This window comes from Peromyscus californicus, unplaced genomic scaffold (genome assembly GCF_007827085.1).
Source record: "Peromyscus californicus insignis strain IS unplaced genomic scaffold, ASM782708v3 Scaffold_4__1_contigs__length_199733344, whole genome shotgun sequence".
NCBI lineage: Eukaryota > Metazoa > Chordata > Mammalia > Rodentia > Cricetidae > Peromyscus > Peromyscus californicus.
This window is the reverse complement of record NW_026294562.1, coordinates 115,946,519-116,005,852: the sequence shown is the minus strand read 5'-3', so window position 1 is coordinate 116,005,852 and position 59,334 is coordinate 115,946,519. Positions and strand designations below refer to the sequence as shown.

Here is a 59,334-nt window from a genome sequence, read left to right as displayed (position 1 = left end):
TGTTACTAGGACTTAAAAATTGTTTGACCAGCTAGATATCTTGGCCTAAGGACTCAGTCTCAGCCTATAGTCAGTCTTACTGTATAGTGGGCTATACAATGTTGATGTTATAATGGAGTTTCAAAAGGCTGCCTAGTTCAGTACAAGCTTAATGGGGTTTCTAAGGCCAAATGGAGACACCCTTTAGACTTATCAAATTCTCAGTCTTAAGAAGTCTTGATAAAACCTTCAGGATTCTTTGTCAAGCAAATGCTGTTGGTATTACTCATTGAAATAATTTGGAATCTAATCTGATGTGGAAAGGCAAGGAAGGTGAGAATACATAAAGCATGGGACACATGGTTTTCTGGCAAGTTGAGAGGTAGGCAACTACCACTAAATTGTGTGAGTTTAGATTTTAATGCCTTTCCCTAAGTAGAAATGGTTCTGCAGTTGATAAGATGCATGTATTTGGTTACAGTGCTTTGGTGTTTGCCTAAATAGAGGACTGGACATGGATGAAATGGCAGAGTTGTTGGAATTGAATCAGTATGAGTCCAGGATCCCTAATTATGTATGAAAAAGGTCACTTCAGCAGTAGTGGAAGTTATTGGCGTGGATGGCTCCCTATGTGGTGGAGCTTTGAATATCTCAATGTATAAAGGCAAGAACAGAAGGTAGAATAAGCAGTGAATGTGAAAGTTGAGATTTGTTGCACAAATTGTTTTGTATAGACAATTTTCTATGAACATATAGTGAAACATTCCTTGTGAAAATTATATGAAGAAATAGTTTTAAATGGATAATACGCTGAAGTGTACAATTTCATTTATCAGATTCCTTGCTTTGGTAATATGATGCAGTTACGTAACCTAAGAAACAAATTGTCAGGATGATAATAACATAATAGACAAAGAGAGAGAGTATTATAAGAAGGAAATCCAGAGTGAGTGATGAGACCTGTGATGTCATCTCACTAGGTTTTTTTCTTCTTATGCTATCTCCATTTCACCATGACTACCCTAAGAGCTAAGGTTTTAAACTATTAAAGTTTAGGAAAGAAATGAAATTCAATCATAGCAATTTAAGTCCACATCACATGTACTAATTTTGGTGCAATGAAAAAGGCAAAGTTTGTTTGTTACATTATAATAACAAATATGAAAATTCGTGAATTTCCTTCAAAAATCGTTTATATACAAAATAGTGTTTGGTAATCTCAGTCACCATGTGCCAAATGTTTTCCAGTTTGACAAAGGCAGTAGTATTAAGAAGAATACCTCCTGAGTAGATAAATCCTCAACAATGCTTGAATAAGTTTCTAGTCTTGGTGATATCAGAAATTACTTGGCAGAATTACCTTAAGCATGGAAGTGTTTACTTTTTTAATTGCTTGAAGGTACAGTTTGTCTTGATTGGGAAGCCATGTGACAGGATCTTGAGGCAGCCAGTTAAACCATATCTGTAGACAAGAAACTGACATATATGAATGCTACTGCTCAGCTCATGTTCTCCATTTTATTCAGTTCTGGAAACAAGCCAATGAAGTGTGGCCTCTTACACCATTCAGTCTAACATAATTAAATCCATGTAGATAATACTGAATAGACATCGTTGGCATTTTCTTATAATATTTATTATAACTCCAATCCAGGTGGCAATCAACATTAATTGCTATAACTACCTTGGTTTTTCAGTAAATTTCCTTTGTCTAAATAAGATCCTTCAATCTACATTAAAATTAATCCTTACAAGATAACATCCTATAGTACCCACCAGCTGTACAGGCTAGCAGAAATTTTTTGATTGGAGTCTATCATGTATCTGGGCTGAGAAATTCCACACTCAAAGATTCCATACACCCTGGTCATGATCCATTTTAGACCTTGAGAAGGAATGTTGCTGGTTATATCAAGGCATGTCAAAGAAAAGGTTGGAGGAAAGAACTTCGGGGATTATTTGATGAACAGTCTACTAGAGGAAAAGTGTGACTTTATTATAAGAGACACTGAGTAGAACAGATTACAGGAAATAACACAGGGATCTTCAAGACCCATGCTATCCTTTTGTCTCAACAAAGTGAAAGCATGTACAAATATACTGGCGGACATAGACGGTGTGGAATACCATGTCATTCTGGATGTCAATTTTACAGGCCCAGGCATCCTGATATTAGACAGGCATCTCAAAAAGTGAGCAAGGGACACTAGACTCCTTTAAGCATATTATTAACATAAAATGTTAAAGGATTTTGGTAAGAAACTTGAGATCTTGATTGAAGAGAAAATCTGGAGGATAAAATAGTACCCACAATTTCACACCATGGCAATAGTAATTATATATCTTCTGCACATCTCATGAAATCCTAGAACTCTATGTAGAAGACATTTTCTTGCTCTGGAACCAATCCATCTTCAAAATGAATGACACTTTCCTATGATTTCTTGGTTTTAGCCAAATCATAAGAGTCAGTATGTAGTATCTTCAGGGGCCAGGTCCAATCTTCAAAGTGAGTATCTAATATAAGTAAGAGTAACTCAAATTTGGAGTTAAGAGTAAAGTTTAAACTGAGTTAGAAAACATATAAGTTCAAATCTGGAAAAGGACAAATATCTGATTCTCTTCCTACAGTATGAAGGGAAAATGAATAACAAAGTTCTTTTCCCTCTGAAGCCTATCTGGGCAATAGGAAATTTAAGTTCCTTTATTCTACATGTTTATTCCTGAGACGTTGCTAACTATATAAGTGAAAGGACCCAACATTGCATTAGTTACTAGCATGAGAACAATTTTGTCCTTGCTACCTAACATTATGGTTCAACATTAGGATCTGAAGAGAACTCCTTTATTATTTATGTCATGCCTGATACAGGCCATATTTTGCCCCCTATTATACCTCAGGGTCAATACTGATCACTTTGCTCATTTGTTTTTGGTTCTATCGTCTTTCCCATTCTTTTTCTAGGTAGGATATTTAGACAATGGAAAGTTATTAAATGCACTACGTCCTTCTCCATATATCTTCTCCCATATATTTTTTGCATGTCTTCATTTCAACTTATTTGCTTTGTTTTTTGGTAGCTAATAATGTTCCTTCAGCAATTCTAATATGTGGGTGGGAACACTGGAATATTACAAGTCTTCAAATTATAACAGATATTAGTTACTCCATAGTATCATTATTTGTACCATCTCAAGTTTTAGTATACATGTACTTTCACATAGAAAAAAAGGTTTAATTAAAAATCTTAAACTAATAACTGTAATATACAGTGAGATGACCTGCTACAGACCCCACTGAAGGCTCTGTGCTTGATGCGTTAGTTTATCTGAGCTCATATGTGTCTTGCTTAGATGATTCCAAAGGTGTTTTTTCTCTTTCTGTCTTCCTACCCATGTGATTCTTAGAATCTTTCTGCCTCCCCTTCTGGGGTGATTCCATGATCTCTGACAGGAGGGATTTGATGGAGACCTTCAATTTAGACCCTTTCTCAACATAATGTACAGCTATGGTTCTCTGCATCTGTTCCCATCTGCAACCAGAGAAAGCTTCTGTGGTGAAGATGGGATCAGACACTGATCTGTGAGTATAGCAGTTTATCCATATGAATCAATTTATTTGTCTTCTTTATAGACCAGTAGTTAGTGATTTGTTTTATCCTTGGTCTCTAGGCATTACAGTCTCTGGTTCTTGCTTACCCAAACAGTCTCTGATGTGGGTTTCTTCTCCTGTAGTGGGCTTTGGTCAAGTAAGACACTGGTTCAATATTTCCAGTAATTCTCTGCCATCATTGCTATAGTATATTTGGCAGTCAGGACAGAGAAGGTCAAAGGACTCCTTATTGTGAGAATGAATGGGTCTCTGCCTCTTATGCCTGTTCTTGGGTCTCTTTTAATCATGTTGGTTTCCTTGTGCAACTTGATATCATATTTTTGGCTTAATATTACTATATTTTATTTTGTCATATTTGATTGTTACCTCTTAGAAGCCTGTTTTTTTTCTACTGAGAGATAGAAGGGAGTGAATCTGAAAGGTAGGGTGGGGAGGGAGAAACAGGAAGGAATAGTTTGAGGGAAAATTACAATGAAGATACAATTTATGAGAAAAGAATCTGTTTTCCATAAAAAAATCAAATGAAAAACAGGAAAAACTTTTTAAAATGTGTGTTTCCTAGTATAAATTACCACATTATACCATGTAGATAATTTTATAACTTATGGGATACAACCTCTGATTTCTCATCATTTATGAATTTCTTTTGTAAATATTGGGGATACTAGGTTAATGTGACTCTTCTTTAATACTCAGATTGTTAAGGGAGAATGATATTTGAAACCTAACAATTTCTAAGTTAGACATCAAGGTGTTTATTTTTCCTCAGCAGTAATTGCACATGCCTTTAGTCCCAGCACTTTGGAGAGAGAGACATGCAAATCTCTGAATTTGAGGCCAGCTTGGTCTACAGAGTGCATTCCAGGACAGCCAGGGCAACACAGACAAACCGTACCTCAAAATCCCAAAACAAAATTGCTGTTTGTTGAACTATAATAATCTCACTTTCCCAGCCTTTAGCTCCTCCCAAATTCTCTCCTTCTCATTCCTGTCATGACCTAATTCTCAAGCTGACAGTATTTTAATATTTTGACATTTTTTGTTCCATGTGGTTGTGTGTTCTGTAAATACAGACCACTGGGTCCAAAAAAAAAAGACTCAACTACTTTCATGTAACTTCTTCTTTATCCCTTATCAAAATAAAGAGTGTCTTCATTTAAAAACGTATCCATGCAATCACCACTGTAATTATTTATTATAGAATACATCATAACATATAATTTATACTGAAAAGTGACATTAGACGTTAATATATAAAATTCTGACTAATTAACAGCTATTACACTTTCAACCGTACACATGAAAATATAGGAGGAAACCAACATTCCATATGAAGAAATGTCTCACAACAAAGTTTGATCTGTGAGAACTGAGGTCTAGGTCCATTTTAGAATTATAATATGTAGTTTATATTCTACATTTGTTCATGAGACAAATTGCATATTTTGACTTAAAATTAGATGATTAAAAATGTCAGTGAGTTCTTTTTGGAAACTATTGCCTAGGAAACATGTTAGTAAGACTTAATGAGTATTTTAAATTTTACAATGCACATTCCTGAACTTTTGAAAAGAATTTCTCTCAGGTCTTAACAAAATAATGAAGCACTTTGGAGCAAAGATGCAAAGAAGCAGCCCTGCACTGGAGGCCAAGATACAGAAGACCTCCACGGCCACCATAGCCTTGCCCTTGGTGCTGTGGTAGACAGGAAGGAATGTAACCCAGACACTACAGAACACCAACATGCTGAACGTCAGGTACTTGGCTTCATTGAATGTGTCAGGCAGATTCCTGGCCAAGAATGCTGCAGTGAAACTTCCTATGGCAATGAAGCCCAAGTATCCCAGGACACAATAGAAGACAAAAATTGACCCTATGTTACAGACAATCAAAATATGGCCTTTTTCAGCATACACATCAGCCTCAACAAATGGAGGATAAGTGCCCAGCCAGATCCCATCCCACATAAAATCAGTTGAATCGTGGTACAAATTGGAATGATGAGGTTAGGTGCCCCTGACACAAGCAACCACCTCATCCTTTTACCTGGAGTAGTAACCTTGAAGGCCAGTACTACTGTAACTGTCTTAGCCAAGACAGTAGAAGCAGCCACAGTGAACACTACTGCAAATATGGTCTGCTGCATGATGCATGTGGCCGAATTGGGCTGGCCAATGAAGAGCAAGGAACAGAGAAAGCAAAAAATGAGGGAGATGAGTAGAACATAGCTGAGAGTTCGGTTGTTGGCCTTGACTGTGGGAGTGTCCTTGTGCTTCAAAAAGACACCAAGTACAAAAGCTGTGAGAATAGAAAAACAAGCAGGCTAGAGACATTCCCAAAGGGTCTTCATAACTCAGGAATGTCACAACTTTTTTGAGACAGTGATTTCTTCCAAGGTTGGCATACTGATCATCTGAGCATTTCACACAGTGATTCATGTCTGGTACAGAAGCAAATTAATATCACATTTAATATTTGTTGGTTATTCATAAAACATGTTCTATTAATGTATTAGAACTTTTTGTCAAATTAGCCTTGTCCTTTGGTATTTCTGTATTGTTTAAGAATTAATAGTGACTCCAAAATCTATTGTCCTTATGAAAATTATGCAAATTAATAATTTTATCTTTCATGTATATTTAAGACATTTTTATTTCCTTACCAGAAGTGATTAACCTGCCAGAGAATACTTGTGTTTCCATAATAAAATATGTTAGTGAGGATAATATAGTAATACATATTTATTCTTAACATTCCTGTATTTTATGAAATGCAAGATCATAAAACCCACTTTTTCATCTGTATTTTGATCTGTCTATCACCTACAAGACAGGTACTATATCCCAATGTCCTCATATAACTGTTTATTGCAATACAATGAACCTCATATATTAATTAAAAGCCTGTATGAACAGTGTCAGGGAAAGCAGGGGCTTCATAAACCTTTTAGCACCTATAGTCTCTACATATTAAATACATCAAATTTACTATTAGGTTTCAATATATGAATTTTAGTTAGAACCAATACCTATTAATTTTATGAATTTCTGTAATATTGGACTGTCAATACTCTCAATTTAAGTATTTTATTGAGAAAATAACATGAAAGTGATGTTTTCCCATCTCTTAAGGACATAGATAAGGCACATAATAAAGGATAGAGGGAAGAGTTTCCTTACACCCTACATTATGTAATTTGTGACATCATATCTTCAACTGTGTTCAATTGAATGGATATAACAGAGAAAACTTGAAAGTAATAATATTATTCTAATAATGAGTCTTTACATTCATGACTGTACATTCCTTACTAATTACTTATATTCTCTCATATTTTAATATGTGATGTTATCTAAACTATTTGACAACATTGTTATTTACCTTTTATTTTTAAATCATTTTATTAGTATTTGTTGTAAAAAGTTTTATTTTCCAGATTTTAAAATACATATAAGCAATTACTAAAAATTTAAAATTATTAGTGCATTATTTTTGTATTCAACTACTCAAAAGTTAATATATTTAAAACACAATTTTCATCAATTTATTTTCCATTCAGTATTCCATACAACTTTTTTCTACAGTATTCACTTATTTCTCTAAAAAACATGTTTAATATTTGAATGAATTATTTGTTTCTGAACCCTTCAAGCATTTACACCTTTATTATGTTCAAATTTTATGGAACAATTTAAATTCTTGTTTGCAGATTTAATGAAACAATAATTTTATTTTTATTTATTTACTTTTTACACAGGTAATAGCCAAAGAGATCAGAGGACTAGTGAAGAGCCATGACTACCTTATCTTATCACCTCATCACCATAGCTTCCCCAGAGAGAGCTTCTTCCCATCTAATCTGTGTTTTTATTGCCTTCCTGTTCTGACTTCTCATTGGTTCTAAGCCCAGGCACATGACTTCCTTGTCACTGCCTGTCTGTACATATGGTGGTATTTTACTTGTACTGAAATGTGATTTTAATTGTATGTTAATAAATAAAGTTGCCCGGGGGTCAGAGCTATTAAAGCCATAGCAAGAGCTGGCGGTGTTGGCGCACGCCTTTAATCCCAGCACTTGGTAGATAGAGCTAGGCAGATCTCTGTGTGTAAAAGGATACAGCCAGCATTGGAGACACACACCTTTAATCTCAATCTCAACCATAGAATGCCTGGAAGTCTTTATAGGCAGGCAGTGATGAGGCATGGGTTTACAACCAATGAGAAGGAAGAACCAAAAGTCTTTATAAAGACAAACACACAGGAAGTAGCTCCTTTCGGAGAGCTCTCTTGGCTGAAGTAGATAGGGTAAGGCTCTTAGTTCTGACCTCTTGGCTTTCTTCTCTGAATTGGCTCTGTGTTTCTTATTTAATAAGAGGGTTGGTTACATGTACATATACAGACCTCTAGGTCTCTATGGTTGGTTCTAGAATTGAAGGCTCATGTCACCATGCTTGGCTGTGTCCTTGACCACACAAAAACTCTGTCTGCCATGTGATCAGATTAAGGTTGTGGGCTACCACTGCCTGACTGCTGTTCCTGGCTTGCTATGTAACCTCTCTATGTGACCTCTGATCTCCAGGCAAACTTTATTTATTAACATACAAATAAAATCACACTTTACCACTATTAAAATATCACCACATTTCCCACTTTTATTCTAATAAAAAGAAAATAGAAAAAATTTATAACTAAAATAAGAATAACTATATACAATAAGTACAATAGCTATTTGCAATATATATAAGTAATAAATTCCTCAACAATATCTAGTCCATGTATGTTTGACAAACTCAGAAAAAATATTCCATTATCTATCCTATTTTGGTAAGTAATGTACTGGAATCACTTTCTATCCTAACTTATATTCCTAACAGAGAACTATCTTATATTGTCTTTCAAATTTATACACTTACACCTCTTTAGTGAGTTTTATTTAGTCATGTGTCATCACTCAAGAAGAGTGTATTTCCATCTTTTAGTTACCTGTTACATTACCCATAACATCACTATCCAATGTTCTATGAAAACCTTGTCTCTAAGAAGATACCCCACCTATTCAATATGAAAAGTTTAAATTGACACTTTTCATAATGAATTATGAAAACAAAAGTTTGATTTCTAATTCTATATGCTGGCTTGCAAACTCATCTATAGACTAGTCTGCAAATGAAAGCACAACCTATGAAGTGACTGCATTATCTACTGTAAGACACACTACAAAAAAACATGCCTCTCCAGCAGGATGCAGCATCTATGATCATCTACAACTTATCAAAAACCTCATAGGGTAAATGAAAATAATGATGTACATCTCCCATGTCTTAGGAAAGAAGAAATGTAAATGTACTATACACAGGTGAATTCCAGGCAAAGGATAAATATTACAGTGATGTTTAGCACTCTAAATTAGTTTACAAAAGAAACTATTTTGTGAAAAGTTGCTAGAATAATGGTTCAGAAATGTAGTTCAGGATACTTGCTGTACTACTTATTAGGTAGATTTATTGATTCATTTAATTCCCCAATATGATTTATCTTATCAATTTCCATAAAAAACATTGAGATTAATGTAAAAATGGTAGAAATAAATTAATATGATGAATCTTTTAATATGCTATATACTTACCTGTCATGTTGGAAATTTCATTCTCTGGGCAAGGGATACAATCAAAACAGCAGACTGCCTTCCCTGGCTGAGAGGATTTTCTGAATCCTGGACTGCAAGGCATATTGCACATGGAAGGTGGAGTCTGAGAAACATCATAAAAGGGACTATAAAGGAAAAAGTTTACATACTTGGGAATAGTTACAGTGATTCAGAACATTGTACCACCGAAAAACATCACTTACACACGTGAACTGAATAAAATGCACCATTTATTTATTTTGTGATTACATATTGTAGATGTACTGTGACTTGTATAGTGAGAAAATTGTATTTATATATGTGTGTTTATTTTATATAATCTATATAATTTACATAGCTATAGATACATAGATATATAAATATATAGATATATGAAAATTTTTTTTTTGGTTTTTCGAGACAGGGTTTCTCTTTGTAGCTTTGCGCCTTTTCCTGGAACTCACTTGGTAGCCCAGGCTGGCCTCGAACTCACAGAGATCCGCCTGGCTCTGCCTCCCAAGTGCTGGGATTAAAGGCGTGTGCCACCACCGCCCGGCGATATATGAAAATTTTTACTGCTGAAAAAATATAATCTCACAGGAATGTGAGATGTGAGTTAGTGACTATATCTGAAAATACTCTAACCCACAATGCTCAAGTCAATCTTGAGATTTTTGGTACTTATGGTGCATGTGGATTTTTACAAGTAATACCAACACACCTGCCTAAGATCTATGTTCCACTCTATCATCTCTTCAGACATATACAATTGTTGACCACGTGGCAAATGTATGGAAAACTTTCCTACTTTCACCTTAAGTGCAACATTTGGCAAAAAATCCATAGCGTAGTGAATGTTGTATTCTATATCCCGGTTTTCTTTCTGATTCATGTTCACTTGGTCTCCAACAGGGTTTATAAATTGTATGTTCTTCAGGAAATGAACCATCTGAAACATTTATTATTTTAGTTTCAATTATGCCTATGCATCTAGAACAGATATATGAAATACAGACTGCCTCTAATTTTCATTAATCTATCAAGAAATGTGATCTAATACTTAGAACTTATATATTAGATTGAAAAATCCACATATATGTAACAATAACTTTATGTTTTGAAAATACCAGCTTCTCACTGAGGTTAATTCTCTAATACTTGCCCACCTGAATGAGTAGTTAAACATTACATACCTTATCTCTTTTAAATGGTGCTTGATAATCAGCTAAGAAATTGAGATCATCTATATGTCAAAAAATATGTAAGTATTATTTGCTCTTACTTAGGGCATATTCACATAATTAATCACCAATGTTTTGATCACTTAAAAGGCCAATTAGCTTCTTCTGGGCTTAAATATTCATGAGAACCACTTTACTTTGTTTCAGATATTTTAAATGTGAGATGCATATGTGGTAGATATGTTATGGGAAATATTATTGGCTTAGATCATGAAGATCTGTCTGTGTGCCAGTGTTTCCTGGATTAAACTATATCAACAATAAAATTCACATGATATTCAGTACAAGGGTACAAAAAATGATATATTTTTATAGAAAAGACCCTGGAATTCTTAAATAGAACACATGTTGTCCATTAAGAAAATTATATCTAAGATAATACGTTACCTTCATTGGAATATGTATTACCTGCCAAGAGTCAAATTCCAGACTTTTCTCAGAATTCTTTGGCCATATGTTTACTTCTTGCAAGAGCATCTTATGGAGTGCATATGCAATAGCATGCACAGTATTGTAAAGGACATAACCTGTACCACTCACAGAAATTTCAAAATAATGTTTGAATAACCAATGCAATCGTGTTTCTATTGAACAATTCTTCAGATTCTTACAACCAAATGATGACAAAGAACAATTAAAATATAGCCAAGATAATTTAGAAAGGTAAACATCATTTTTGTATTTGGAAGGGACTGCTGTTTTGATAAATGTATTAAAACCAGATAATTCATGATGGTGATTTAAAAATGTAAAGGTCCCATAGAAGGAATCAAGAAGGAATCTGTCATCATGTGTGATAAAGTCCCACTGTTGGGTAGTAACCCAGATTCTCTGAATGTATGCTAATTTGTAGAGTCTGAGATTGAATTGTAGATAAGAGTCTTTGTCTCCATAAATGATAACAACTTTCGCTGATGACATTGTGATCTCATTATAATACTTGTTTGTGGTTTTCTGGAATAATATTTTGTCCTCCACAATAATATGCACAAAGGCTAAGCACACACTATTTCTTTGCATCTCTTTTCTCAATTCCAGGAGAAATTCAAGTCCTAGGTCATCATCTGAAGTGATTGCTCCAACCCAGTTCCACCTGAAATATACCACCAAAGACACCACGGCCAAGGCCAGAGATGTGTCCTTAGGAGCCATCTGGTATAGATGTGGAAACTGTTCACGTCTGCTCAGGAGAGGATGAAATGGCCCATAGTAAAGCTGAATGCCAAAGAGTATAAAGAATAAATTGAAGAAGGTGAAATGTATTGTGATCAGTCTAAAACTACTCGTGCACATCAAAAGCTGGGAGTGTTAGAGTGTGTAGGTTTTCATCTCATTATTAAATCATATTAATTTATTGTAAACATCATTCAAAGTACTCATGAACTAAGTCTGCTAGTAAAACTTCAAGTTTCTGCTGTTCTTGAAGTCTATTTGGGGTAAATTAGTGGCATGTGCCTTAAATTCAGCACACAATGCATTGAATTCTATGCATTAAGTTAAACATAAATCCATTTTTTTCATTTCAGTCTTCATTGTAAGGAAAATCAGAATGGAAGGAGCCAGTTTTCACAAATACCAATCCACCCAACCTTACCTCTGGTCTATTTGTGATGTACAGGAGTGGTCCAAGCACAGCAGATGATAACCATATTGGTCCTGTAAGTATGATTAAATATCTTTTCTGATTTACACAGCAGTAGTTTGGAAGAATTTCACCAATTTTTGCAGATAACCTATTCATCCTCCAATCATTGAGTAGGCCACATTCAACTTTAACAAGCAGAGAAATGTTTGGCAGAATGTGAGAGTCTTTGTTGACATCTTCAAGTGCAAAATAAAGAGATAAAATCAAGTGGAAATTCTTAGCTGTCAACCTGAAAAGAGAGCAAAGAGATCATTAGAGAATGGGCCCCAAACATGATAATATTAAATCACAATAATAGTGTTTATAAATTTAATGCTCATTTTCTTTTCCCATTGCTATGGCTACACAAGTCTTGTTACTGTGCTTCATGAAAATGTGAGATCTCTGCAATTAAATAAAGATATTTTCAAAAGGTTTTGAGATGGACTCATTCCTGTGGGATGCTTTGATTTTGAAATTTCATACAATTGTATTCATTTGTCTGTGAGCATGTTAAGAAAGAGGTCCTAGAAGACATTAAATCTAATTGCTTTATTTTAGACTTTTAATCAACAATATACATGGAAAATAGGCAGGTATTATCTGCTACTTAGATAGTGATAGTTTTAAACAGAAACAGAAATTGGACAAATCTATGAGTCCATTATAAATACAGGGAATGAGTAGCCAAAAATATCTGTATCACCAGCACTGAGAATCTTTTCAATTCATTTATTATTGCAGACAGCATAATTATCCTTACTCTTTCTCTCTACTTCATGTACCCTAGAATTATTCCATTCATTTTGATACTGTATAATATTTGGTGATATGCTATTGATTATAACAATGACAATTTACTATGGGGACTGATCCTTCTTTTCACATGGTCCCTTAGATTATTTCATGATCCATTTCATTTTTATTCATGCATCTGAACATCTTATTCATAGCCCCATATTCCTGATTTTAAAAAAATCTGTACTCTTTTCTAGTGTTCTTCCATTCTGTGGTGGGATATATAGATGTATAATGATGATGTCTCCAAGTTAAATGTGAATTCTCCTATTAAAGCAGTGGTGTTACTATGCCGGGAAGTTAACCTTTCAAATAACAGAGATTTAATTTTCCAAATCAAGTTTTAGAGTTTACACTTATTCTTCTTATGAAATCAAGTGGTCAGTTTCCTTGAACTCTTATTATTCACTCATTTCATAAGTTAAGATTTCAATATCAAATCTTTAATGATTTAGTGGTATTTATGTAATATCTTGAAATGTAAAGAAATAAAATACATCTAATAAGCTACCCTTCTTTCATCAGTCATTCAAATTACAAGTTTTAGTGAATAATGGAAGCCACAAAAATGCCTTTGCTTAGCCACAGAAATTCTGATTAGGGAAGTCATTGGAGGAGTTGGCATATATGAGTTCTGATTTGGGATACCAGACACAAAGAAGTGATAATTCAACTGAAAATTATATTAATCAGGACAGGAACTGGGTAAGACAACAATCCTTCTGAGGGATTGCATTTGTGAAAACTATGAATGCAGAATATTAGTCCAGTATATTGAATAAATTATTCAATTCAAGATTGGAACTCATACCAAATGTTTCATTTAAATACTCTAATTTTCACAAAATTAATTTCTAATGTTCTACAAGGCCTGTGAAAACAAATATTGATGAGGTTTATCATATATCTGCATATGCCACAGTTAAATATGTTTATGACAAACAATATTCATAAGGCCATTTCTTCAGGGATCAAATACCAGTTGGTGAATATACTCTGAAAATGAAAGACATAAACTAAAACAAAGAAAATGTTAAAGAATGATTTATGTAGTTATGTATTCTAAATTGTGAGGATAAATGCAACCATTCCAAATGTGACTCAAGTAATTATGAATACTAAATGTTAAATGTTGCTTATGGACAATAGAGGTTGAAAATGTTTTTAAATTAAGTGTGTAGGATATATGACTTTCTAGCAAAGATTTAAAATATTCTTAGTAAGTATTTAGGTGGAATGATTTTCCACAATACCAAAAAAATTCCTACAAGATATACATTATATATATATATGTATGTTTACAAATATAATATATATATTACTTGTATTATAGCTGTTTTACAATTGCAAATTTAATTCTGTCACTATAAAATTAGATCACAATTCAAAATTTCACAAAACACATGTAGACAATTTTTGCACAATTATTTTTTCTACAACTTCATTTTCTTTGTCAACTATTATGTTGTGCTTTAATCATAATAGAAACGTCTCAATACTAGTATGGAAAGGACCATACTGGCTATATGCTGAATAATACAGGTTTTACAACATGCTTCTATGATACTTTATAAAATATAATGACCAAGAGGAAGGTTAGCGTGAACGGAGCAGCAAAGGCAGAGCCCAAGAGATGATCAGTGTGGCTGCCAGCCAACCCCACCCCTGCCAAGGTGGAGGCCAAGCCGAAGAAGGCCACAGGTAAGGATAAGTCATTAGAAAAAAAAAGTGCAAACCAAAGGGAAGAGGGGGGCAAAGGGCAAACCGCCTGAAGTGGCTAACCAGCAAACAACAGATGTGCCTGCAGGAAATGGAGAGACTGAAAACCAGAGTCCAGCCTCTGAAGTAGAAGAGAAAGAAGCCAAGTCTGCCTAAACATCCATCGTGTCTGTCAGTGTCTCCGCCTCCCTTCACGTACAATCCAGAGAATTATTTTATCAACTATTTTGTAAATGCGAATTTTTTAGTAGCTCTAGAAACATTTTTAAAAGGTGGGAGGAAATCCCACCTCATCCCATCATTTAAGTGTAAATGATTTTTTTAAGAGGTTAAATCACTTACTGGTTGTTTATTTTTTGGTACAACCAGAAAATAGCAGGATACTGAATCAGGACTGTCTCAGGGGTCACCATAACATTCCGTAGAGGGGGCTAGTTTTATACCCTACAACGCAAAGCATACTAATGGTAATTTGGAGTCTTGGTCATGATTTTTGTCTGGAATATATTCAGTTATTTCTGGTCTCGACTTTCTAGTAGAACTGTATCCTAAAAAACCACTCCTCGGTCCTTGCACTGTCAGAACTGTCTCTGGTCACGGCAGTCCATTTTCCTAACAATTGTGACAATGTGCTGTGAAAGACTGAAATTTTGAATATGTATTGTATGTGGCATAAACTTGTGAGTCAGTGGAATTAAGGATTGTGAGCATTTGATTGTTATGTGAGGTCTTAGGGAAAACTTGCCAAGCTTAGGATGGAACATCACTGGAATAAATTCAAAGAAAAACAACACATGGCTCTTTTGGGTACATGGACACAATGTATGACTCTTAGTGTTTGGGTCTATGTTTTAAGAATTGAAATGACTTCCAGGTAGTCTCCCTGGTGATGTGAGTAGCAGTCCAGTCATCCTTGTTCCACATCTAGTATCCCCCTATGAGTGAGTACATACCATGTTTGTCTTTCTGAGTCTGGGTTACCTCACTCAGGATGATTTTTTTATAGATCCATCCATTTGTCTGCAAACCTCATGATGTCATTGTTTTTCTCTGCTGAGTAGTATTCCATTGTGTATATGTACCACATTTTGTTTATCCATTTTTCAGTTGAAGGGCATCTAGGTTGTTTCCATGTTCTGGCTATTACAAACAATGCTGATATGAGCATAGCTGAACAAGTGCTCTTGTGGTGTGGCTGAGCATTCCTTGGGTATATGCCCAAGAGTGGTATAGCTGGATCTTGGGGGAGATGGATTCCCAATTTTCTAAGAAAGTGACATATTGATTTCCAAAGTGATTGTACAAGCTTGCATTCCCACCAGCAGTGGAGGAGAGTTCCCCTAGCTCCACATCCTCTCCAGCATAAGGTGTCTTCAGTGTTTTGGATCTTAGCCATTCTGACAGGTGTAAGGTGGTATCTCAGAGTTGTTTTGATTTGCATTTCCCTGATGATTAGGGATGTTGAGCAATTCCTTAAATGTCTTTCAGCCATTTGAGTTTCCTCTGTTGAGAATTCTGTTTAGTTCTATAGCCCATTTCTTAATTGGACTGTTGGGCATTTTGATGTCTAATTTCTTGAGTTCCTTATATATTCTGGATGGATGACTGGACTGCTACTCACATCACCAGGGAGGCTACCTGGAAAACAGGGCCCCAAGGAAGACATGGAGATCGCCCAATGACGGAGAAATGGAAGAGATCTACATGAACAGCCTGGGCATGAGTGGGGGTAATGAAGGGCGAGGGTCAAGAGAAAGAGAGCTTGGGGGAACGGGAGATTCCAGGTGGATCAAGAACAGAGAGGGAGAACAAGGAATAGGAGACCATGGTAAATGAAGACCACATGAGAATAGGAAGAAACAAAGTGCTAGAGAGGCCCACAGAAATCCACAAAGATACCCCCACAACAGACTGCTGGCAATAGTCGAGAGACAGCCCAAACTGACCTACTCTGGTGATGGGATGGCCAAACACCCTAATTGTTGTGCTAGAAACCCCATCCAACGACTGAGGAATCTGAATGTAGAGATCCATGGCTAGGCCCCGGGGATCTCTGGGAGTCCAATTAGCAAGAATGAGGAGGTTTATATGAGCGAGAATTGTTGAGACCAAGGTTCGAAAAGCACAGGGACAAATAGCCAAACAAATGGAAACACATGAACTATGAACCAATGGTTGAAGGGTCCCCAACTGGATCAGGCCCTCTGAATGGGTGAGAGAGTTGACTGGCTTGATCTGTTTGGGAGGCATCCAGGCAGTGGGACTGGGTCCTGTGCTCATTGAATTAGTTGGCTGTTTGAAACCTGGGGCCTATGCAGGATTGCTTGGCTCGGCCTGGGAGGAGGGGACTGGACCTGCCTGGACTGAGTCTACCAGGTTGATCTCAGTCCTCGGGGGAGGCTTTGCCCTGGAGGAGGTGGGACTCGGGAGTGGGCTGGGGGGGAATGTGAGGGGGGCGGGAGGGGGGAGAACAAGGGAATCCGTGGCTGATATGTAGAACTGAATTGTATTGTAAAATAAAAATAAAAATTTAAAAAAAAAAGAATTGAAATGTCTATGGACTCAACCAATAAAGTTTCAGTTGTGAAAGGGCAAATAAATGAATAAATAAATATAAACTGTGATATTTTATTCCCCAAAATATTGTGCATGCTAATAAACTTATCTTGGGTCAGAGACAGAAGAACCACAATATTAAACATAGAAGTTAGGCAGTGGTAGCACACGCCTTTAACCCTAGCATTCCAGAGGCAGAAATCCATCTGTTCAAGGATACAGCCAAGCATGGTGACTCACGCCTTTAATCCCAGAAAGCCAGCCTTTAATCCCAGGGAGTGATGGCAAAAATAGAAAGATATATAAGGCGTGGAGACCAGAAACTAGAAGCATTTGGCTGGTTAAGCATTTGGCCTGGTTAAGCATTTTGACTGATTAAGCTTTCAGGCTTCTAGCAGCAGTTCAGCTGAGAGCCATTGGGATGAGGACACAGAAGCTTCCAGTCTGAGGAAACAGGACCAGCTGAGGAATTGGCAAGGTGAGATAGCTATGGCTTGTTCTGTCTCTCTGATCTACCAGCATTTCACCCCAATAACTGGCCTCAGGTTTGATTTTATTAATAAGACTCTTTAAGATTCCTGCTACAATAAAATTAGAAGAGTATTTGATAAAAACCAATTTTTTAATGAGTATGCAGTTACATAGGGGAAAATCAAGGAAATGGTTGATACCATAGAGCTAATTTTTACCTCTGTTGTACTTATGTCTACATAATCTGTTTCTTAACTTTACAAATATTCTACTAATTTTACCTAGAGAGATCACATCAATGCTGACTGTGTCCATAGGCTAGTGAGATTTAAGAAGATTTAAAAATAGGAATTGCAAATTCCTTCATGTCTACTCTCAAGAAGAGAGCTTCTCTCAAATTTCTAGAACAGTAGAGCCTCAAATTAGGCACATAACCAAACATTGCCTAAGTTGAGAAAGGATTTTCTCATTCAAACACTTCTGAACCTTCCCTCACACATTTTTCATATTTGTTTGACATTTTAGACTCCTGAGTCATGTCTTTCATGTTCCATTTTGCTGTGAAAACAAGCCTTGTCAGTGTAACAAATATGTGCTGTCACCTAGTAACATTTTTCATTGTCCTTCATACCCATGGTTAAGTTTTACACCTAAACCAGTTTCACTCTAGATTTAATTATTTTTTTATCCTTGAAAATATCTCTCATCTCCATGTTCCAAAACTTCCCCCTCTGCTATGAATTTACATTCATCCATATGCTATTAATAAATGAACACAAATTTTGCCTCTAATTATAAAACATCTATTACAGGTAATACAATACACATCTTGCACAGTGTTCATTAACAGGTATTTCGAGTGTTATTTGTGACAATTTGCTTAGCATGCTGCAGAAGACATTGTCACAATTTCCCAAACCAATGATCAAATCATCAATAATAAAATTGAATTATGGTCAAACACACATATCTAGCCTGTGCATCTAGACTATATAAACACATGCTCAATAATTAAGAAAATAAGAAACAAATGTGGAATAAGTGCCAGAGATTAAAGTTGTACAACAGAGATTCAAGAAAGAAAAATATGAAATCAGTAGTGAAAAAGTGATCAAATTTGTGAGTTTAGTCGCATTTTTTCAAATAGTTGTAGCTGCTATAGGCAACAACTTTCATTCTAGCAATTGTCAAGGGAAATATGAAGTCACTATTTAGGGTGACATATCCTCCTTAGCAGGTATACAAGCTATATTCAGTATTTGTATAGATAGCTGTTATATATGAGAAACTTATAATTTAAAAAAAAGTAATTGCATTGTCAATAAAAAGGAAGGTAGCTATACATCTGATCAAGTGAAACAAAGTTTGATGGAAATCATAAAATTACCACAGTGAACAATCTTTATGTCCTATACTTGATTTCAGGAGGAGTCATAGAGCAAAGCAGTTATGATATCATAACAATATTTCAATAAAAAGTGAAGTATTCTATTAAAAAATGTACCCATGATGCTGGACAGAAATACCAAAGACCTCTCTCCACAGGAATAGGACATTCCACCATGATGGAAGAAACACTAGCAGGCTAGAGATAGAAAGTTTACTCAGCCTCAAAGAAATTTACTCATGACAGTGCTTTGGATTATGTTTCTCAGGAACATCACTTGACAGAACACAGTGGGAATAGCCACTATTCAGGAAATCCTTCTAGAAGAAATGTAGACAGGGTGTATCACTCAGCTTCCAACCAAAATTATGACTCTAAAAGAATGAACCAGATAACTCCTAAATCATCAGAAATAAGGAAATAATCAGCATAAAACAAAATAATATTGGTTATTTCCTAGATAGTAAGGTAGGAGGAAAAGACAGAAAACATGGAGAATCACCATTTGCCTATATACAGACCTTCAATATAGTATTTACTTTGATAATCAAACAAATAAATAAAAGGCACTTACTTTTCATCTAAATTTCTTTTGAAATGCTCATTATTCACGTGACCATGCTTTGTGTAAATAGAAAAAAAAATCAATGTCTTTATCTGCACTCCATGATTCTAGGTTTTTGGTTCTCACAAAGCACCTGGGACCAGTTAAACTGCAGAAAAGGAAGGAAAGCTCCAAGACCAAGAAGAAAAATGTCAAGTAGAACATTTTTCTAATGTCACCAAAATGAGAACCCTGATAAAAGTGTAACAAGTAGAATTAAACAGAACACCACTTTCAAATGTTCCCGTACACCCATGAGTGTCTCTTTTTATTGCTGCAGTAAATTATGAGTGCATTTATATTTCCCAATACCTTTCTTCTTAGCTTATTGTTCCCTGGAGAAATCATAAGCATTATCATTCCTTGGGCTCTGCATCTGAGTTTTATGCCCAGGTGCAAGAAAATTTCAGTAATTACATTTAAGGATCAATTTCTCTTGCACATTCCTGTGGTTCCATTCACATTAGTGGATATGAAGGCCCCAGGCTAGATTGCTCCTGAGATAATTAGCTAATAAGATAATTAGCTAATTCACAAAACCTTTCTGATCAGAATGTGAAATACTCTTCATGATTTCATTTTTCTTCCTCTCTGAAGTGTAATCCATTGTGTAAATTGCCACAATTTTAACACTGTTCATCTATTGATGTTCATAAAGCATATTGCCAATATCTTGTTAGTATGAACATTACAGGCATGAAGAAGGATGCTAACATTTCTGTAGTAGGATGTAGAGTCTGTTGAGTACATGCTCAATAGTTTTATAGTTGAGTTTTGAAGTAGATTATGTTGAACTTTTTGAGGAACCTCCACATTGGTTGCCATAGTAACTGCTGCAGTTGTTTTTCATTTCCCTCAGAGATTTATAAGTTTTATACTTTCCCTGAATCTACCCCAGCATGTGCTATTATTTGTTTTATTGATATTGGCCATTCTGACTGGGATAAGAATAAATAACCAAACAGTTTTCATTTGGCTTTCTAGGACACATAAGTATCGAAGCCCATTCTGCTGTTCTTCTGGGAACTTCTTCACTCTCAGTTATGGCATGGTTCCCAACAAAGGAAAAATAATCATACTTAACTGAGGCACCGCCAATTTATTGTTCTCCTTTTCACATTCTTGCATTGGATACCAGTAAACTTAGAGTGACAACTAGGATACTCTGAGACCATTTTGGTCTGACATTCCTATTCTCAGGCAGATTTTGAAATTTTCAGAACTAGTGTTTTTCTACTTGCTTTTCTTCTCAACAGATCTATTATAAGATTGGGTTTGTGAATTTTCCTTTTGAGGTCAAATCAGCCTAACTGAATGTATTTGTGTCATGAAGAAAGCTAAGTTTCACTTTTGCAGATCATGAATGTGTCTGCATAATTGAATGGAACAATGCTTGTAGATGTAAACAAGTGTTTTATTAAATAAGAAACACAGAGCCGATTCAGAGAAGAAAGGCAAGAGGTCAGAGCTAAGAGCCTTACCCTTCCTGCTTCAGCCAAGAGAGCTCTCTGAAAGGGAGCTACTTCCTGTGTGTTTGTCTTTACAGTCTTTCTGTCCTGCCTTCTCATTGGTTGTAAACCCAAACACATGACTGCCTCCTCACTGCCTGCCTGTAGAGAATTCCAGGTCTTCTATGGTTGGGATTGAGATTAAAGGCATGTGTCTCCAATGCTGACTGTATCCTTTTACACACAGAGATCTACCTGGCTCTGTCTACCAAGTGCTGGGATTAAAGGTGTGCTCCACCACCGCCATGCTCTTGCTATGGCTCTAATAGCTCTGACCGCCAGGGCAACTTTATTTCTTAACATACAATTAAAATCACATTTCAGTACAATTAAAATACCACCATATTTCCCCTTTTCTATTTTAATAAAGAGAAAAAAAAAAGAAAAAGGTTATAACTAACAAAAGAAAAACTATATACAAAAGTACAATAACTATATACAATATATGCAAGTAATAAATACCTAAACAATGTCTAGTCCATTTGTATTTGACAAATTCAGAGAAAATATTTCCATTATCTATCCTATTTTGGTAAGTCCAAAATGTATCTAATTCACTTTCTATCCTAATTAGTCTTCAACTATAACTAACTAACCTTCAACTATAACTAACTAATCTTCAACTCCCTCAGAGTCCCAGGAAGGAAATAATATTAACTAACAAAAATAAAAACAGGAAGTGCATGCAAGCACTTTTTCCAAAAAAATTGTGAGTTGACAGAAACAGCCAGCTGCCTGGACAGTCACCTGAGGTTTCTCCGCAGTGTTGGGGCATCATCTTTAGCCTATAGGCTTAGCTTATCTGACAGACGCAATTGTGAAGTAGGATGTACACAAGGTCAACAGTTCAACCTCACATTGGGTGAGAGCAGTCCATGTACCAGAAACACCTGAATTCCACTAGTGTCATGTCATGATTCAGGATTTTACATTCTGGAAATTGTTGATGGTTTTTTAATTCAACTGTCCATTCTTCTTGGCTGTGTATATATGTCTTCATCTCAGCATCCTGTTCTTCTCCACATCCCTCTATCAAATGCCAGTCTACTTTTGAGAGGCGTGAGCTTAGCTACTCTTCAAGAATAACTGTTTCAGCTGCTGTTCCATTGCACATCAGAAGCCATCGGCCCACTGCCTGTTCAGCTGCCTTCAAAGAAAGGGCACTGTACCTTTTCTGAATTGCAAAAGCCACTTCAGGGATGGTGCCATATTGTCCTGGCCTCAGAAGATGCCTTTTGATAAAGCCATAACAACGCTTGTTTTGGCAAGAATCAGTAGTCCTTTGTTTCATGTCCTGTCTGTCCATTTTGTCAGCAGTTGATTTGAGGATACTTTGTTGTCCAGTGGCTAACTTTTGTCACAATGAAAGTTAACTCCATACGCAGTTTCTTCAATGCCCATATTTTCTCTGAAGTAGATTGATACAGCCAGGAGCTGACATGTCTCATAGTCATAACAAAAAAGAAAAATTTTCTAAGTTATTAAAACATTTTAAATGCCATATTCTGTATATCTCTGAAGGGTTTGAAGATGAGCTGTCTAAAATATATCTGCTCAATTTTTAAAACATATCTAATATGACTACAAGTTCTATTGTAATGTCTAACTACTAACTTTCATTTCTTCATATCCTAATAGTTGGTAATAATAACATTCAAGGATCAGAAAATTGCATTGTTAAATGAATGGTATAAGTACAATTAGAAATATACATATAGCATTTTCTAACAATATCAATTTCAATATATATAATTTGTATACAATATAAAACAATCCAATCCAATGTAAAGTATTTAAAACTAGTAATTGTCTTTTTCTTCTTTTCTTTTCTTTCTTTCTTTTTTTTAAAAAACAAGAACCTTAAATCTAATCTCCTTTGCTTAGCCTTTTCCTAACCCTTGACAACAACTTGTAACCAACCCCCCTAAACAATGAAAATTATCCCAGACCCAAAACCATTAAAAAGACCCATTCCAATATAATATCTTCCCTCTGCATTAATATTCCTGTAGGAGAATGCCTAGAAGTTAAAATAACCAAAATGCAATCCAGCTTTGGATCAATACGATCCACGTGCCCTTCATGTACTTTCTTTTCTACCAAGGCCAATTCTTTCTCAGCTTCAGGTGATACTTCTCTTGGACTATTGAAGTCCTTGTCACCTTCTAAGGTTTTGAACAAATTATGCAGTTCATCGTTTTTTACCCCAACAATAGTTCATAGATGAGAAATATCTCCAAATAATCTTTGAAAGTCATTAAGAGTCTGTAGTCTATCTCTCCTAATTTGCACCTTTTGGGGTCTAATTTTTTGTAGCTCTATTTTATATCCTAAATAATTAATAGAATCGCCTATTTGTATCTTTTCAGGAGCAATTTGTAATCCCCAGCAAGGCAAAATTTTCTTTACTTCTTCAAACATTCTTTCTAAAGTATCTGCATTTCAGTCAGCTAGTGAAATATCATCCATATAATGATAGATTATAGATTTAGGAAATGTTTTACGTATCACTTCCAATGGCTGTTGTACAAAATATTGGCACAGAGTTGGGCTATTCAACATTCCCTGTGGGAGGACCCTCCATTGAAATCTTTTAACCAGTTGAGAATTATTATAAGTAGGCACTGTGAAACCAAATCTTTCTCTGTCTTTTTCTTGTAAGGGTATTGAAAAGAAACAGTCTTTTAAATCAATAACTATGAGAGGCCATCCTTTTGGTAACAGAGTAGGCAAAGGAATTCCAGAATGTAGAGAGCCCATTGGCTGAATTACTTTGTTAATTGCTCTAAGGTTTGTTACCATTCTCCATTTACCAGATTTCTTTTTAATAACAGATACAGGAGAATTCCAAGGGCTGGTTGATTCTTCAATATGATGAGCATTTAACTGTTTTTTTACCAGCTCTTCTAAAGCCTGGAGTTTCTCTGTTGTTAGAGGCCATTGCTGGACCCATACAGGCTTGTCTATTAACCATTTTAAAGGTAGAGCTGTTGGTGTTTTTGGAAGATCATCACTTGTTGTGCCCTATTCTTGTATAATATGGATGGCTGGTGACCACTCAGAATAATGCCTTCTAATATTTCTCTCAGAAACATGTGCTAGTTTATGATTTGTTTCTGAGATTGGAGGGATGTTAATCTGAGTATTCTATTCTTGCAACAAGTCTCGACCCCACAGGTTCATAGCTATGTTAGCCACATATGGTTTCAATTTTCCTCTCTGTCCTTCTGGACCTATACATTCGAGCCATCTTGCACTGTTTCACCTGAGATAATGTCCCAATTCCTAACAATTGAATGTTTACCTCCTGAAGAGGCCAAGTTGGATGCCAAATTTCTGGTGCAATTATGGTAACGTCCACACCTGTGTCTACCAGACCAGACAACAAAACACCATTTATTTTTATTGTTAATTTTGGTCTTTGTTCATTAATAAAAGTCTGCCAAAATTTTTTCTTTATGTTTTCTCCTGAATTTTCTGTTCTCTCTGTTTCATCATCTTGACCAGCATGATTTATTCCAATAGGCATTTGGTTATTTAATTGCTCTGAGTAGGGGTTTCCTTTATGACTGCAGGAAAGGTTTGAACTGGATTTGCTACTGGGGCCTACATGAGGCCCCTCTGGAAGTTTCCTGAAGACTGAGGCAAAGGATTACCCTGTCTGTCCCTTGTTGATCTACATTCATTGGTCCAGTGTTTTCCCTTACCACACCTTCTGCATACTCCAGAAGGAAGGGGCATTCTGTTGCCATTGTTCCTTGAAGAAACATTGTTTCTAGGAATGACCTGTTTACAGTCCCTTTTCAAATGTCCTTGCTTTCTATATCCAAAACATCTAACATTCCTCAAACCTTTTGAAATTGCTTCTCCTACCCACATATCATCATGCTCATCAGCTTCAACATTAACTGTGTCTCTAATCCAATCTTCCAAAGGTGCAGATCTTGCCTTTAATGGCCTGATTATTTTTTTGCATGCTGCATTCGCATTCTTAAAGGCCAAAGATTCAATTATTATCTGACTAACTTCTGAATCCAGGACCATTCTCTTTACTGCTGAAGCCAGTCTTTGTAAAAAATCTGTGAAAGATTCTTTTGGGCCTTGTATAACCTTTGTAAATGACTCAGGTTTTTTTCCTGGTTCCTCAACTCTGTCCCATGCATTCAAGGCTGCTGTTCAACATAAAATCAGGGTTTGGACATCATATAAACATTGTGTTTGTACTGAAGCATATTGACCTTCTCCAATAAGCTGATCCTGGCAGGCTTATATTCCTTTATCCCTCCATTGTTTTTCTATGTTTTTAGCTTCCTCCTTGAACCAAGTTAGCCACTGAAGCCTTTGACTGGGTTCAAGAACAGCTTGTGCCAGTTCCCGCCAGTCCTGTGGTACAATCCTATTATATGTTGACCAAGAGTTTAACATTTGCTTTACATATGGGGAATGCATGCCATAAGATACTATTGCCTCCTTAAACCTTCGTAAATCTAACACTTCAATTGGAGCCCAAATATTTTGTGTAGTTATTTGATTAGGCAACTGCTGTATGGTTACTGGACAAATTAAGGGTGACTGTGTGAAAACAGGCTTTCTTTCTGTAACCTTATGATCCAATCTTGAAGCAACTTCACTGTTAATTTCTTCTGTCTGAATTTTTACAGGTTTAACAAGTGTTTCTAAAGTTGTCATCCTGGCACTTAAATTGACTATCTTTTTAAATAGTAAAATGAGGATAAGCATAGTAATAAATTGAATAATTCGATCAACATTAATCTTCTCATATAGTTGTTCCATTGTCAGACTGCCTAAAATTGCAAACAAAGCCCAATTTTCTTCCAATATACACAGAAAACCTACTTCTTTTAATGTGGAAAAAAATTTCTCTTTTAAATAGTTTCCTTTAAAATATCTGATATGTTAAGTGACTTACCAAGTCTGCATAGAACAGTAGAAATCTGAGAGAATTTCAAAACTGCCACCTGGTGTCCGAGGTGTGAATTCAGAGAGAGAGAGAGAGGGGAGGTGGGAGAACGCAAGAAGGCATAGCCGGCTGAAACTTGGATCCAGCCACATGTTCCCTCTTGAGCCAAGTCAAGGCTTGGCTCTGGCTTCCTTAAGTTCTGACCATGTGTGTTGGCTTTACAGGCAGGGGCCCTGTTCAGCAGGGCAGGCCTGAGTTGTTTGTAGCACCGGCTTTAAGCTAACCACTTGGGGCTAAGGTCAGTCTGGCCTGAGGCCAAGGCAACCTGGGCCTGGCCTAGGGAGCCGGCCACCCAGGCCAGAAACCGGACCTGCCGCCAAGCCAAGTTAAGCGGTTTTTAATGGATTCTTGTCACATTGGGCACCAAATGTAGATGTAACCAACCGTCTTATTAAATAAGAAACACAGAGCCGATTCAGAGAAGAAAGGCAAGAGGTCAGAGCTAAAAGCCTTACCCTTCCTGCTTCAGCCAAGAGAACTCTCCAAAAGGGAGCTATTTCCTGTTTGTTTGTCTTTATATAGTCTTTCTGTCCTGCCTTCTCATTGGTTGTAAACCCAAACACATGACTGCCTCCTCACTGCCTGCCTGTAGAGAATTCCAGGTCTTCTATGGTTGGGATTGAGATTAAAGGCATGTGTCTCCAATGCTGGCTGTATCCTTTTACACACAGAGATCTACTTAGCTCTGTCTACCAAGTGCTGGGATTAAAGGTGTGCTCCACCACCGCCATGCTCTTGCTATGGCTCTAATAGCTCTGACCCCCGGGAATTTATTTATTAACATACAATTAAAATCACATTTAAGTACAATTAAAATACCACCATAAATGCTGAATTGTTCACACTTCAGTTAAGTCACTCTCATGGAACCAGATCTCTCCTGGAAAATGTGAAAAAGGAGAAATTTGCCACTCTAAAGGAACAATGTTTTCCTCTGTTTTGCACTTCTCTATTAGGAACAATGATTGTTTTCAATCTGTCCGTTCCTTCTTGGTACTTCTAAAATATTGGTATAAGTTTGAATCTAATACTCTAAAAATATGAAATGAATTTGTCTTTGTAATAGAATTTGGTTTATATTTGAAACAAAAATTCAGGCCACTGAATGCCAAACTGAACTATGACACTGTCATATAAGTAGACTATATTAATTGATCAGTTTAGGAAAGGACTCAAGGTAGGGAATTCTTGATCTCATAATAGGACATTGAATTATAAGACAAATGTATTTTCCTCACTAGATTCTCATAAACCTGACCACCTTCCTTATAGTTAACCTTAGGTAACATCCTTAAAGATTCTGCCTTTGGTCACATTCAAAACTCATTCAATGCTTTGCTAGGTGCACTGTACTCCTTTCACCACAGTATTGAAAAGAATGTTCAAGAACTTTGAGAAGAAACTTGAGAGCAAAGGAAAAATCTGGAGGATAAAATGAATATCAAGCAAATTCATACTGTAGTTATAGCACTTATGTATTTCCTGCACATCTCAGGAAATCATATGTGTATAACATCTTGTTCAGTCTAAGGAAACACATCCATTCTAAAGATGAGAGATGAAGCATTAATCTAATTAATCTTTATCAATAAAAAATCAGGAATCAAATATCAGCATAAGATTCTGAAAGATCAACAAAGCAGGGAGCATCCATCAGTCTCCTCCTACTTCTTCCATTCCTCCATCCAAAAGGACCAATATCATCCCTCAACCCCACCTTACTACTTTCTGTCTCCTCTCTGTCCATAGTCCTCCAAACTAGGATGGTTAATTTTGGTCAGTTAGTTGACAGCTCTACCCTCTGATTCCAAGCAAGCTTTATTTGTTAGAACACATTCAAAATATCACACAACAGAGAGATGTTTTCCTACAATCATTGGTCTAACAAAAACTTACAAATCATTGTATAATATGTTATGGGGACAGTTGCAATCTTCACAGTGATGTTCCACTGAAAGTAAGAATGTTTCAATTTTGGTGTTAGTGAATATTATAAACTAATGCAAGAAAATCATGCTAAGTTCAACCTGGAAAGGGATAATTATATCTGACTCTATTCCTGGAATATTGAAAGGGTAATAAAGCCAACAAGGGACAAGTTTCTTTTTTTCTGTGAAGGCTAATTGGGCAGTTTCAAATTCAGGTTCCCATATTCTTCACATTTATGACTAAGACTTTGATAGTTATATATGAAATGAGTTAAAGTTGTGTTCATTACCAGAATGAGAACAATTTTCTCCTTGCTAACTCTCTGTTTTTGTTTGAAATACTAGTCTGTAGTACAATACTTAAGTATTTATGTCAACCTCAAACCATCCATATTTTGACCCCTCTTATACATTAGGGTAGCTACTTCCCATTATGCTCGTTCCTTTTTAGTCCTTCTCTGTTACCCATTCTTTTCCTGGGGAGGACATTTAAACCGTAGGATGTTAATAAATGTAGTACAAGTTTCCACCTACCTTGCTCTATGTATAAATTTTCTACATTCCCTCCTTCTAATATGTTAATTTGGTTACATATTAACAAATTAATAATCCCCTCCATCCTATTACAGATGCTAATATGTGGGTGGTTCTGGGAACATTCATTGTAGCTTTAAAATAAAGTATTACCTATTTTCAAACAAAGTCAGAAAAAATAATTATTCCATTGTATCATCATTTATAGCATCAAAAGTTCTAGTATACATGTGTTGTCACAAAAATAATTTAATTTCTTCTATGTAAATTCCTGTTTGTCCTAATCAAAATAAAGATTCTTTTCCATTAAACAGTTATTTTTACATTCTTCCCCTTAGATATTCACTATATGAAACAACAATAGCACATACTAGTGAAATTAGAAGCCAATTTATAAAACTCAGACCAAGTCACAGCTTGTTAAAATAAAAATGCAAACTCCCTGTATCATACCAGAAGAAAGAGTCATCTTCTGATATGGGACAAAAAAAAATAAGGGACTATTCTATTACTAGTAACCTCAATTCTTTGATTCTATTCTGATTCTTTAAACTTTTCTTAAAGTATGAATTTTATATCAAATTTTACAAGATTAATATATATATATATATACATTAAATTTTGTTAAGATATTAATGGTCATATAGAGTACTAACTAATTCTAGAACAAAGGCTTCAATTAGCTGCCTATACTCATCTTTGTGTTCGAGTTTCGATAAGTTTTCTGCAGGAAATCACGACCAGGCCTAACATCAAATTTGAAATCTCTGGGAATAAGATGGGGCCCCACAACAACAACAATTCCACATGGACAATAATACTACCACTAAGCTTACAAATATCATCTACAGATCAGCTTTGAACTACAAATTGCTCAGAGCAATTTTGAGATGGCTAGCTGAGATTATCCAGTTTCAAAGACTATTTGAATAAAGACTTGAGATAAACCCTGAACTTTGGCATTATGCACAGACTGGATAACAAAGGACATAGCTACCTTTACTAGAATTTGACAATTAACCCAAATTTTTTCTTTTCAGAGTAAAGATGCCTTCATCCATATCCAGCAGGAAGCAATTTTAAGAACATTACCACCACATTCCCAAAGAGGTGTTTTGGGGCAAGTGGTTTTTGGTCTTCTAATGAGTTTTGGGTCTGGGATAATTTTCATTGTTTAGGAGGGTTGGTTACAAGTTGTTGTTAAGGGTTAGGAAAAGGACTAGGCAAAGGAGATTAGATGTAAGATTCTTGTTTTTTTAAAAAAAGATATATAGAAATGATAGGATGGAAGGTAGATTATTGAATCTACTCTGAAAAGTAAAGAGAAGATATAGATACTGTATAGATAAAAAGATAGTTTATTGAATCTACTTTTAAAAGACAATTACTAGTTTTAAATACTTTATATTGGATTGGATTTTTGTATATTGTATACAAATTATATATATTGAGATTGATATTGTTAGAAAATGTCATACATATATTTCTAATCTTGTTCAATATATTGTACTTATACAGTTTTTTTTAACAATGTAATGCAATTTGCTAATCCTTGAATGTTATTATTATCAACTATTAGGATATAAAGAAAAGAAAGTTAGTAGTTAGACATTACAATCAAACTTGTAAGTCATATAAGATATGTCTTCAAAGTCAAGCAGATATATTTTAGATAGATAGGTCATCTTCAAACCCTTCAGAGATCTACAGAATATGGCATTTAAAATGTTTTAATAACAGAAAAAATTTTTTTATGACTATGAGACATGTCGGTCGACTCCTGGAAGCACCAATACTTCAGAGAGATATGGACATTGAGGAAACTGCATATGAAGTTAACTTTCATTGTGGTGAAAGTTAGCCACTGGACAAAGAGATGTACTCAAATTGAATGCTGACAAACAGGACAAAATGGACAGACAAGACATGATACAAAAGACAACTGATTCTTGCCAAGACAAGTGTGGTTTTGATTTTAGCAACAGGCATCCTCTGAAGCCAGGACAATATGTCACCATTGCTGAAGTGGCCTTTACAATCTGGAAAAGGTACAGTGCACCTTACATTGAAGGTAACTGAACTGACAGTGAACTGCTGGCTTCTGATATGCAGTGGAACAATAGCTGAAACAGTTATTCTTGAAAGAGTAACTAAGCTGATGGAATCTAACCTGTCCATGATAGACTGGCATTTAATAAAAGAGATGAAGCCAGAAAAGGGCACCAGACCTCATTACAGATCTTTGTGAGCCCTCCTGTGGCTGTTGGGAATTGAACTCAAGACCTCTAGAAGAGCAATCAGAGCTCTTGACCACTGAAGCAGTGGGAGACCCCAGCTGGGTCAAGAACAGAGAGGGAGAACAAGGAAAAGGAGACCATGATAAATAAAGACCCCATGGGAATAAGAAGAAGCAAAGTGCTAGAGAGGTCCCCAGAAATCTATCAAGATACCTCCACAATAGACTGCTGGCAATGTTTGAGAGAAAGTTCGAAATGACCTACTCTGGTGATAGGATGGCCAAACACCCTAACTGTCATGCTAGAAATCTCAACCAATGACTGATGGAAGCAGATGCAGAGATCCATGGCTAGGCCCCTGGTGGAGCTCCAGGAGTCCAATTGGCAAGAAAGAGGAGGGATTATTTGAGCGAGAATTGTTGAGACCATGATTGGAAAAAGCACAGGGACAAATAGCCAAACTAGTGCAAACACATGAACTATGAACCAAAAGCTAAGGAGCTCCCAACTGAATCAGGCCCTCTGGATAAGCGAGACAGTTGATCAGCTTGAACTGTTTGGGAGGCACCCAGGCAGTGGGACCGGGACTTGTCCTTAGTGCATGATCTGGCTATTTGGAACCTGGGGCCTATGTGGGTACACTTTGCTCAGCCTGGGAGGAGGGGACTGGACCTGCCTGTACTGAATCTACCAGGTTGAGCTGAATCCCCAGGGGAGTCCTTGCCTTGGAGGAGATGGGAATGGGGGGTGTGCTGGGGGGAGGACAGGGGGAGGGAGGACAGGGGAATCTGTGGCTGATACGTAATATTAAACCAAATTATAAAAAAATAAAAAAATATAGATGAAGCCACCTACAAGCCAAGAAGAATGGGATGCAGAGAAGAATGAGATGCTGAGATAAAGCCACACACAAGCCAAGAAGAATGGACAGCTGAATTCAAAAAACATCAACAATTTCCAGAATGTAAAATCCTCAATCATGACAGGACACTAGTGGAATTCAGGTGTTTCTGGTACATGGACTACTCTTACCAAATGTGAAGTTGAACTGTTGGCCTTGTGTACATTGTACTTCACAAATGAGTGTGTCTGATATGCTAAGCCTATAGGCTGAAGATGATGCCCCAATATTGCAGAGAAACCTCAAGTGACTGTCCAGGCAGCTTGCTGTTTCTGTCATCTCACAATTTTTTTTGGAAGCCCCTTGCATGCACTTCTTGTTTTGTTTTTTTTTTTTTTTTTTAGATAATATTATTTCCTTCTTGGGTCTGTGTGGGAGTTGAAGATTAGATAGTTATAGTTATAGTTAGTTGAAAATTAGTAGTTATAGTTATAGTTTTCCTTGTTAAGAATTTTAGAAAAGAAACTCACTAAAGAGGTATAAGTGTATAAATTTGAAAGACATTATAAGATTGTTCTCTGTTAGTAATATAAGTTAGGTTAGAAAGTGAATCAGGTACATTTTGGACTTACCAAAATAGGATAGATAATGGAATTATTTTCTCTGAGTTTGTCAAATGCAAATGAACCAAACATTGTTTAAGTATTTATTGCTTGTATATATTGTATATAGTCATTGTACTTATTGTATATAGTTTTTCTTATGTTAGTTATAACTTTTTTCCTTTTATTAGAATAGAAGGGGTGAATATGGTGATATTTTATTTGTGCTGAAATGTGATTTCATTTGTATGTTAATAAAGTTGCTTGGGGATCAGAGGTAAGAGCAAGCCACTTAGCAGAAGTCTGGCGGTGGTAACACATGCCCTTAATCTGATCACATGGCAGGCAGAGTTTCTGTGGTCAAGGACACATCCAAAGCAAGATGACATGAACTTTTAATCCCAGTACTAACCATAGAGACCTGGAGGTCTGTATAGAAAGGCAGTGACGAGCAGATCATGTGGTTGGGTTTAGAGCCAATGAGAAGGCAGAACAGAAAGGCAATAAATAGACAGGACACAGGAAGAAGGTCTCTCTCTTAGGGCAAGGACTGGCAGTGAGTGATAAGATAAGGTGGTCTTAGCTCTTGGCTACTGCTCTGATCTCTGGGTTTTCAACTCTGCTTTTGGCTCTGTGTTTCTTATTTAATAAGACCGTTTAGAATTTCATCTACAATAGCCATATGTTAATAAAGGGCCATAAATTTATTTATTTATTTATTTGTTTATTTTAATTTTTTTTAATAGAGACGAGTAGAATGACTCCATTTTTAACAAGCAGGGACTTCTTTCAAGCCCCTAAGGGAAGGGGGACTTTGTTGAATGCCTGTCCTTGTAAAAAGGACATTTTGCTTCATCTCTGTTAAGTTTGAGCCTTAAAAATTACTTATCAGATGAAGTTTATTTTTTGCATCAAAATAAAACTTTCAATTCATAGACACAGTCTATAGTGAGGGTGTGAAATTTCCTGATCCTTTTTATAGTACACTATACAGAATGTAAGAGTTTCTTATATGACTAAGTGTAAAAAAGTTAGCAAAGATAAGGAGTCCAGTCATACATTCTTAAGCATGACTACACCTTAAGTATGGAGATATTCTTGAAGCCAGTGGTTCAACTTTCCCAGTGCTTTGATCTTTCAATACAGTTTCCCATGTTGTGGTGAATCCCCAAATACAAAATCACGCCTGTTGCTATTTCACAATTGCAATGTTGACACTGTTATCAATCTCAATACAAACACCAGACAGGCGGCGCTCCTAGGCTACCCCTGTAAAAAGGTCTGTCAAACACCAAAAGGTTGAGACTCCTAAGCTGAGAAGCTGCTCCAAGTCCTTTCCCAGACTACTTAGACCATTGTCTTGCTGCATCAGAAGATAGAAATATCCCAGTTTCTGGTGTTCAATCATTGATGCTCATACCTGTGCCCTTAATTTTTAGCCTTCTATTTATTTTTAACTTCAAATGCTGATAATATAAAATATTTTATAAACTTAAAATGTTTCATAGCCTTGTAAATTTAAATATTTTGAAAACAGTTCTTTAAAAATAGCCAGTTTTGTTTTAATTTTTCTGTAAAACTCTAAAATTTTCTCTTAAAAAGTTTAAAATCTTTCAACTGTGTGTTCCTTCAATATCAAAAATAAACTACCTTTTTTCTTTACTTTAAGAGAGAGAAAACAGCATAAACTTAATATGCATAAGACAAAATCTAGCTCCAATAGTAACAATAATCCAAAGGTCAATATCTGGGATTCATTCACAATCCTTTTTAGATTTTTTGAGGGACTTGGATCACCTCTTTGGCCACATTCTCAGCACCATATATATAGCCTGCCTTCTAGATGTCAGCCTGTTCCATTTTTACTGTGGCTAGTATTTCTGGCAACTATGACATAGCACCAGCATATAAGTGAGTCAGTCTGGTTCTGCTCTGTGGGATACCTATCTGGGACATGGAAGGGTTTTGACAGAACCCCAATATTCTGTCCAGGGCATATAGTGAGACATTCCCTGCCAATCTGGTTCTGTTTGGAAGTTTTGTTTGTCTTGTTGGAAAGTTTTGTCTATTTCTTGAGAATGTTGTGTATGTTTGTTTTGATGGAATGTTTTGTCTCTGTGTTTTCTGGTGTGTCTGTGATAATTTGGTGTACATCTCTGTGGTGATAATATATTTGTGCTGAAATGTGGTGATATTTTATTTGTGCTTTATAAAGTTTGCCTGGAGATCAGAGGAAATAGCAAGCCATTTTAAGTACATATGAAGTAAGGCAGCACTTGCCCTCAATCCCTTATAAGGCAGGATCTTTGTGTGTTCAAGGCCACACTAGGGAACAGAGCCAAGTGTGGTGACACATGCCTTTAATCCCAGTACCAACCATAGAGGCCTGGAGGTCTGTACAGACAGACAGAAAGTGACAGAGCTATGTAGGAGGAAGAAGTGAGGTGGCTGGGCTAAGATAGCCAAGGAGAGGGCAGAACAGCAAGGCAATAAAGGTGTAGGTAGACAGGAAGCAACTTGCATTTGGAAGCTGCAAAGTTGGTGAGGTAAGGTTGGCTGGTGGCTTTCCCTATTTCCCTGATCTAAGGCTTTCACCCCTATATTTGGCTACCCTAAGTTGTTTTATTCAGGAGGATGATCCAAAGCTGTGAAGCTGCCTTAGTTTCACACTATTGGAGCGAATTTCTAAAACTGCTAATGCAACTGGGCTCTCTTTAGGAAACCTAGTCCTGCCACATATTTTCAAACCTCATCTGTTCGACATGATCCCTTCACCTGTGTGACACTTAAATTACAAAGTTTAGTTGCCAGAGCAACATACATTCTTACATATAAAATGGTTAAAACTAGTAGTGCTGGGAGTTGATAACATGTGTAATTTTAAAGGAATAAATCTATGCATGGGTGATTTTAAGGAAAGCATGTGGCTACAAAGCTACACAGAGAAACCCTGTCTTGAAAAACAAAAACAACAACAACGAAGTTTAGGTCCCATGGAAAGAATTAAGAAGAAACCTCATATTATATGTGATCATATCCCACTATTAGGCTATAAACGAGATTCTCTGAAGGTTTACTAAACTATAAAGTCTAACATTGATCTCTAAATAAGAGGCTTTGTCTCCATAAATGATAACAACTTTTGTAGATGACATTGTAATGCCATTATAATAGACAGTTGCATTTTTCTGGAAGAACATCTCTTGTATTCCTTGATAACATGTACCAAGGTTAAGCATATACTGTTTATGGGCATATATCATTTCAATAACAATAGAAATTGAAGTTCTAGGTCACCATTTGAAATGATCACTCCCACACAGTTTTAGCTAAAATAGACCACTAAAGGCATGATGGCCAAGGCCAGAGAAGTGCCCTTAGGAGCCATTTGTTACAGATGTGGATACTGCTCACACTGTCTCAGGAGAGAATGAAATGGCCTATAGTAAAGCTTAAAGGCCACAGAATAAAAACAATAACTTTAAGAAGACTGAATGCATAATGCTTAGTCTAAAACTAAGTGGTCCCAGCAAAGGCTTAGAATGTTAGAACATGGAGACTTTCTATCTCTTTATTAACATTGTTTTTACTGTCTTGTGAATATCTTAAAATACACAGATTACCTAAGTCTACTAGAAAAAATTACATCAATATCTGCTTTTCTTCATGTCTATTTATGCCAAAGTACTGGTATGTGCCTCTAAAGTGTCTGAATAGACATGTTTCAAATTCTATACATCAAAATATACATAAACCCATTTTCTTCCTTTTGTTCTGCCTTGGTTATCAGAAAACCAGAGTGAAAGCAATCAATCTTTTATTAAAATCAACTATCTAACCTTACCTTTTGTCTCTTAGAGATGTACAGGAGTGGTCCTGTACATATAGCAGATGATCACCAAATTTGTTCTGTAAGCCTGATTAAATATCTTCTTTGATTTATACAGTAGTAGTTAGGGAGAAATTCATCTATTTTTGTGGATAAGCTGTTTATTATATACTTATTCACAACTTTAACTATCAGACAAATGTTGGGTATACTATGAGGGTTCCTGTTGACTTTCTATAGAGACAAAATGAAATAGATGCTCTTAGGTGTCATTCTGAAAACAGGTCTAAGAGGTCATTTAGTGATTTGGCTCCAAACATGCCTATATTAAATCATTCCAATAATGTTTATATAGTCAGTGATTATTTTTGATCCATCCTATGGTGACAGAAGTACTTTTGCTGTGCTGCATTAGAGTCAGAGGTCTGTAGAATTATGTAAGGATTTAAAAAAGATTTTGTGAGGCACCCACTCAAGTGGGATACCATGATTTTGAACTTTTAACAAGCATTTCTTAGAAGACATTGTATATACTCATTCCTTGTTTTGACATTCTAATGATTAACATGTATGTAAAACATTAGGTTTTTCTGCTGCCTAGAATGTGAAGGATTTTTACACAGAAGCAGTCATCAACAAAGCCATGACTTAGCTATAAATATAAGGAATGAGTAGCCAAATATACCTGTCTGTGTTACCCACTCTTAGAAGCTTTTTAATTCATAGGCTATGCAAATAGCATAATTATTCTTACACTTTTCCACTTTATGCACCTCTGTCATCTCCTATATCATTTGATGTTGTATAATTTTTGATGATATGAAAATTGAATTTAACAATGACTGTTTCTTATGAGGTGTAAGCACTCTTCTTTTCACTTGAGCCCTTAGATTGCTAATGATACATTTCTTTTTTTTTATTTAACTCAACTGAACAGCCTTGCCTAGGATCTAAATTCCTGTTGCTTTGTTATGATTATGAAGATGTGTTCCTTTTCTAATATCTTAACTTTTAAAGTCCATACAAATCATTTGATACACATTCTTACTCATTTTGAAAATCATATTTAACAATAAACTGTATAATTTTCCTGTTTTTAATATGAGTGTTTCACGTTTTGCTTCCTTTAATATGTATTTTATTGCTTCATAGCTTCATTACATATTCAAGGTCACTACAAAATGTGCAGCTAGTATCCAATTGACTGAACAGTATATATGCCCTATAATTTTGTGCTTTTCATAGTTTAATAAGTTGTTTCAGCAGTTATAATTAATATAAGTTTCCGAGTGATTATTTTAAAAGCAGACCACAGGACTGTGGGGTGGGTGGTGCGTGGGGGATCTGAGGGACAGGAGAAATCTTCCGACTGAATTTGGCTGCTTAGCATGTTGGCTCAACTATCCACCTAAAACTTGAGAGAACTTTTCAAAAGTTTCCAAAACAGAACTAAAAACAGCTTCCTAGTGTGTCTTTCAGGCCAGCCTCAGCCTGCTGGCTTGAGCTACATTATGGCAGTTTGTGGCATGTGGGCTCAACCCTCAGCTTGGCGATTTCCCGCCATGGTACACAGAGGCGTCTCCAAGCTGCACAGCACACTGCATGATGGATTTAGTTTTGCTATTAAAAAAAAAAAAAAAAATTCTGGGCTACATGCTGTTGCTGGATGGAGCATGGACCCACTGCCTCCCAGAGTCAGCAGAGAGCATGGCTTTCAGAGGTGGCTGTGAATTACCTCTGCTGTGTTTAAAAGCTGAAATGGGCGGAGTCAGCAGCCAAGGCTGCTGCTTCAGACCTAAACATGCAGTTTAGCAGCTGGGGAGGCTCTCAGGAATCCACACGGTTGACCCCACCTTGGTCTGCTGGCAGTGGTCCAGAGGGTGCCTGGACAGGTCTACTCTGGTGACCAGCCTAGCAAATAACCTACCTGTCATCATAGAGCCTTTGTCCAGTGACTGATGGAGGCAGATACAGAGATCCACAGCCAGGCACCAGGCTGAGCTCCGGGAATCCAATTGATGAGAGAGAGGAGAGACACTGCAGGCAAGGGACGTTGAGATCATGATGGGAGGATGTGCAGAGATGACCGGCCACACTAGTGGAAGCCCATAAACTATGGACTGGTGGCTGTGGAGCCCCCATGGGATGGGACTAGGCCCTCTGGATGCAGAAGACCGTTGTTTGGCTCAAACTGTTTGGGGGGCATCCAGGCAGGGGGATCTGGATCTGTCCCTGGTGCATGGGCAGGCTTCTGGTATTCGGTGCCTGTGGTGTGACACATTGCACAGCCTTTGCGCAGTGGGAAGGGACTTGGACTTGCCTAGGCTCAGTGTGCTGGGTTCTGCTGACTTCCTAAGAAAGACCTCGATTTGGGGGATATGGGGATGCAGGGTGGCTTGGGAAAGAGGGCTGGGGGGTGGGAGGAGGGAGGAGGGGGATCTCTGGATAGTATGTGGAGTGAGTAGAAAATTTCTTAATAAAGAAACATGAAAAAAGTAAAAAAAGAAAGTATCTGGTATTCTTTGATATTTGGGTAGGAAATTCCATAGATATCTGTTTTGCGGTTTTGATGTATTATATGATTTAATTATTGTGTTTCTCTGTTGTTTTTTGTTCAGATAACCTGTATATTGGTGAACTCACTACACCTGTATGTTTTATAAAGTGGGGTAGTGAGATCACCTAATGTTACTGAGCTGGAGTTAATCAATGTTTTGAAGTCCACTAGTATTTATTTTATGAAATTGGAAGTGTCAGGATTTGGTACATATATGTTTACTATTGCAATGTTTTCCTGTTTATGTTTAATTGTTCCCTTGATCAGAGTGAAGTACCTTTCTGTATCTCTTCTGATTTGTTTTATGTTTGAAGTTTATTTTGTCATATATTAGGATAGCAACACCCACTTGCCACCTGGTACCATTTGCTTGGAATGCTTTATTCCATCCTTTAAGGTGGTTCTCATATTGCAGTCAAGATGAGCTTCTCATAGAAAACAGAAAGATGGACTTTTGTTTCTTAATCCATTCAATTAATCTGTGCCATTTCATTGGCAAGTTATAGTTATTAAAGTTTAAAGTTATTCTAAGGTATGAGTTGACTACTGTCTATTTGTTGTTATTTACTGTTGTTATACTTAGTCCTATTTTTGTGTTTGAGCAATAAAAGCTTTTTCTAATAAAATAAATAAATAAATAAAAGATGGAGACCTGGCTTAGTAAAAAAAAAAATCTCTCCTAGTCAGAAAGGATTATAGATTCACAATAAGGCATATTCAGATGGAATAAACCTCCTGAAGGTTTACAGTGTGTGTAAAAATGTGTGTAGGCTTAGAAGAGGGAGGAAAAGGAGGATAGACAGTTATATAAAGAAATAGTTTTAAAAAATAAAAATGACATTTACCAAAGGGTGAAACAGTCTTGAAAATGAAAGATATAAAATAGATAGAATGTTAAAGAATGATTCATATAGTTTTAGACTCCTGAACACAGTGAATAAATACAATTATTCTTAACATGACTTAGATAATTCTGAATACTAAAAGTTAGAAATTGTTTATGTACAAAAAATAGTGAAAATGTTTAAAAGTTAAGTGTGTAAGAAATAGGGTTCTCTAGGACTAATATAAAATATCACAAAATATTACTAGTAAATACTTAGAATTCATAACATCAAAAAATTTCTCAAAAGATGCTGATTTGAAATGATGAATATATCTTTAGTTTGAATACATCACATCTGTTATAGCGGGTTTTAGAAGTCGTATTTTATTCTCTTCACTAATAAATTACATCTCAATTCAATGGGACAGAGGAACATGTAGGTAATTTTTCCTCAAGTATTTTATTTCTACAGCTTTATTTTCATTTTCAACTACTATATTCTGTTGGTAATCATGATAAAAATGTCCAATTACTAACAGAAAACAACCATACATCCTATATGCTCTGTAGGCACACAATATAAAAGAGACATATTACACTTTGAGAAACTTGCTTCTATGATATTTTATATAATAGATATATACTTCACAGGGAATTAGATACAGTAACCTCATTTTTGAATGACTGGTCTTACCTGTAGAAAAATTAAGGAAATGATCTGCACGACATAGCAGTGTTTGCATATCTGTTGCACTAATGCTTTTATAATCAATTTATTGCATAAGCAAGTATTTTAGTAATCTTCACAAGAGAGGCCACTGAAGAATAGTGAACTGTCAGTTTGTGAGATTTAAGTGTTAGTAAAAAGAGGAATCACAAATGCCCTTACCTCCACTTCCAAGAAGACAGTTTATTTGCAAATTCCATAGTTCTAGTCCCTGGAGGGCATATAACATAACTTTGCCTACCTTGAGTGTGGCTTTTCTCATCCAAACTCTACTGAATCTCCCATCTGATATTTCTTCTTGTATATGTCTGATATTATGGATTCTAAGACATGTCTTTCACATTCCATTTCACTAGGAGATTGTTTTATTAGTTTAACCAATAGGTGATGTCATGTTGTATCATCCCTGTGTATACATTTTACACCCAGAGCAACTTCATTGCAGCTTTTTTATTACTTTCATTTCTTCCTTAAAATTTTTGATCATTTCCTCCACAGTCCCAAATTTCCTTCCCTGTTATGAGTTTCCATTCTTCCATATGCCATTAATAAATAAATGCAACTTTTGTCTCAAATGATAATACTTCACTGTGGCATTCCTCAAAAATGGGTAAATGCCCCATCTTGAACAGTATTCCTTACCAGATACTAAGTGATATTTGTTCTAATTTGCTTAGCATACTCCATGGACATGTCCACAATTCTACAAACCAAATACCAAACCAAGTACACCTCACTAATAAAGATAAATTATGGTCAAGCATACAGATCTAGAGTGTGCTTTGCACATATTCACACAACATATGAACACACTTTTGTTAAGGGAAAGAGGAAAAGAAAAGTAAATGTGGAATAAGTGCCAGATATTGAAATTATGCAGCAGAAAATTAGGATGAGAAAATATGAAATCAATAGTGAGAAATGTGACCAAATTTGTGAGTTTAACAGTCCTCTATCAAATGACAGGTGCCACAGGCCACAGCTTTTATCTTAGCACATGTCAAGTGTAATAGGAAGTCACTAATCACAATGACATACACTTTTCTAACAGGTGTACAAAATATGTGCTGGAATACTATAAATGGTTGTTACATATTTATAACTTAGATATTTAAAAAAAGAACTGGCATTTCAATAAAAATAAATGAGGTTTGCATGTGATCAAATGAAATAAAATTTAATGGAGAGCATAAAATCCCCAAAGTTAATATCTTTGTTTTTCTCTACTTTATTTTAGCTGCAGGAGTCATACATAACAGCAGTTATGAAATGATGACATGAACAACCTTTGAAGAAACACACAGTATGCTCTTAAGAAATGTACCCATGAAGCAGGGCAGAAATACCAAAGTCCTTTCTTCGCAGTAATTAGACATTCCACCATGATGGAAGAAACACCAGCAGACCAGGGAAAGAAAATTTTACTCATACTCTAGGAAATGAACTCACAGCATTGTTTTGGATTGTTTCTTAAGAATATCACTTGACAGCATGCAGTGGGAAGTGCCACTATCAAAGAATTCCCAAAATGAGAAAGGTAGACAGTGTGTACCATTCAGCTTCCAGCCTGAAAAACATGACTCTAAAAATGTAAATAAGATCCTACCTAAATCATCAGAAAGAAGGAAAAATTAACGGTGAAACAAAATATGTTTTGGGAATGTTATAGGTAGTAAGGTAGGGCAAAAGAAACAGAAGATATGGAGAGGGATGATCTTCCTATGTATAGCTAGCTCTATTATGTGTTTATTTTTTATGTAAATTTTTTTCATTTTATATACCAATCCCAGTTCCCCCTCCCTCCCCTTCTCCTGTACTCTTTCACGTACCTCCATCCCATCTCCTATCCATTCCTCAGAGGGAATAAGACCTACCTTGGGTAGTCACCAAAGTCTGGCATATCAAGTTGAGGCAGGGATAGCCCCTTCCCTCTGTATCAAGACTGGGCAAGATATCCCACCATAGGGAATGGGCTCCTATAAGCCAATTCATGCACCTAGGATAAGTTCTGCCAGGGGCCACACAAAGACATCAAGCCAAAGAATTGTCACCAACTTTCAGAGGTCCTAGTTTGGTCCGATGCACATTCCCCAGATGTCAGTCCAGAGTCTGTGAGCTCCCACTAGCTTGGGTCAGTTCTCCCTGCAATTTTCCCCATCATAGTTTTGACTCTCCTTGCTCATACGATCCCTTCTTCCTCTCTTCAACTGATCTCCAGGAGCTCAGCTTAGTGCTTGGCTGTGGATAACTGCATCTGCTTCCATCAGTTACTGGATGTGGGTTCAATGATGACAATTAGGGTAGTTACTAATCTGATTACAGGGGAAAGGCCATTTCAGGCACCCTTTCCACTCTTGCTAGGAGTCTTATCTGGGGTCATCCTTACGAATTCCTGTGAATTTCCCTAGAACCAGATTTCTCCCTTCCCCCTAATGTCTCCCTCTATCAAGATATCTCTTTCATTATTCTTCCTGTCCATCCCCCCCAAACTTTGCCATCTCCATTCCTCATGTTTGCCTCCCCCATCCCTTCCCTTCTTTCCCCCTTCACAAGTTCCTCAGGAGATTTTAACAGTTTCCCCTTCCTGGAATCCTCCATTTGTGTCCCTTTTAGAGTCCTCCTTTTAACTACGTTCTTTGGGGTTGTAGATTGTATCCTAGTTATCCTTTGCTTTGCATCTAATATTCACTTATGAGTGAGTACATACTGTGTTTACCTTTCTGGGTCTGAGTTACCACATACATGATGATTTTTTCTACTTCCATCCACTTGCCTACAAATTTCATGATGTCATAGTTTTTACTGCTGAGGACTACTCCATTGGTTAAATTGACCAGATTTTCTTTATCCATTCTTCAGTTGAGGGGCATCTAGGTGGTTTCCAGGTTCTGGTTATTATGAATAATGCTGCTATGAACAAAGCTGAGCAGGTGTCCCTGTGGTATGATTGAGCATCTTTTGGATATATGCCCCCCAATAGTTGTATGGCTGGATCTTGAGTTGATTTATTCCCAATTTTCTGATAAACCACTATATTGATTTCTAGAGTGGCTGTACAAGTTTGCACTCCCACCAGCAGTGGAGGGCTGTTCTCCTTACTCCACATCCTCTCCAAATTAGCCATTCTGAAAGACGTAAGATGGTATCTAAGTGTACTTCAGATTTGCATTACCCTGATGGTTAAGGATGTTGAGAAATTCCTTAAATGTCTTTGGGTATTTGAGATTCTTCTGTTGAGAATGCTGTGTTTAGATCTGTGCCCCCTTTTAAATTGAAATATTTGATATTTTAAGGTCTAGTTTATTGAGTTCTTTACATATTTTGGAGATCAGCCTTCTGTTAGATATGGGATTGGTAGAGATCTCCTATTTTGCAGGCTGTTATTTTGTCTTATTTACTGCGTCCTTTATCTTATAGAAGCTTCTCAGTTCCAGGAGGTCACATTAATTATTTGTTGCTCTTAGTGTCTGTGCTACTGGTATTATATTTAGGAAGTGGTCACCTGTGCTAATGCATGATACAGTAGAGGATAGATTATAGAATCTACCTAGAAAAATAAAGAGAAGATATAGATACAATATAGATAAAAAGATAGATTATTGAATATACTTTTAAAAGACAATTACTTGTTTTAAATACTTTACATTGGATTGGATTTTTGTATATTGTATACAAATTATATATATTGAGATTGATATTGTTAGAAAATGCCATACATATATTTCTATTCTTGTTCAAGATATTGTACTTATACTGTTCATTTAACAATGTAATGCAATTTGCTAATCCTCCAATGTTATTATTGCCAACTATTAGGATATAAAGAAAAGAAAGTTAGTAGTTAGACATTACAATCAAACCTGTAGTTATATTAGGTATGTTTTCAAGATCTAGGAAACATATGTTAGCTAGACAGGTCATCTTCAAACCCTTCAGAGATCTACAGAATATGGCATTTAAACTGTTTCAATAACTTAGAAATTTTTTTCTTTTTTTATGACTATGAGACATGTTGGCTCATGGCAGTACCAATCTACTTCAGAGAAGAAACTGCATATGGAGGTAATTTTCATTGTGGCAAAAGTTAGCTACTGGACAACAAAGTATCCTCAAATTGCCTGCTGACAAACAGGACAAAATGGACAGACAGGGCACAAAACAAAGGACTATCGATTCATGCCAAGACAAGTGTGGTTGTGGCTTTAGCAACAGGCATCCTCTCAGGCCAGGACAATACAGCACCATCCTTGAAGTGGCCTTTGCAATCCGGAAAAAGGTACAGTGCCTCTTTCTTTGAAGGCGGTTGAATTGGCAGTGGACTGCTGGCTTCTGATGTGTAGTGGAACAGCAGCTGAAACAGTTATTCTTGAAAGAGTAACTAAACTCCCACCTCTCAATAGTAGACTGTCATTTATTAGATGGATGTGGAGAATGGGATACCAAGATGAAGACACACACACGAGACAAGAAGAATGGACAGCTGAATTAAAAAAACATCAACAATTTCCAGAATTTAAAATCCTCAATCATGACAGGACACTAGTGGAATTCAGGTGTTTCTGGTACATGGACTACTCTCACCAAATGTGAGGTTGAACTGTTGGCCTTGTGTACATCCTACTTCACAAATGTGTCTGTCGGATATGCTAAGCCTATAGGCTGAAGATGATGCCCCACTGCTGTGGAGAAACCTCGGGTGACTGTCCAGGCAGCTGGCTGTTTCTGTCAACTCACATTTTTTTGGAAGCTGCTTGGGTGCACTTCCTGTTTTTATTTTATTTTTTTAGGTAATATTATTTCCTTCTTAGGTCTCTGAGGGAGTTGAAGATTAGATAGTTATAGTTTTTCTTGTTAAGAATTTCAGAAAAGAAACTCACTAAAGAGGAGTAAGTATATAACTTGAAAGACATTATAAGAGAGTTCTGTTAGTAATATAAGTTAAGACAGAAAGTGAATCAGGTACATTTTGGACTTACCAAAATAGGATAGATAATGGAATTATTTTCTCTGAATTTGTCAAATTCAAATGGACTAGACATTGTTTAGGTATTTATTGCTTGTATATATTGTATATAGTTATCATACTTATTATATATAGTTTTTTCTTATATTAGTTATAACTTTTTTCCTTTTTATTAAAGTAGAAAGGGGAAATATGGTGATATTTTATTTATGATGAAATGTGATTTTATTTGTATGTTAATAAATAAAGTTGCCTGGAGTTCAGAGGTCATAGCCATTAAGCAGAAGTCTGGCAGTGGTAGCACATACTCATAATCCTATCACATGGTAGGCAGAGTCTCTGTGTGTTCAAGGACACAGCCAAGTATAGTGACACACACCTTTAATCCCAGTACCAACCATAGAGTCCTGGAGGTCTGGAGGACAGGCAGTGATAAGGAAGTTATGTAGTTGGGTTTACAACCAATGAGAAGGCAGAACACAAAGTCAATAAAAATACAAACACACAGGAAGTAGGTCTCTCTCTCTCAGGCGAAGAACTGTAGCAACAGCGAGGGGTAAGAAGGTGGTCTTAGCTCTTGGCTGCTGCTCAATCTCTGGGCTTTTAACTCTGCATTTGGCTCTGTGTTTCTTATTTAATAAGGCCATTCAGAATTTCATCTGCAAGTGCATTCACAGCTACTATATGGTGATAATTTATTTGTATTAAAATGTTATTTGTATGTTAATAAATAAAGTTGCCCAGGGGTCAGGGCTATTAGCAAGCCATAGGAAAGCAGGGCAGTGGTGGCGTATGCTTGTAATCCCAGCACTTGGTAGGCAGAGATAGCTAAGTCTCTGTGTGTTCAGGGATATAGCCAGTATTGGATACACATGCCTTTAATTTCAATACTAATCATAGAAAACCTGGAGGTCTATACAGACAGGCCGTGATGAGGCGGTCATGTGGTTGGGTTTACAACCAATGAGAAGGCAGAACAGGAACTCTATATAAAGACTTTAACACAGGGGTAGCTCAGGTTCAGAGAGGTAGGACCACTGAAGGAGGAAGGGTAAGGTTTCAGCTCTTAGCTCTGACCTCTTGACTTTCTTCTTTGCATTGGTTCTGTGTTTCTTATTTAAAAAGACGGTTGGTTACATCTACATTTGGCACCCAACATGACAAGAATCCATTAAAAACTGCTTGGCTTGGCTTGGCAGCAGATCCCGTTTCCGGCCTGGGTGGCCGGCTCCCTAGCTCAGACCCAGGTCTGACTGACCTGCAGCTGGAGCTACTTGCAACTGTTACAAATAACTCAGGCCTGCCCTGCTGAACAGGGCCCCTGCCTGTAAAGCCAAGGCTTGACTCAGCTCAAGCAGCTACGATTTCTTGCTCTCTCTCTCTCTCTCTCTCTGGGTTCACACCTCGAACACCAGGTGGTTGTTCTGAAATTCCCTCGGATTTCTACTGTTCTAGGCAGACTTGGTAAGTCAATTAACATATCTATTTAAAAGAGAATCTTTTTCTACATTTAAAAAAATGGGCTTTATGTGTACATTGGAAGAAAATTGGGCTTTGTTTGAAATTCTAGGCACTCTGACAATGGAACAACTATATGAGAAGATTAATATTGATCGAATTATTCAGTTTATTACTTTTCTTATCCTCATTTTACTATTTAAAAATATAGTCAATTTAAGTGCCAGGATAACAGTCTTAGAAAAACTTGTAAAACATGTAAAAATGAATTATAGAGAAATTCAAATTCAGACAGAAGAAACTAACAGTGAAGTTGTTTCAAAATTGGATCATAAGGTTACAGAAAGAAAGCCAGTTTTCACACAATCACCCTTAATTTATCCGGTAGCCATACAGCAGCTACCTGGTGAAGAGAATGAACAAAATACTTGGATTCCAATTAAAATGTTAGACTTACAAAGATTTAAGGAGGCAATAGCATCTTATGGCATGCATTCCCCATATGTAAAGCAAATGTTAAACACCTGGTCAACTTGTAATAGGATTCTACCAAAGGATTGTAGTTGGGTTTACAACCAATGAGAAGGGAGAACACAAAGTCAATAAAAATACAAACACACAGGAAGTAGGTCTCTCTCTCAGGCGAAGGACTGTAGCAACAGCGAGGGGTAAGAAGGTGGTCTTAGCTCTTGGCTGCTGCTCAATCTCTGGGCTTTTAACTCTGCATTTGGCTCTGTATTTCTTATTTAATAAGGCCATTCAGAATTTCATCTGCAAGTGCATTCATAGCTACTATCCATTTTTTCTTCTATCAGGTTCAGTGTAACTGGATTTATGTTGAGGATTTTGATCCATTTGGACTTGAGTATTATGCATGGTGAGAGATGTGGATCTATTTACATACTTCTACATGTTGACATCTAGTTATGCCATCACCATTTGTTGAAGATACTTTTCCCCCTTTACATACTTTTAGCCTCTTTGTCAAAAATTAGGTGTTCATAGGTGTGTGGACTAATGTCAGGGTCTCCTATTCGATTCTATTGGTCCACGTGTCAGTTTTTATAGCAATGTCAAGCTGCTTTTATTATCACAGCTCTATAGTACAGCTTTTAGTACCACAGTTCTATAGTAGAGCTTCAAGTTGGGGATGGTGATGCCTCCAGAAGCTGCTTTATTGTAAAGGATTGTTTTAGTTATCTTGGGTTTTTTGTTTTTCCATGTGAAGTTGAGTATTGTTCTTTCAATTCCTCTGCAGAATTATGTTGGAATTTTGATGGGGATTGCATTGGATCTGTAGATTGCTTTTGGTAGGATTGACATTTTTAATATGTTGTTCCATCCTATCCAAGAGAATGGGAGACCTTTCCATTTTTTTATATCTTCTTCAGTTTCTTTCTTCACAGACTTAAAAATCTTGTCATGCAGGTTTTTCACCTGTTTGGTTAGAGTTACCCCAAGATATTTTATATCATTTGAGGCTACTGTAAATGGTGATATTTCTCTGATTTCTTTCTCAGCCTGCTCATCATTTTGTATAGGAAGGCTACTTATTTTTTTGAGTTAATCTTGTATCCTGCCACATTACTGAAAGTGTTCATCAGCTATAGGAGAATTTTTGAGGTCACTCATGTATACTATCATATCTTTTGCAAATAGCAAAAGTTTGGCTTCTACTTATCCAATTTGTATCCCCTTGATGTCCTTTTGTTGTCCTATTGCTCTAGCAGAAACGTTGAGTACTATATTGAATAGATATGGAGAGAATAGACAGCCTTGTCTTGCTCCTGATTTTAGTGGAATCACTTTGAGTTTCTCTCCATTTAGTTTGATGTTGGCTGTTGGCTTGCTGTATATTGCCTTTATTATCTTTAACACAAGTATGTTCCTTGTGTCCCTGATGTTTCCAAGACCTTTATCATGAAGGGGTGTTGAATTTTGTAGAGTTTTTTTTTTCACCATCTAATGAGATGATCATGTGGTTTCTATTATGTATTTTTACATTGATAATTAATAGAAAAGAAACAAATAAAAGGTACTAACTTTTCATTTAGATTCAAAGTGAGAAGTTCATTCTTCACATAACAATGATATGTGTAAATGGAAAAAAATGAATTTCTTTATCTCCACCCTAGGTTTTCATGTCTTTATTTCTCACAAAGCATCTGGGACCAGTCAATCTGTAGAAAAGAAAGGAAATCCCCAGGACTGAGAAGATTATTGGCTTTGACAGTGGGAGTGTCCTTGATTTTTCAAAAAGACACTGAGTACTACAGCTGTGAGAATAGAAAAATACAGAGCCAAGCAGGCTAGAGACCTTCCCCAAAGGCCATCATAACCCAGAAATGTCACAAGTCTTTTGAGGCAGTGAGTTCCTTCAGTGTTGGCAGACTGATGATTTGGAAACTTCACACACTTATTCATGTCTGGCACAGGAAGCAAAGTTTCACAGATGTAATATTTCTTGGCTATTCACAGGACATGTTACATGAATGTATCACAAAACTGTCAAATATGCATTATTTTTTAAGGTAGCTTGAACTTAAAATTTGGTTATTGTTTAAGAATTATTAGCAACTGCAGATCTATTTTTCTTATGAATAATTATTAAAATCTATTATTTATATTTATCTTGAATTCTCAAGATGTTTAGTGGCTAGCCAAAATTTAAGAGCTTGTGATAGGACATTCATTTCTCCACAATAAAATAACTTACTGTGTACACAAAATAGAAGCACATTTTTATTCTTAACATTCCTTAGTCTATGAAATACAAGATCATAACATAAGCTGCTTCCTTGAGCAGTTTGCTCTGACTGTCAGCTACAAGGGTAGTACCACATTTCAATGTCCTAATGTAACTGCTTGGGTATGCAAATACCACCACCCCAATATATTGCTTAAAAGACTTCATGAAGAGTGTCAAGGAAAGCAGAAGCTGCATAAACCATTTACTACCTAAGTCTTTACATGTTAAAAGTATCTCCCACACATTTATGTTTCAATTTGTAAACTTTAAGAAGGCACAGTATGTTGGAGTCTTACTAATTTCTATATTATTTCACTGTACTTTCAAGAGAAAAAAAATTATTTAGAAAAGAGCACAGAAATGATGTTTTACCATCTTTTAAGGACATAGATATGACACATAATAAATGATAGTTGAAAATCTTTCTTTTACTCATATTGTATAATTTATGTCATGATATCTTCCACTGTGTTCAATTGCAGGGACACAAACAAACATAAATTGAATATTATCATTCTAATACTTACTTAACCTTTCTATTCACAAATGTTCATTCCTTTCCAAGAAATTATGTTTCTCACATTTCTCTATGCAATATTGTCTGAAATGTTGAACAATAATATGCAAAATCTTTTATTTTCTAACAATTTTATAGTTATTTTGTGTATTTTTTATTTTCAAGATTTTATACCTATACTTAAGCATTACCAAAAATTTCATAATTGTAATATATTATCATTTTGTTCAATTACTCAAAATTAATATATTTAAAACATAATTTTCATTAATATTTTTGGCTACATAGTTGTCCATGCAAATGTTTTTCCTATTATTCACTTGGTTCTCTACAAAATTAGATCATTATTTCAATGGAATAATGTATTGGAACTTAATGTATATCATCACATGGATAATATTAAATTTACAAAACAACTTGCATGTTAGCATGAAAGATTAAATAAAAATATAAGTTTATTATTAAGATATGCATCATTACTCCAAAAACAACTATTTCACTCAGGTATGTGATACACTAACAATAATATAAAAGGACAAATGGAACTCTTGTCACAAAGGAGCTTTCCCCAACTATTTAGTATGAAACCTTTTTGTGAACATTTCTTTTTTTATATAAATATTTTTATTTTATAATTAATTTAATTTTACATAACAGCCACAGATTCCCCTGTCCTCCCTCCTCCCACCCTCCAGTTTTCTCCCCCAATTCACTCCCCATTCCCACCTCCTCCAAGGAAAGGTCTCCCCTGGGGAGTCAGCCCAGCTTGGTAGATTCAGTTGAGGCAGGTCCAGTCCCCTCCTCCCTGTACCAAGGCTGAGCAAAGTTTCTCAGCATAGGCCCTAGTTTCCAAAAAGCCAGCTAATGACCAAGGACAGGTTCCAGTCCCACTGCCTGGGGGCCTCCTAAACAGTTCAAGGTCATCACCTGTCTCACTTATCCAGAGTGCCTGGTCCAATTCCATAGGGGATCTTCAGGTATTGGTACACAGTTCATGTGTTTCTGCTAGTTTGGCTATTTGTCCCTTTTCTTTTTCCAATCATGGTTTCGATATCTCTTGCTCATTTAATCTCTCTTCTCTCTCTCCAGTTGGACTCCTGGAGCTCCACCTGGGGTTTGGCTGTTGATCTCTGCATCTGCTTCCATTGGTCACTGGATGAGAGTTCTATCATGACAGTTAGGGTGTTCGGCCATCTGATAACCAGAGTAGGTCAGCTCAGGCACTCTCTTGACCATTGACAGTAGGCTATAGTGGAGGTATCTTTGTGGATTTCTGGGGACCTCTCTAGCACTCTGCTTCTTCCTATTCCCATGGGGTCTTCATTTATCATGGTATTTCTTTCCTTGTTCTTCCACTCTGATCTAGATGGGACCTCCCACTCCCCTAAGCTCACTTTTCCCCACCCTTTGTCCTCCTTTATCCCCCCTCATCCACAGTTTGCTCATGTAGATCTCATCCATTTCTCTGTCATTGGGCAATCCCTGTGTCTTTCTTATGGTCCTCTTTACTAGTTAGCCTAACATTAAAAAAAAGTTTTAATTTAGAATTCCATGCGCTAACTTCCAAAATCATATATGGAGTAGAGTATACCTGAAAATACAATCTACCCAGTGATGGCACTGTATTACATAGGACACACTACTGAATGCATCCCTCACAAACAGAATGCAACATCCACAAGTCTTTACATCTTATCCCAAAAACTCATAGGAAAATGTAAATAAGGATACACACCCCATGGCTCAGGAGAAACAAAAAGTAGATGTACTGTACTATGTAGTACTGAATTTCAGGCTAAATATAATGCTACAGTGATATTTAGTACTGTAAAAGTGTTCCCAAAAGTAACTGTTAAGTGAAATTATTCTAGAATAATACATAGAAGTATAGTTCAAGACACTGTGGTGTGCAATATAAGGGAGAGAATTGTTGACTCATTTAATTTCATGAAGAAATATATCTTTTCAAATCCCATAAGACACCATAGAATTATGTAAACATCAGAGACAGTAATTCATCTAATGATTCTTTGGATAAGTTATATACAAACATGTCAAGTTGGAAATTTTATTTACTGGGCAGGAGGTACAATCAAAACAGTACACAACCTTTCCCTGCTGATGTGATTTTCTGAATCCTGGACTGCAAGGTATATTGCATACTGAGGGTAGAATTTGAAGAAAATAACAAATGGGGTAGAAAGAAAAGGTTTTACCTACTTGGCAATAGTTATCGTATTATAGAACATGGCACCATTGAAAAACATCCTTGTATGCACAGTATTAAATTAAAAAGTAACATTTCACTCTATTTTGTGGTTAGATAATGTAGATGTTTTATTACTTATATAATGTGAAACATGTACATATGTGTAGCTAGAGTTTTCCTGCCTGACCCACAGTCTGGACAAATCTCTCTCACCCGCCAGTCCTGCAGGTGCTCAGACTCAACCAAGTAAACACACAGAGACTTATATTGCTTACAAAGTGTATGGGTGTGGCAGGCTTCTTGTTATCTAGTTCTTCTATCTTAAATTAACCCATTTTTATTAATCTATAAGTTGCCACATGACTCATGGCTTACCGGTATCTTAACATGTTCTCGTGGTGGTGACTGGCAGTGTATCTCTCCGACTCAGCCTTCCACTTCCCAGAATTCTCCTCTCTCCTTGTCCTGCCTATACTTCCTGCTTGACTACTGGCCAATCAGTGTTTTATTTATTAACCAATCAGAGCAACACATTTAACATACAGAACATCTCAAAAAAAAAGGTTAAGTGTTGTGGATGATTGATTGATAAATAAAACACTGATTGGCTAGTAGCCAGGCAGGAAGTATAGGTGGGACTAGCAGAGAGGAGAATTGAGAGAAAAGAAAGGCAGAGAGGAGGAGATGCCAGCCTGCCATCCGGGGAGCAACATATAAAGACAGCAGGTAAAGCCACGGAACACGTGGTGACACATAGATTAATAGAAATTGGCTGAGTATAAGAGTAAGAGCTAGACAATGGCAGGCCTGAGCTAATGGCCAAGCAGTTTAAATAATATAAGCATCTGTATGTTTATTTTATAAGTGGGCTACAGTACTGTCTGGGCTTGGCAGGACCCGGAGAGAAAAACTCTAGCTACACATATGTATATATAACAAATATCTATCCATTTGTCATATATTGATACACACACACACACACACACACACACACACACACACACACACACACACACAAACTGAAACAAAATATGACCTGAAAGATAATCTTGAAGTGTTGGACATGAGTTAGTGACTATATCCTCTATCCCATGAGGATACTCAAGGGAATCTTGAGATTTGGAAGAATTATGTTGCATATAGAGTATTTGGAAATGCTTTATCCCATGAGGAGGCTCAAGTCAACCTTGAGATTTGGGGGGAATTACGTTGCATATAGGGTTTAAATAGTAAGTCCAACACACCTGCTTAATGTCTATGTCATCACTTCAGACATATGAAATTGAATGCCATGAGGCAATTATGGGGAAAACTTTACTATTTTCTCGTTAAGTCTGAGATTGGCAAAAAATTCATAGTGTAGTGACTGTCGCACTCCATATCCAGTTTTTCTTTCTGGTTTATGTTCACGTTGTCTCCAACTGTTTATAAATTAGATGTTCTTCAATAAAGGAGGCATCTGAAATGCTTATTATATTAATATGAATTATGCTTACTCATTTAAACAGAAAATATGGTTTGGATTGCCTCTAATTTTCATTAATTTCTTTCTAATTGTGACTTAATTACAAGTACTCAGATAGTAGAAAAAAATCTATGTAGTGGTAAAAATGTCATTGTATTTTGGAAGTACCAGCTTCTCACTGCAGTGAATTTTCTCAAATTTGCAAACCTCAGTTATGTTCCTGGAGAGTAGTGAGACAATCCAAGCCTATTTCCTGTTTTATGGTACATCTCATTCAGTTGGGGATTGTTTGTCTCAACTGATTAAAAATTACAGCAAAGTTACTTGTTATTTGGGACCCATTAATTTCATTGATCTCCAACATCTTGATTTCCTAAAAAGCCAGTCAGGTTCCTGTCAGTGTCAAAATTTTCATGGGAAACCACTAAATTTTTGTTTCAAATATTAAAAACATAAAATGCATATGTGTTAGAAATATAAAATTATTGAATTGGATTATGGAACTCTGACTTCATGTTGATGTTGGCTGGATTTGATTCTATCAAAAAATGACATTCACATGATAGACAAAGCATAGAAAAATTGATAGAGTTGATAGAAAGGCTCCTAAAATACTTGAGTAGAACCCAAGGGATGAATTATAGAAATGGTGTCTATGGCATTACATTATATTCATTGAAATACATATTACCTGCAAAGAGTCAAATTCCAGTCTTTTCCCAGAATTCTTTGGCCATGTATCTTCTTCTTATAGCAGCATCTCATGGAGTGCATGCGCCACAGCATGCACACAGTATTGTATAGGACATAACTTGTACCACTCACAGACATTTCAAAATGAAGCATGAATAACCATTTCAATTTATTTTTAGTTGAATGATTTATAAGATTCTTACAATTAAATGATGATAAATCAAGATGAAAGGGGAAAATACATTATTAAAACCAACTCACCTAATCTAACCTGTTTCTTTTGGAGATGTACAGGAGTGGTCCAAGAATATCATATGATAACTACATTGGTCCTGTAAGTACAAATGAATATCTTCCCTGTTTCATACTTCAGTAGTTAGGAATAAATTCACCTATTTTTGAGAATAAACTTTTATTTTCCAACCATCTAGTAGGTCACAATCAACTTTAATTAGCAGAGAAATGTTGGATAATATATTAGGTTTTTTTGTTGTTGTTGTTCCTTTAAAAGCAAAATAAAGGGACAAAATCAAGGGGGTGTTTATGTGTCATCCTGAAAACAGCATAAAGAGATTGTTAGAAATTAGGCTTCAAACATGATAATATCAAATCACACTAATTGTGTTTATGTACTTAATGCTTGTTTTCTAGACCCATTCCTATGGTAACACAAGTCTTATTGTGTTGTATGAGAATGAGATCTGAGGAATTAAGAAACAAATTCAGTAGAGATTTAGCTACAATATTCCCATTTATAATGAATTTACATTTTCATGTAGATGCATTAAAATGATCAGTATCATAGAAATATGGTGATATTTTATTTGTACTAAAATGTGATTTGTATGTTAATAAATAAAGTTGCCCAGGGGTCAGAGCTACTAGAGCCATAGCAAAAGCTGGGCATTGGTGGCACACGCCTTTAATTCCAGCTCTTGGGAGGCAGAGCTTGGCAGATCTCTGTGTGTTCAAGGATACTGCCAGCATGGAGACACACGCCTTTAATCTCAATACCAACCATAGAAGACCTGGAGGTCTGTACAGACAGGCAGTGATGAGGCGTTCATGTGGTTGGGTTTACAACCAATGAGAAGGCAGAACAGAAAGTCTATATAAAGACAAACACACACGAAGTAGTTCTCTTGGCTGAAGAGGATAGCTGCAGCAGGAAGGGTAAGGCTCTTAGCTCTGACCTCTTGGGCTTTCATCTTTGCATTGGCAAAGATATGTTTCTTATTTAATAAGATGGTTACTTCTACAGTAAGGTATGAAGCCTTAATGTATGAAGAATACAGTATTGTACAAAGAGTAGGTTCCCAAAAGCATGCCAAAGCACCAAGGACAGGCCCTGCTCCAACTGCTAGAAGTCCTAAAATTAGACAAGTAGATCAAGCTATATAACAATCACACATATGTAGAGGGCCTAGGGTCTCTATGTGAGAGCTCTTTTCCTGTTGGTCCAGTGTCTTTGAGCTCTTATCTGCATAGGTTAGTTTTCTCTGTGCATTTCTTTGTGATGACCTTGACACCACTGGCTCTTACGGTCCTTCTACCCTCTTTTTAACAGGATTTCTGGAGCTCAGACCAGTGCTTAGCTATGGTTCTCTTCATCTGCTTCTACTAGCTACTAGATGAAGGACCTCTGATAATAATTAGTATAGTCACCAATCTGATTACCGGAGATGGCCAGTTCTGGCTACCTATATACGATTGCTAGGAATCTTAGCTGGGGTCATCTTGTAGATTCCTGTTAGTTTCCCTTGCACCATGTTTCTACTTGACCCCAAAATGTGCCCCAATCAAGACATCTCTTCCATTACTCTCCCCATCTATCTCATCCCTAACTGGATCGTTCATGCTCCCAACCAAACCAGCTCCCAGCTTACCCAGGAGATCTCTTCAATTTCTTCTTCCCATCGAAATCCATGTATCCCTGTTACTCCTTGTTGGGATCTCCTCATGGTCTAGCCTCTCTGGGGCTGTGGGTTGTAGCATGGTTATCATTTACTTTACAGCTAATATCCACTTATGAACAAGTACCCTGCTTATCTATCCAGTTACGAGTTAACTCACTCAGGATGATTTTTTCTACTTCTATCCATTTGCCTTCATATTTCATGATGTTACTGTTTTTAACACCTGAGTAATATTCCATTGTGTAAATGTACCACCAAAATACCTGTAGACATCTGATTTTTGACAGAGAAGCCAGAAATATACAATGGAAAAAAGAAAGTGTCTTCAAGAACTGGTGATGGCATAACTGGATGTCAGCATGTAGAAGAAAGCAAATATATACATATCTATGACTCTGCAGAAAATTCAAGTCCAAATAGTTCAAAGACATCAACATAAATTCAGTTACACTAAACCTGATTAGAAGAGAAAATGAGAAATAACCTTGAATGCACTGGTACAGAAAACAACTTGAATATCACACTAGTAGCACAGACACTAAGAACAATAATTAATAAATGGGATGTCATGAAACTGAACAGCTTTTGCAAGGCAAAGAATTCTGCCAATAAGACAAAACAGCAGCTTTCAGAGTGGTAAAATTTCTTCACTAACAGAATTTCTTCACTAAATTTCTTCATATTCAACAGAAGGCTGATTTCCAAAATGTATAAATAATTCAAGAAACTAGATATCCCAAAACTAAATAATCCAGTTTAAAAAATGGGGTAGGGACTTAAACAGAGAATTCTCAAGAGAAGAATTTCAAATGGCAGTGGAACACTTAAATGTTTACCATCTTTAGACAGTAAGGGAATGCAAATCAAAATGACTCTGATAAGGGAACTTTAGACCAATAGCTGTGGAGCAACCATGGGACTGGAGTAGGGACTCTGCATAAGCAAGACAGTTGTGTAGCGTTATCTGCTTAAGGAACCCTCTGGCAGTAGGGTCAGGATCCATCCCTGATACATGAGCTAGCTTTTTGGAGCCCTCTACTTATGGTGGGACACTTTGCACAGCCTTGATACAGGGGGAGTGGCTTATACCTGCATCTACTGAATGTGTCAGGCTGTGCTAACTCCCCATGGGAGGCCATACTTTGTTGGAGGAGGGAATAGGGGTAGATTGGAGAGAGAAGGCAGGAGGGGCAGGAGGAAGGAAGAGAGGAGGATCTGTAGTTCATAAGTACAATGAATAAAAATTCCTTAAAAAGAAATTTAAAAAGACCCTAAAATTTCACTTTACACCTGTCAGAATAGCTAAGGTAAAAGGCACAAGTGACAGCTCATGCTGGAAAGATGTGGAGCAAAGGAAACACTCTTCCACTGCCAGTGGGAGTGCAAATTTATACAGCCAATTTGGAAATCAATATGGTTATTTCTCAGAGAGCTGGAAATTGATCTATCTCAAGCTCCAGCTACACCACGATTGGCCATATAACCAAAGGATGCTCAATTATTCCACAAGGACACTTTCTCAACTAGGTTCATAGCAGCTTTATTCATCATATCCAAAACCTGGAAACAACATAGATGTACCTTAACCAGAGAATGGATTAAGAAAATAGTTTTAAATTGCTAAAATGTTGAAGAATGAAAATTCAGTTATCATATAATTTACTTGGTTCATGTGACACAGTTACACAACCTCAGGACCAAGGTCATTCAGATGACAATAATATAACAGAGAGGGAGAGAGAGTATTGTGGGAAGGAAATCCAGAGTGAGCAGTGAGACCTGTGATCCCATTTCACTAGGCTTTACCTTTTCATGTCATGCCTATTTCAACATGATTACTTTAATGACCAAGCCTTTAAACTATTAATGTTTTGGAAAGAAATGGCATCCAATAATAGCAACTTAAGTCCATATCACATGTATAATGTTTGGTACAATAACAGAAGGAAACATTGTTCTATTTTAATAATTTATATAAAAATTCATGAATTTCCTTCAAAATTATTTTATATGCAAAATAGTATTTGGTGATCTCAGTCAATATACGCCCATTGTATACCATTTGCAACAAAGGCAATAATATTAAGAGTAGACAAATCCTCAAAATGCCTGAATTAGTTTACAGTTTTATTTTTGTGTGAAATCATTTGACAGAATTTACTTAAGCAAGGGAGTGTTTACTTTTTTTCACAACTTGACAGTACAGTCTGTCTTGGTTGGGAGTCATGTGACATGATCCTGAGTCAACTGGTTCCACCATATCTGTGTTCAGGAAACCAACAAATAAGAATGCTGCTTTCCTTTGTATTCAGCCCAAGAATCCAGCTAATGAAGGATTGCAACTACATCATCCAGTTCCTCATAATTCAATAAATCTAGAATAATCTATAATAGACATTCTCTGAGTTTTGTTATCTTATTTATGCTAACTCATATCAAGTTGATAATCAGTGTTAACCATTGCAGTGACCTTGGTTTTCCAACACATTTCTTTGTGCCTAAACAAGATCCTTATATCTATCTTTCATGATTACTTCCCATAGTATCCACCAACTGTACACTCTTGGAGTCAAGTATGTCTCTGGACTGTGAAATCCCACATTCAAAGTTTCCATATATCCTGGTCAGGATTCATTGTAGATCCTGAGAAGGAATGTTGCTGATAATATCAAGACATGGCAAAGGAAACGTTAAAGGAAGGACATACTAGTATTATATGATGAACAGAGTACTAGAGGGAAAACATAACTTTGTCATCAAGAAGCATTGACTAGAACAAATTATAGGAAATAACACAGTGATCTTCGAGACCCATGCTATCCTTCTGTCTCAACAAACTGAAAGCATGTACAAATATACTGGGGAACACAGATGGTGTGGCATATCATATTCTGAATGTCAGTTTTACAGGCCCAGGCATCCTGATATTAGACAGGGATCTCAACCAGTAAACTAGGGACACTCTATTCCTATAAACACATTATTACACACAACATTAAAGGATTTTGTTGTTGTTTATGTTTCATTCTTGACTCTTTGTCTCTTTTGGGGGGCCTGTCCCCTAGCTCCCAAATAAATCACACAAATGGAGTCTTAATCATACTTATAAATACCTGGCCTTAGCTTGGCTTGTTTCTTGCCAGGTCTTCTTAACTTTATATTATCCCATCTTCCTT

At 36.4% G+C, this 59,334-nt stretch overlaps 2 pseudogenes; one reads left to right on the top strand and one right to left on the bottom strand.

Annotated features, from left to right (window-relative positions):
• Positions 1 to 5,127: 5,127 nt before the first annotated feature.
• On the bottom strand, positions 5,128 to 19,783 carry LOC128094716 (vomeronasal type-2 receptor 116-like; annotated as a pseudogene).
• LOC128094613 (non-histone chromosomal protein HMG-14-like) lies at positions 14,462 to 14,756 on the top strand (annotated as a pseudogene).
• Positions 19,784 to 59,334: the final 39,551 nt, after the last annotated feature.